Genomic DNA, 72089 nt, shown 5'->3' with positions numbered 1-72089 from the left:
ACAGTTGCCATCCTTGCAACTGGACTGAATGTTTCTCAAAAACAACATCTCTACTCACTGTAAACTTATGAGTAGAAGGGTTATAGCATCTATACTCTTTCTACTACAGAGAATAACCAATAAAGATGCACTTGTTAGCTTTTGGATCCAACTTGGATCTCAACTCATCTGGCACATGAACATAGGCAATGCAACCAGAAACTTTCAAATGAGAAATATCTAGTTTCCTACTAGTATACCTCTCCTCTGGCGTCATGCCATGTATTGCTCCAGTCACTGGGGAGTTCTGTTCATTATGTAGACTGCTGTAGCAAATTATTCAGCCCAATAACAATTTGGTAGGTCTTTTTTGTTGAGCATGGCATGACATACCTCTCCAATATGCCTGTTTTTCCTCTTTGTAAGTCCATTTTACTATGGGGTATGATTGCATGAATATTGTTGCTTTATGCCATGCTCCTATAGGAAACTTGCAAACTCAGTTGAGAGGTACTCTCCCCCTCCATCTGACCTTAGGCATTTTATTTGCATGCTTGTCTCTTTTTCAACCATAGCTTTAAAAGCTTTGAAATGCCCAAACAATGTTGTAGTCATCAATAAAAATGAAAAAATAATGACAGCCTCCAATAGATGTAGCTTTAGTAGTGTCCACATCAAAGTGGATTCATTCCAATGGCCTCTTACTCTCTTGAACATGTTTAGGAAATGGTTTCCTTGCCTGTTTTCCAAATTTACAGGCTTCACATACCTTATGCATTTCTACAACCTTGAACTTAGGCAATTCCGCAACAATATTTTGGGCCTGCATTAATTTAAGTCATTGTACATTAACATGACCAATGCGTTTATGCTAGCTATTAGTATCTGCAACTACACCGGTCCCATGTGCAAACATTGCTGCACTCAATTCAGGCATGTCCGCATCCAACGTAAACATCATGCCCTTCTTCTTCCCTTTTTTATCAAGCGACCTTTATTTTTCATATCCTCAACAAAGCATCCATGATGATTAAATCTGACCTGCAAGCCCTGCTTAACCATTTGACCAACAAAAACCAGGTTCTTGGTGATATTCGGGACATGAAATACATTAGATAGGTATTTCTTTTTTCCATCCTGCATAGACAAAGGAATTTTACCAATCTGCACAATAGGATGTGCAGTACCATCACCAGTCTCCACAAATCCTGGTCTTTCCATTTTCCTTGCATCCAGTCATGATCTCATTCTGCTTTTTATAGCAGTCTTTAACCATATGACCCATTTTACCATAGTAATAGCATTCAACATTGTTGTTTGCATTTTGGCCTCTCTGCCATCCACCACGACCTCTTTGTCTCCCCCTGCCTCTAAAGTTACCACGTCCTCCTCCATAGAACTAGTTTTCTTGAATTTGCTACAAATTCTGCTTTCTGCGATGGCCTACAAATCGGCTTGCTCTACCTTTGCCTCTACCTCTTCTAGCATTTGAGTAGAAGAGATCTTCCCATTTCTCTGCTCTTCAGAAATTAGAAGAGCAATCAACTCCTTAAAATCAGGAAAATTCTCATGGATGGCAATGGATGTCTGGAATTGCGCATAATCCTTTCCTAGACCATTCAAGGTCATAGAAACTAAATCATCATCTTCCACTGGTGACCCAATAGAAGCAAGTGCATTTGCAATCTTCTTCATCTTCATGTGGTTGTCATTGATGCTCATATTTTCTCTCTGCACATTATGCAACTCTTGCTTGAGCTGCATTTTCTTGGCTTGCGTATTTGTGCTATACATTTTTGTCAAAGTATCCCACGCCTCCTTCGGCATGTTTGCATCCTGAACATGCACAATCATAGAATCTGAAATAGTGATAGACAGCCAGTACATAACTTTTTTGGCTCTCTCATGCCAGCCTTTAAATGCCTGCAACTCATGTTGATTGGGAATATTAGGAATAACTGGTTCTTGTTAAGCTCCAGTAAGAAACTCCCAATAGCCTTTTTCCTTAAGGAAATCCGTCATTCTAAACTTCCATGCTTGGAAGTTGTTCTTGTCAAGCTTTTAAGTGACAATCTGTGAAAGAGCATCAGACGCCATTACAGAACACTGCAAAAAACACAACTTCTGCCTCACAAGGGCAAATATACAAAACTGACGAGAGTGGTATTTGACCACACAGTCACTTCCTAGTGATGATTATGCATCAACAGGCAATAAGAATGACTCTGTCACTCCCAATATCTCTACGCATAGACATGCAATGTAATTTGTGCAATAACTTTTCACTGACGTATAGAACAGTGGTCGCACAGCAAAAACAAGGCACTTTTCTGAGTGCCTGTGAAAAACTTCTGCCACCAAAACGGGCCCCAAAATGGCCGCGAAGGGCGTCCCAATTTGAGACAGTGCACTCGCACTTTCTGGCTATGCTACCTATAGAGATTTGCTCCCAAACTCAAAAAAAAAGGAAAGCAACACTAATCCTCTTACTAGGACACCGTGAACTTCGTTTGCTTTCTTGAGCTCCTTACCACGAACTGAGCTTGATACCATGTGAAGAGAGTGGGAGAGAAGGAAGGAGTCTCACTTGCAGCTTTCTCACATACAAAATGGGGGAATATACACAAAGGTGGAGGCTGAAAATAGTTTTCCTCTTCTTAGTTGTGAAAGCCAAAAGAACTCTAAGTACAAAAGAATAGGTGAACCCTATATGTGGGTCTCAAACCAAACTCAGCTAACTAAGGTGGCATACTAACTGAGCCATTAACTAGAGTACATAAAGATAGCTATCATCCAACTATTATTCATGGGTAGTGTACCAACCGCATCTATAGCTAACAAGTCGGTGACATAAATGCACAACGGTCACCCTGGCATATCACGAGTGGAGCTCAATATCTCAACACTCCTTAACTTTTCTATAAAACAAAATGACGATATTACAAATTGCCACTCTAGAAATGGAGGTATGTAGTATCCTATCAATGAAGTAGTCAATTTCATTAAATACTATATTCAAACAATTTGGACTAAAAAAATCCCGAATACACTCCCAATGTAGTTTTTAAGGCATTTAAAAACCAAATTTTAATGAAAATGCCAACTTCTTGATGTGATTACCAAGTACTTGAAAAGTACTTGAACATTAATAGATTGACCAATTCTCTTGCAAAGGTGGTATACATATATACCATCTTGGTGTAGAAATTCTAATATGATATGGCATTGCTCAGCCCCACCAAGCTCGTTGTTGCAAAGAATACAAATTAAGATTATCAACTATACTAATACAGACCACATAGGCCGAGATCACAAAGCTTTAGATATAATGCCACACAAGCTGAGACCACATAGGTCGAGATATGCCACATATGTTAAGACCACAAAGGTCTCGGGGGATTCACTCTTCATGAAAGGGGGACATCACCTACGTGCATGAACTTCAAGAAAACCCCCTATTTAAGATCCATGTAGGATGATAAAACACCCCTATTTAAGCTTATAAGATACCACCAAAATTCTATTATGTCCCCCCTTTCCTTAAATCTATGTTCTTTCTCAAGCATTTAGATCACACAATAAGAAAATTTAGATTACTTTCCCTATGACTATTTAAAACCATACACAAAACCAAACTTGTTTGGACTAGTTACCTAAGGTAGCCTATACTATGTCCCCCCCTCTTAAATATGGCATGGCCCCCCTAACTTAAATTCAATATTGGGAAAAAATAAAAGGCCCCCCGCCCGTAATGTATAAGCTTATGCCTCATTTAAAAAAACCCCCCTATTGTACACTCACGTGATATCATAAGTTTCCTCTTGTGAATCCCCTGAGACAAAGGTCGATATATATTGCCACATAGGCCGAGACCACACAGGTCGAGATATGGTACCACACAGGCCGAAATCATACATGTCATGATGGACTACATAAAATAGTAGGCTCATCACATAGATGAGATATGAGTTTATAAGGCGAAGCTATGACAAATGTAGCTGATACAATAGCATGTCATGAGCCAATCAATATCTTAATAAGACTAGAAGATTTCATCATTAGTCTCTCTTATCTGCGCAGCAACCCACTCTTCCACTGATTCCACATCTATATCCTCAATATAATTACAATGAAGGAAGAAATTCAAGCACTTAGAGATTGTTTGTTGATAATTTCTTTGTCAGGACCTTATTATTTCTTCAGCATCTACATCAAATTGCCCATACCGAGTGTTGTGATAACGGAGGTTACTTAAGAAATCTACCAAATCTTTTCGTGCTTTTGTCATATTTTGTAAAAGTGTTTTGCTCTCTACTGTCTTCAAAGTATCACATAGATGAGCTATGAGTTTCTAAGAAGGAGCTATGAATAACACAGCTAATACAACAAGATCTATCAAGAGATGGCAATGCACACCTTCTATAAAGTAGCATGTCATGAGTCAGTCGATATCTTATGAAGACTAGAAGATTTCATCATTAGTCTCTCTTGTCTGCTCAGCAACCCACTCTTCCACTGACTCCATGTCTATATCCTCAATATAATGGACCTTATTGTTTCTTCATCGACTGCATCAAATCGCCCATACCAAGTGATGCGATAATGACGGTTACTTAAGAATTCTACCAAATCTTTTCGTGCTTTTGTCATATTCTGTAAAAGTGTTTCGCCCTATGCTATCTTCAAAGTTTCTACCCTCTCCATTTGATTCATCCCTCTCCATTTGAGTCAATGGAGAGCCTTCACAAATTCTAGCATCTCTCCTTATTACTGATTGATCAGCAATCCATTCTTTAATACTATTAATTCTTGACTCGACATCTCCTACGATATGGTATACATACATGGGTGGGGAGATGGAAGAAGAGAATGTTTGCAAAGGACTAGGATGGAGGAATACTTGACTAAAGGTTCACTACCTCAATGTGGAGCTAGTGCAGTGGAGAGAATAAAATAGAGAGAGGATGAGAGAATTGGTGAGCACACGAGTGTATTCAGACAAAGGAGGTAAGGATGAGTGAGTGTGAAAAGAAAGGTTCATAATAAAGTTAGTGGAGCATTGGGAATTGATACTTGGAAGTGAATGCTCTACTTTTAGTGAATGGAGAATTGAGAATGATGTACTTTCAGCTCTACACTTTCCACTTCTGTAGCCTTCCCTTTGCCTTCGACGTAGTGGACTACTTCTTGCCTCTAGCCCTCTCGTATGACAAGTGAAACCTCATTTTCTCTCTCTAATGCAAAATCACTCTTCCTCTTTGTGCATAGTTCAACCATGTGATCCCCACTAGATGAAGAGCTATGCACCTTGTCATTACTTGCACTAGTGTCATCAACCTCTGAGTCACCATCTTTATCTCCTCTCTCTTCTTCGAAACTTTCATCTTCAAAGACCGTAGTATAACTATAAAGTGCATCAAGATATTATATTTGATGGGGGATATTAATAGTATTTACATTAATATCTTGGCATGGCAATTTTTCAGTTACAAAACCCATTTGATAAAATGCTACCATCCATCCATCATTCAATATGTGGGATTCCATCTCATCTATCAATTCAAGGTGCATCTAGTTTAGGATTTTCTTCCTAGACTTTTTAATAAAGCTCCATAGGGTTTACAAGAAGTTGAATTAAAGGGTCTCCACTATTGAGATATCGAGATCCACTCATGATATGCCAGGGTGACCAATGTGCATTTATGTCACTGACTTGTTAGCTGCAGATATGGTTGGTACACTGCCCATGAATAATAGCTGGATGACAGCTATCTTTATGTACTCTAGTTAGTGGCTCAGTTAGTATGCCACCTAGGTTAGTTGAGTTTGGTTTGAGACCCACATATAGGGTTCATCTATTCTTTTTTGTATGAGAGAGTTTTTTGGCTTTCACAACTAAGAAGAGGAAAACTGTTTTTAGCCTCCAGCTTTGTGTGTATTCCCCCATTGTGTATGTGAGAAAGTTGCAAGTGAGACTCTTACTTCTCTCCCACTCTCTTCACATGGTATCAGAGCTCGGTTCATGGTAAGAAGCTCAAGGAAGCAAACCAAGTTCACAGTGTCTTGGTAAGAGGATCAGTGTTGCTTTCCTTTTCTGAGTTTGGGAGCAAATCTCTATAGGTAGCACAGCCGAAAAGTGCAAGAGTGCACTGTCTCAGATTGATACACCCTTCGTGGTGCGACGAGAGGGTAGTATATGCAGCAAGAGGCCCTTTTCTGATTTGAGGCTGTTTCGGGGCTTGTTTTGGTGGCAGAAGTTTTTCCGCATGCACTCAAAAAAGTGACCTGCTGTTTTAGCTTTGCGACCATTATTCTGCAGGTCCGTGAAAAGTTGCCATAGAAATTCCATCGTATGCCTATGCGCAGAGATGTTAGGAGTGACAGTATCATTCTTATTTCCTGTTGATGCAAAATCGTCACTAGGAAGTGACTGTGTGGTCAAATACCACTTTTGTCGGTTTTGCAAATTTGCCTTATGAGGCAGAAGTTGTGTTTTTTGCAGTGACAGAATATTTTGCAGTGTTTTGTAATGGCATTTGACTCTCTTTCACAGATTGTCACTGAAAGCTTGACAAGAACAACTTCCAAGCATGGAAGTTTAGAATGACAAATTTCCTTATGGGAAAAGGCTATTGGGAGTTCATTACAGGAAATGAAGAAGAACTAGTTCTTCCTAATGTTCCCAATCAATAGGAAATGCAGGCATTTAAAGCCTGGCATGAGAGAGCCAGAAAAGTTATGTACTGGCTGTCTATCAGTATTTCAGATTCTATGATTGTGCATATTCAAGATGCAAGCATGCCAAAGGAGGCATGGGATACTTTGGCAAAAATGTACAGCACAAATATGCAAGCCAGGAAAATGTAGCTCAAGCAGGAGTTGCACAATGTGCAGAGAGAAAATATGAGCATCAATGAGTATCACATGAAGGTGAAGAAAATTGCAGATGCACTTGCTTCCATTGGGTCGCCAGTGGAAGATGATGATTTAGTTTATGTGACCTTGAATGGTCTAGGAAAGGATTATGCATAGTTCCGGACATCCATTGCCGTCCGTGAAAAATTTCCTGATTTTGAGGATTTGATTGCTGTTCTAATTTCTGAAGAGCAGAGAAATGGTGGTGCATCTTCTTCAGGAGGAAGTTCAAAAGAAACTGTCTTCTACTCAAATGCTGGAAGAGGTAGAGGCAGAGGTAGAGTAGGCCGATCTAGAGGCCGTGGCAAAAATCAAGATATGCAGCAAATTTAAGAAAACCGGTCCTATGGAGGAGTACATAACCCTACGAGCCATAATTATCAAAGAAGGCATCATCATCTTTCTCTTCAATTTCCAACCTCTCTCTGAAGGGTCATGTAAGTCCATCTTTTCATCATCATCAACTGGGACATTATGATCTTCAAGGTCATCATCCATGTCATTAGTCTCCTTGTGCTCTACCTCTTTTTCATAGCCTGTGGTTAGATCTGCTTGAAGCTGAAAATAAGCCATGAAATGCTTGTTTTCAATAATATTTGTGGAGTTAAATTTTCTGAGGAGATCCTCAAATAAATATCCCATCCTGCACAAGGTGACCTCCCAACCTGCTGGTAGCAAATTCTCCATCATGGTAAGCAAGAGACTCCCACTTTTTGTAGGACTTCCATAGTTGTTTTTTTGATAATGTATGGACCTGGGAATATCTTGCTCTTCTAGCATCAATCTCAAATTATTTGAATTCCCTCTTATGTTCTTTTGTAAGGAGTGATCAGGGTTGGGACTCTGCATACACAAGAAGAATGATTCAAGAGATTGAATCGCTATGCCACATTCTCTCTTGCCTCTCTTTGCTGCATAAACACCATGATAGATCTTAAAATCTAATGAATATGCTCGCTCTAGAGTAACCTGCACGGCTTCTTTGTCTTTTTTATCAACAAAAATGACAATGTTGCAAATTGCCACTTTGCTAATGGTGGTATATACTATTCTATCAATGAAGTTATGGATATCATCGCTAGAAACTTCATTGATGAAGAATAGTTGTGGCTTGTCCCATGCTGACTCATTCTTGATGAAGTCATCTTCTGAAACTCCCCTGAAGTTCACAAGCTTTCCAAACTCTGCCGTAACCTCTACATTGAATTGAAAGCTTTGGTGCATATCTGTCGGCATCCTTATCTCACTAATTAATCTTTCCACATATGCAACCACCTATTGTGGGATTTCTTTTCTCATGTAAGAGGTTACTATTTCTTACCTATCTTCATCCTTTTTAATCCACCTGTTTGCCCATAGCTTTACCTTGGGTGTTGACAAAGAAGCTATATGCTTGACCACATTATAGTCAATGTTACAATGACTAAGTGGAATTTGTTTCTCTAACAGCAAATACTTAATGGCACTATGCACTGCATCACGTCTCACCTGTACATTGATGCATTCTTCCATGCAGTGGTCTTTGTCTTTCTTTCCAAAAAACCATTCTTTTTTTTTAAGTTTTTGTGTTGCCATGGATGCATACTTGTCAGGTAAGTACTTTATAGGCCTCCACATCCTTGCCATTAACTCCTTCTTATCCATTACCTTTGACTTTTCGGAGATAAACAAAGGAGCTTCATAGGTCAACTGTCCACGCTCACAAGCAATGCACGTTTCAAGCATCTCATTGAACACTTCAACAGGACGAAATATGATAGAAGTGTAGTCGGCATATCTGTCTCTCACCACCTTGAGGATTGTCATATTTTCTTTTCGCTCTTGAGTTTCCCTAGGCACAACTGCACTCAAAGAAGTATAGAAGTTTGTGAGTGTGTCGGCGTCTGCTTTTGTGACCTTTCGCTTCAAATCATGATTTGGAGAACCAAATTTTGTCCAGATAATCCTTGCCTTCTGTAAGACCTCTGATGTTGAGGATATCTTATGCTTTCCATCGACATAATGATTAAGTCTTTCAGACTCAATCAAATACTTGATCTCATGCTTGAATATACAGATTGTTGCAAGATAATAATGGAATGAACTTATCTTTGCAATTTGTTCTGAAGTGAGTCTTTTGACCTCCTTTGCTTCTTTTGCGATCTGATTACAAGCATAAGCCCAATGTTGACCATCAATGGGTTGGAATCTGCAATGAAGGAGGAACTCCCTCTTTGCTTCCTTTAGCATATTCTCACCTTGTGCCTCTTCGCCTTGTTCATGTGGAATATTTTTAAGAGTGTCTTTAAAGAATCGACTGAAGGTTTCCTCAAAATGTGTAGGCCCTGTAAATGTTATTTGATCCAGAAAGCTATTTTTAATTGGGCAAAATATTATTGGGTGCAGGACCACGTTGCTTGCCACATGTTTCTTTCCATCTCTCAAAGCCTCATATATTTGCAGTGCATAGGATATATCAAGGCTTCGACTATTAGTAAAGATAGCTACAGCTTCCACATCTTTGGCATTCACAAACCACATCATTTGACCCCAGATATATCCCACATCATCATCTGTTACTGCTTCATTAAGACGCAGATTAAGATTCTTGATTGATGTGAGTTTATCCTGATCATCTTCAGCCTCGGGTTCTGAGTCTTCTTCATCTTTCTCTTCTTTTAACCGTTTTTCATCCACATGATCTTTCTCTACAGTGGGACGATGCCTTTTTTTACTGCTTGGAACCGTGGCTCTTGCAGTACTAGCCTTTTGCATTTTGCATCGTGGTTTGCTAGCAAGAGCTTCTAGCATAATTGTAGTGGATCGACCTTGATCTTCTTCAATTTTTTTAAATTCCCGTGCACTCAAGGCTTGTGTTTTATCATCCTTAGTGACATCCACCACTTCTTGCTCTACAAGTTTGCGCTCATGTTCTACACGTTTTTTACAGTGTGCATGTTCTTCTTGCCCTTGCATCAAAGTCTGAGCTTGATCTCCTTCATGTGAAGATCCTTGAATATGAGGAGCATATTGTGCATCCTGAAAGTACTCAAACATTATCTTTGCATGCATCCTTTTTGCCATCACACTAGGAAATTGCTCCCAAGTATATGCAAGAGCCTCTAATGCACTTTGCAGCTCTGGAAAGTTTGATGGTTGAGGAGGAGGCATCACAGGTCTTTTAGTCTCTCCTTGACAAAACAAAATGAGGACCGCCAACTTCAAGATCTGAACTCTTTGTGAAAATATCCATAAAAGTCTCTTTTGGCTCTATCATTGTGCCTACTACAAGGCTTGAAGTCATATCTTTTTTGAAGAAAGTAGCATCCCATGGACCTTCAACATCATTGAACTCCCTTTTTGACATAAGTAGAAAGAGTCTCTTTTCCTTTTGATGAAGAAACCAAGCTCTTCTGCCCATGTGATATCGAGTCCACCTACCAAAGCCATTGGGGCTATATTCCTTTCCTTTCAAATTCAAGAAAAGATAATGAATAGCCCCCACATTAGTTGATTGCTCCATAATCCTACAAGAAAAGATAATGAAGAATTTAGATACATACAAGTAAAGTACAATATACAATGCTTGATATAATAAATGTGGGAAATAGCCCAAAAGGCTTTACAAGGCTTCATATGGCAATAAATGTGACCAATAGCGGAGAGGGATTTACAAAGTATTTTATAGCAATAAATGTGGGGAATAGCCTAGAAGGCTTTACAAGGCTTAAATATTTGTACAAATGTAAAAAAATTAGCCAATAAAGCTTTACAATGAAATAAAATGTCCTCTAGTCATAAAGCTTCAATCTTTGTGAAGACATGTAATCTGTCCATCCATTGATTTGCCCTCTAGTGATAAAGCTTCAATCTTCATGATGACATGTAATTTGTCCATCCATTGATATCTGTGCACTGATACGCAACTGATGCAATCTACCCATAAAAAACTATTCCACTGATATCCACTTATGCAGCCCACTGATACTCGTTAAATAGTGAATGGTCGGGATGGTCGGGTTTATTACAAGGTGCTTCATATGGCAATAAATGTAAAAAATAGCCTAGAAGGCTTTACAAGGTTTTTTATGACAATAAATGAGCTTAAATATTTATACAAATGCAATAAAAATAACCAATAATCATCAAGCTCCAATATGCCCCATGACATGTAATATGTCCACTGATATTTGCTATCTGCTCATGCAATCTGCCCACTGATAAACTTCTTGGTAAATGGTAAAAGGTCTTATTTAATAGCATGTTATGAGTGTTAAACTGCATGTGAGTGAAGAGACTGACAACAATTAGGAACTAGTTAGAAAAATTTGAGCATGGCTTCGATTGGCAACTTGGAGAATTGTCTCTCCTCTAAGGCAATCTAATATATGCTAAACTATGCTAAACCAACCGTCGAAGCGAAGAAAAGCAATAAATAATTTCTTTTTTTGTGTTCATTTTAATGTGCTGGGGTTTAAGAGGCTTAAATATGCAAAAGAAGGGGTTATGATGTAGAGGCTAAACCTGCATGTGAGAGAAATGAAGAACAAGTATCTAAAGAAAAGTTAACATTTTTTAATTTAAAAGATGAATATATAAAAATATTATCTCACCTTTAAATCAAACCATAAATTCACTCTTTTATAATTTTTTTAAAGTATAATATAAAACATGTAAATATATAAAACTCTCTCTTTCCTCTGAACTTTCTCTCTCTCTCTCTCTCTCTCTCTCTCTCTCTCTCTCTCTCTCCTCCTAATTCTCTCTGTAGCCATAGTAAAGACACCTCATTCTCTCTCTTAATCTCTCACTCTCTCTCTGACAACTCTTATGTGTTTCCCTCTCTATCCTCATCCCACTCATTCTCTCTCTTAGCTTATCTCAAGTCTCTCTTTCTCTCCCTCCCATGGTGGCTAAGATTTATCATCTCTCTCTCTCCCTAGGATTTGTAATTATTTCTCTCTCTCTCTCTCCACCTCTCTCCTCTCTCTCTAGAGATTTATTATTCTCTCTCTCTCTCTCTTCTCTCTCTCTCCCTCTCTCTCTCTCTCTCTCTCTCTCTCTCTCTTAGCCTATCTACCTCCCTACCTCTATCCTCTTGGCCGCTAGGATTTGTCATTCTTTCCCTCTCTATGTCTCTCTCTCTCTCTCTGAATTCTCTCTCTTAATCTCTCCCAGCCCTCCTCCCTCCCTCCCTCCCTCTCTCCCTTTCTCTCTCTCCTCTGTCCCTCTTCTCACTCTTAATCTCTCTTTCTCTCCCTCCTCTCTTCTCTCTCATTTCTCATTCTCTCTCTCTCTCTCTCTCCCTCGCTCCCTCCCTCCCTTGGTGACCACGGTCACGAGAAGTCTCATTCTCTCTCTCTCTCTACCACCCTCTCTTGGCGGCCATGGCCGCTAGAAGTTTCATTCTCTCTCCCTCTCTCTCTTTATCTCTCTCTCCCTCTCTCTCTCCCCCTAAGACTCCCTTCTCTCTTCTGTCTCATCTCTCTCTCTCTCTCTCTCTCTCTCTCTCTCTCTCTCTCTCCCTCCCTCCCTACTCTCTCCCTCCCTCTAGCGGCCACGGCTACCAGAAGTTTCATTCCCTCTCTCTCCCTCTCTCTCTTTCTCTCTCTCTCCCTCTCTCTCCCTCTCTCTTTTTCTCTCTCCCTAAGTCTCCCTCCTCTCTTCTCTCTCTCTCTCTCTCCCTCTCCCTCCCTCTAGTAGCCATGGCCGCCAGGAGACTCTCTTCTCTCTCTTAATCTCTCTCTCTGCTCTCTCTTTCTTTCCCTCCCTACTCCTCTCTCATTTAAGGAGCCTCTCTTCTCTCTCTGAATCTCTTGTCTCTCTCCCTCTCTCTCTTTCTCTCCCTCCCTACTCTTCTCTCTCATTTCTCATTCTCTCTCTCCCTTTGGCGGCCACGGCCGCGAAGAGCCCCTCTTCTCTCTCTTAATTTCTCTCTTTCCCTCTCTTCTCTTTGCCATGTTTCATTCTCTTAAACTTCTCTCTCTCTCCCTCTCTCTCCCTCTCTCTCTTTCTCTCTCTCCTCCTCTCTCTCCCTACTCTCTCCCTCCCTCTAGCAGCCACGGCCGCCAGGAGACCCTCTTCTCTCTCTTAATCTCTCTCTTCCTCTCTCCTCTCTCTCTTTCTTTCCCTTCCTACTCTTCTCTCTCATTTAAGGAGCCCCTCTTCTCTCTCTAAATCTCTCTCTCTCTCTCTCTCCCTCTCTCCTCTCTCTCTTTCTCTCCCTCCCTACTCCTCTCTCATTTCTCATTCTCTCTCTCATTTTTGATTCTCTCTCTCCCTTTGGCGGCCACGGCCGCCAAGAGCCCCTCTTCTCTCTCTTAATTTCTCTCTTTCCCTCTCTCCTCTCTCTTTCTCTCCCTCCCTATTCTCTCTCATTTCTCAAATTTACAAACTCAAATTTAAATAAGAAACTAATTGAAATAGAACTCAAAAACTCAAATAAGAAACTAATTTAAAAAGAATTGTAATGCCTACTAAAAAAACCCCCTCCTCTAGCTGCCACGGCCGGCAAGAGTTTTCATTCTCTCTCTCTCTCCCTCCGCCCCTCTTCTCTCTCTTAATCTCTCTCTCTCTTTCTCTCTTTCTCTCTCTCACTCTCTCTCTCTCTCTCTCTCTCTCTCTCTCTCTCTCTCTCTCTCTCTCTCTCACTCTCACTCTTTCTCTCTCTTGTTGGGATATCTCAAGGTGTATGTCTCAGGCACACCTTGGTTTCTATGTGTGAGTGCTAGAGGCATAGTCAGGTGCCCATAAGCACAGTTAGGTGGTGGAAAGCCACATAGGATGATTGAGAGAATCTAGGAGCAGATTGAGGAGATGATTGTGGAGCTCTGAAAACATAAGTGATGTCAGTGGGCATGTAAGAGGTGCCTACATAAGGACCTCACTCTTCTTCATTCCATAATGTAAGTATTCTGAATTTGTGTCCACTCTACTCTTTCCTTTCAGTTTACCAACATGGTATCAGAGCCCTTTGATCCCCCTTGAGCCCATTTTTGCCACATCATCATCTTCTTCTCCATCTTCTTCTTCACCATCTCTTCCTCTTCTTCCCAAAATTTGCTTAAGCCTATTCTCCTCCGGTTCTCTACCATTCTCCACACCCTTCTGGGGAAATTTGCATTGATGAGGGAAAACCTCTAGGGACTTGTCAAACCAACTTCAACCACTTCTTCTATAGCCTCCAATGCTGGAGAATCCTCAGCTCTGACACGCCCAGCAAGGGATCCCACTAGAGAGGAGAAAGCATATGGTATCATTGCTCTTGCTTTAGGAGATGATTATATTCATCACATCTCTGACTTAGAGTCTCCTTCAGAAGCTTGGCGGAAGCTTGACATGATTTTTGGTGCTAGCTCTCACATCTCTAAATTATCACTTAAAATCTCTTTCTTTGAATTAAATATGGTTAGTGGCACTGCTTTGGCAACCCATGTGAGTTACATGCAGAGTCTTATGACTCAACTTGCTTCTATCAACTCTCCTATCACTATAGATGATGCTATGGCAGTGTTACTTAAGAGTATGCCTAAAGATTATGATCATATTGTTACCACTTTGTAAAATCTTCCTAATCCTAATCTTGAAGGTATTATCTCTGCTCTCCAAGAAGAAGAAAGGCACATGGAGCTTAGGAAAGGCAGTGACACAGTTTATGCTGTAAAAATCCAGAAGGGCAAGTTTACACCTTGCAATCATTGTGGAAAGACAAATCACCTTTCAAAGGACTGCTTCAAAATCAATCCATGCAAACACTGTGGCAAAAACAACCATCATGAGAAGTTTTGCAGAGCCAAAGCAAAGACAGAAAATGCAAATCTACTTTCAGTTGATGTGCCTCCACAAGATGAGGCATCCTTTGAAGATTATGCATTTTAAATCATCTCTATGTATGCTCCAGATCTCTCTTTTTATGTTGAGTCAAGGTACTCAGCCTGGATAGTCCTCCAAAATGATGAAATAAAATATTGTGTTTTGTGTTTTTTGTAAACACCTCTGGTCACCTTATGATGTAGGCCATGTGTATGTGTTTTGCTCCATGGTACCTCCTACAGACATTGTGTGCATGTACATGCAGGGGAGATAACCATTGGTAATGCAAGTATTCTGAATTTGTGTCCACTCTACTCTTTCCTTTCAGTTTACCAACATCTCTCTCTCTCTCTCTCTCTCTCTCTCCTACTTTCTCTCCCTCCTTTCTTTTCTCTCTTAATCTCCTGCTATCTCTCTCACACTCTCTCTCTCTCCTCTCTCTCTCTAGCTCTCTCTTTCTCTCTATCTCTCTTTTCAAATTTAGAACACAAATTTCAATAAGAAATTAATTGAAATAGAACTCAAAAACTTTAACAAGAAACTAATTGAAAAAGAATTGTAAGTAAAGAAAAAGAATTACAAGAAGAATTTTAGAATTGCGAATAAAGAAAAAGAATCGCAAGTACTTGGAAAAAGTGAAAAAAGTAAGGCTCCGCTTATCCTTTCTCTTCCTCTCTTGGTTGCTTGGGGGGGTCACTCATCATATGTAATCCTATCACGTGAGTTCAACAGAAGGATATTTTTTATTTCGAAAATTTATAGAAATAAATATACATAAGGGATTTGGAAAAAATTTATAGATTTGTATAGAAAAGGGGTACATTTTATTACATGAAAAATTTACAGATAAGGGATTTTAGAAATAGGCCTTGAACGCACGTGATATAGAGAATTTATACATAGTGACCCCCCGAGCTTGGTTGCTTCAATGAAATGAGGAGAGAATGAGAATGAATAAATGGAAAGAAGAGTATATATAAGAAAAACTAGCCCACTCCTCCCACTCACGCATAAATTTGAATTTTTAAAAAAGAGAGGGAAATTTGAATTCATTCCTCTAGATAAATTTGAATTCAAATTTGTGTTCAACATTCTTCTTGATACTTTCTTCTCGTACGTTCCTTTTGAATTCAAATTTGTGTTCAACATTCTTCTTGATACTTTCTTCTCGTAAGTCCCTCTTCATTCTTCTCGTAAGTCAAATCTTATTTGTCGCTCTTGCTCATGATAGTTCTACTCTTAGTTGTAAGAATTCGACCTCTCTCTCTCTACTCCTCTCCTCTTCTCTATGTAGTGGGCTTTCTCTCTCTCTAATGGAGCTCCCTCTCTATGCGATGGAGCTCCCTCTCTAGTCGTATATCTCTCTCTCTAGTCGCATACCTTCCCAACCTTCCTCTAGTCGCGTACCTTCCTCTCTCCCTCAAGTCTTCTCATCTCTCCTCTCTCTCTAGTCGCTTACCTTCCCCTCTCCCTAAAGTCTTCTCATCTCTCTTCTCTCTCTACTAGTGTTTCCCTCTCCATCACGTCTTCTCACCCCTCTCCCTCCCTCACTCCTCTCCCTCCCTTACTCCTCTAACTCTCCTCCCCTCCCCCCCCTCTCTCTCTCTCCCTCCCCTCCCTCCCCTCATTCCTCTCTCTCTCTCCCCTCCCTTTTCCTCACTCCTCTCACCCTGGCGCTGCGGCCGCCAGGACCCCCCTCTCTCTCTCTCTCTCCCTCCCCTCCCTCTCACCCTGGCGGCCAGGACCCCACCCTCTCTCTCTCTCCCTCCCCTCCCTCTCACCTCCCCTCCCTCTCACCCGGGGGCCACGGACCCCCCCTCTCTCTCTCCCTCCCCTCCCTCTCACCTCCCCTCCCTCTCACCCGGTGGCCACGGCCGCCAGGACCCCCCCCTCTCTCTCTCTCTCCCTCCCTCCCCTCCCTCCTCTCCCCTCCCTCTCACCCTGGTGGTCGTAGCCGCCAGGACCCCCCCTCTCTCTCTCTCTCTCTTGCTCTCTCTCTCCCTCCCCTCCCTCCTCTCTCTCTCTCTCCTCTCTCTCACCTGGCAGCCATGGCCACGAGGACCCCCCTCTCTCTCTCTCTCCCTCCCTCCCCTCCCTCCTCTCTCTCTCACCCTGGTGGCCATGGCCACCAGAACCCCCCCCCCTCTCTCTCTCTCTCTCTCTCTCTCTCTCTCTCTCTCTCTCTCTCTCTCTCTCTCCCCTCCTTGGGGGTCATGGCCACCACGACCCCCTTGTTGAGATATCGAGCTCCACTCGCGATATGTCAGGGTGACTGTTGTGCATTTATGTCACCGACTTGTTAGCTAGAGATGCGGTTGGTACACCGCCCACGAATAATAGTTGGATGACAGCTATCCTTATCTACTCTAGTTTGTGGCTCAGTTAGTATGCCACCTTAGTTAGTTGAGTTTGGTTTGAGACCCACATATAGGGTTCTTCTATTTCTTTGTACTTGAGCTTTTTTGGCTTTCACAACTAAGAAGAGGAAAACTGTTTTCAGCCTCCACCTTTTGTGTGTATTCCCCCAATTGTTTATGTGAGAACGCTGTAAGTGAGACTCCTTCCCTCTCTCCCACTATTTTCACATGGTATCAGAGCCTTGTTCGTGGTAAGGAGCTCAAGAAAGCAAGCCAATTTCGTGGTGTCCTGGTAAGAGGACCAGTGTTGCTTTCCTATTTCGAGTTTGGGAGCAAATCTCTGCAGGTATCACAGCCAGAAGTGCAGGAGTGCACTGTTTCAGATTGAGACACCCTTCGCGGTGTGGCGAGAGCGCAGTATATGCTGCGGGGAAAGGGCGAAGCCCTCAGTGACTTTATTTTTCTGATTAGAGGCCGTTTCGGGGCCCGTTTTGAAGGTGGACGTTCTTCGCAGGCACTCAGAAAAAGGCCCTGTTTTTTGCTGTGCGACCACTGCGCGGCTCTTCGGTGGAAAGGTGCCGCAAAAATTGCATCGTATGCCTGTGTGCAGAGATATTGGGAGTTGCAGATTCATGCCTGTTGCCTGTTGATGCAAAATCGTCACTAGGAAGTGACTGTGTGGTGAAATACCACTTTCGTCAGTTTTGCAGATCTGCCCGTGTGAGGCAAAAGCTGTGTTTTTTGCAGTGACAGAATATTTTGCAGTGTTCTGTAATGGCATCTGATTCTCTTTCATAGATTGTCACTGAAAAGCTTGACAAAAATAACTTCCAGGCATGGAAGTTTAGAATGACGAATTTCTTGATGGGAAAAGGCTATTGGGAATTCATTATAGGAAATGAAGAAGAACGTGTTCTTCCTAATGTTCCCAGTCAACAGGAAATGCAGGCATTTAAAGGATGGCATGAGAGAGCCAGGAAAGTTATGTACTGGCTGTCTATCAGCATTTCGGACTCCATGATTGTGCATATTCAGGATGCAAATACGCCAAAGGAGGCATGGGATACTTTGGCAAAAATGTATAGCACAAATATGCAAGCGAGGAAAATGCAACTCAAACAGGAGTTGCACAATGTGCAGAGAGAAAATTTGAGCATAAATGACTACCACATGAAAGTGAAGAAAATTGTAGATGCACTTGCTTCCATTGGGTCGCCAGTAGATGATGATGATTTGGTTTCTGTGACCTTGAATGGTCTAGGAAAGGATTATTCACAGTTCCGGACATCCATTGTCGTCCGTGAAAAATTTCCTGATTATGAGGAGCTGATTGCTCTTCTAATTTCTGAAGAGCAGAGAAATGGGGGTGCATCTTCTTCAGCAGGAACTTCAAAAGAAACTGTCTTACTCAAATGCTGGCAGAGGTAGAGGCAGAGGTAGAGGAGGCCGATCTGCAGGCCATGATAGAAATCAGAATATGCAGCAAACGCAAGAAAACCAGTCCTATGCAGGAGGACGTGGTAACTCTAGAGGCAAGGGGAGCCAAAGAGGCCGTGGTGGATGGCAGAGAAGCCAAAATGCAAAGACCAATGTTGAATGCTACTATTGTGGCAAAATGGGTCATATGGCTAAGGACTGCTACAAAAAGCAGAATGACATTATGAATGGAAAATTGCAGCAAGGCAATTATGCATCTTCTAGCAGGCAGGGTGATGACAGAAATGAGCATCTATTTATGGTGCAGCATATGACCAATTCTGTGACAAGTGCAGAAGAACAAAATGATGTGTGGTATGTTGAACAGGTGATAGTGATGAAGATATCCTTCATGTGAAAATGCTATTGAGACAGAAGTTTGAGATGAAGGATTTGGGAGAGCTGCGTTATTTCTTGGGCATTGAGGTGATTAGATCACCAAGTGGGATACAGCTCTTGCAGAGGCAGTATGGATTGGACATGCTGTCCAAATATGGGATGAAAGGCTGTAGGCCTATTTCAGTTCCTTTGGAGCAGAATGTGAAGCTGAGCGCAGATGTAGGTGAGCTTCTGGAAGACCCTACTATGTACAGACGCATAGTAGGAAGTTTGATTTACATGACTATTACCAGGCCAGATTTGAGCTATGCTGTTGGGTTGGTAAGTCAGTTTATGCAGGCTCCAAGGAAACCGCATTTGGATGCGGCTAGATGCATACTCAGGTATGTGAAGTCCACATCGTAGTATGGACTATTTTATGAGGCTGGGGTTCAGATACAGTTGCATGGATACACTGATGCTGATTGGGCTGGTAGTATTTCTGATAGATGATCTACCAATGGGTATGTGTTCTCTTTTGGGAGTGCTGCAGTCACTTGGAGCAGCAAGAAACAGCCTACAATTGCCTTGTCGAGCATAGAGGCTGAGTACAGGGGTGCAACAATGGCTGCATGTGAGGTAGCTTGGTTGCATAAGCTACTCTATGATATGCATCAGTCTATAAATGGGCCGGTTGTCATTTATTGTGACAACATGAGCAGTATACACTTGGCAAAGAACCCAGTCTTTCATGCCAGAACAAAGCACATTGAGGTGCATTATCACTATGTGCAGGAGAAGGTTCTACTAGGTCTTATTGATCTAGTTTATGTCAGCACAGAGGATCAGGTAGCTGACATATTCACGAAAGCATTGGGCGCAGAGAAGCTGCGCAAGTTCAGAGACCTGCTTGGTGTGCAAGAATTGGGATTGAGCTCGAGGGGGAGTGTTGAGATATCGAGCTCCACTCGCGATATGCCAGGGTGACTGTTGTGCATTTATGTCACCGACTTGTTAGCTAGAGATGCGGTTGGTACACCGCCCACAAATAATAGCTAGATGACAGCTATCCTTATCTACTCTAGTTTGTTGCTCAGTTAGTATGCCACCTTAGTTAGTTGAGTTTGGTTTGAGACCCACATATAGGGTTCTTCTATTTCTTTGTACTTGAGCTTTTTTGGCTTTCACAACTAAGAAGAGGAAAACTGTTTTCAGCCTCCACCTTTTGTGTGTATTCCCCCAATTGTTTATGTGAGAACGCCGCAAGTGAGACTCCTTGCCTCTCTCCCACTATCTTCACACCCCTCTCTCCCCCTCCCGCTACCCCCTCACCCTCCTACTGCCCTCCCCCTCCCTACACCCCCTACCCCTGCCACCCCCCCTCTCGTCTCCCGCCGCCCCCTACCCACCTCGCCTCCCTCCTCTCTCTCACTCCCTCCCCTCCCTGCCCTTCCTCTCGCCTCCCCCTGGTGGCCTCGGGGGGGTCACTCGTATATGTGAGTTCAACAGAAGGATATTTTTTATTTCTAAAATTTATAGAAATAAATATACATAAGGGACTATTTAAAATAGTTTTGGGAAAAATTTACAGATTTGTATAGAAAAGGGGTACATTTTATTAACAAAATCTTTTACAGATAAGGGATTTGAAATATAGGCCTTGAATGCACATGATATAGAGGGTTTATACATAGTGACCCCCCTGAGCTGGTGGCCACGGCCGCCAGGACCCCCTACCCCTCGCCCCACCCTCTCGTCCCTCTCGCCTCCCCTCACCCTCCTGCTGCCCCCACTCCCCGCTCCCCCTTCCCCTGCCACACCCCCCCTCCCATCTCCCGCCACCCCCTACCCACCCCCCTCCTGTCTCTCGCCTCCCCCTGCGTGGTCGCCAGGACCCCCGCCCCACCCTCTCCTCCCTCTCACCTCCCCTTGGTAGCCGTGGCTACCAGGACCCCCTCTCGCCTCTCGCCTCTCCCCCGCTCCTGCCTCTCACCTCCCCCAACCCCGTCGCCCTCGCTCCCCCCTACCCCGCCACCCCCTACCCCCACTCCCTCCCCTCCCTCCTCTCTCTCCCCTGCCTCCCCTCCCCCTGGCAACCACAACTGCCAGTAACCCCTACCCCCCCTCCCCTCCCTCTCCTCCCTCTCGCCTCCCCCTGGTGGCCGCGGCTGCCAGGATCCCTTCCTCTTGGCGGTCATGGCCGCTAGTACCCCCTACCCCCCCTCTCCTCCCTCCCCTCCCTCTCGCCTCCCCTTGGTGGCCGCAGCTGCCAGGATCCCCCCCTCCCACCTCTTGCCTCCCCCCCTCCCGCTCACCTCCCCCTGGTGGCCGTGGCCACCAAGATCCCCCCCCTCCTGCCTCTTGCCTCCCCCTACCCCGTGCCCCCGCTCCCCCCTACCCTGTTGCCTCCTCTCGCCTCCCCTGGTGGCCGTGCCACGATCGCCAGGACCCCCCTCCTTGCATCTCTCGCCTCCCCCTATGCCCCTGCTCCCCCCTCCTACCTCCCCTTACCCTCGCTCCCTACCTCGCCTCCCTCTACCCCCGCTTCCTATGCTGCCCCTTACCTCGCTTCCCCCCCTCCCTACCCCCGGTCCTCCCTCTCCCCCCTACCCCGCTCCTCCCTTCACCCTCCCTCGCTCGCTGCCCCCCACCCGGCCTCTACCCCCTCCCTACCCCCGCTCCCTCCAGCCTCCCCCTACCCCTGCTCGCCGCCCCCTACCCCGCCTCCTCCCTCGCTACCTCTGCTCCTCCCTCTCTCTCCCTCCCTCCCTCCCTCCCTCTCTCCCTCCCTCCCTCCCCTCTTCCGTCGCTCCTCCCTCCCTCCTTGGCTCCTCCCTCCCTCCTTTCCTCCCTCTCATCCCCCTCCACTTCCCTCTTCCTCTTGGAGGCCGCGGCCTCCAAGGCTTCTCTTCTTCTCTCTAAACTTTCTCTCTCTCTCTAGTTCCTCTCTCTCTTTCTTTCTTTCTCTCTCTTCAAATTTAAAAAAAAAAAATCTAGATAAAGAATTAATCAAAAAAATTTACAAGTACCTGGAAAAAGTTTGAAAGTTTGCTCTTTCTTGCTTTCTTGCTCTTCCTTCCTTGCTTTGTTGCTCGTCCTTGCTTTCTTGCTTTCTTGCTTCAATGAATGAAATGAGGGGAGAATGAATGAAGAAGGAAGAGTATATATAAGAAAAATTAGGTTTTTCTCCTCCTCTCCTATTGGCTTTCTATTCCTCCCCTCTCTCCTATTGGCTTTTCATTCCTCCCCTCTCCCATTGGCTCCGGGCATTACTACTCCTCTCCCATTGGACCCCCATCCCTCATCCCAATCTTCCATTGTCCCTCCCCCCATCCATTTCTTCTGTTGAGATATCGAGCTCCACTCGTGATATGCCAGGGTGACCGTTGTGCATTTATGTCACCGACTTGTTATAGCTGCAAATGTGGTTGGTACACCGCCCATGAATAATAGCTGGATGACAGCTATCCTTATCTACTCTAGTTCATGGCTCAGTTAGTATGCCACCTTAGTTAGTTGAGTTTGGTTTGAGACCCACATATAGGGTTCTTCTATTTCTTTGTACTAGAGTTCTTTTGGCTTTCACAACTAAGAAGAGGAAAACTATTTTCAGCCTCCACCTTTGTGTGTATTTCCCCATTGTGTATGTGAGAAAGCCGCAAGTGAGACTCCTTCCCTCTCTCCCACTATCTTCACATGGTATCAGAGCCTGATTTGTGGTAAGGAGCTCAAGAAAGCAAACCAAGTTCGCGGTTTCATGGTAAGAGGACCAGTCTTGCTTTCCTTTTTTGAGTTTGGGAGCAAATCTCTGTAGGTAGCATAGCCGGAAGTGCAAGAGTGCACTGTCTCAGATTGAGACGCCCTTCACAGTGTGGCAAGAGGGAAGTATATGCTATGAGTAGGGGCAAAGCCCTCGGTGACTATTTTTTTGATTCGAGGCCATTTCGGGGCCTGTTTTGAAGGCGGAAGTTCTTCACAGGCACTCAAAAAAAGGCCCTGTTTTTTGCTGTGTGACCACTGCTCTGCAGGTCGGTGAAAAGTTGCCGGAGAAATTGCATCGTATGCCTGTGCGCAGAGATATTGGGAGTTGTAGAATCATCCTTGTTTCTTATTGATGCAAAATCATCACTAGGAAGTGACTGTGTGGTCAAATACCACTTTCGTCAGTTTTGCAGATCTGCCCGTGTGAGGCAAAAGCTGTGTCTTTTTGCAGTGACAAAATATTTTGCAGTGTTCTGTAATGGCGTCTAATTCTCTCTCATAGATTGTCACTGAAAAGCTTGACAAGAATAACTTCCCTTCATGGAAGTTTAGAATGACGAATTTCCTTATGGGAAAAGGCTATTGGGAGTTCATTACAGGAAATGAAGAAGAACCAGTTCTTCCTAATGTTCCAAATCAACAGGAAATGCAGGCATTTAAAGGATGGCATGAGAGAGCCAAAAAAGTTATGTACTGGCTTTTTATCAGTATTTCGAATTCTATGATTGTGCATATTCAAGATGCAAGCATGCCAAAGGAGGCATGGGATACTTTGGCAAAAATGTACCAGCACAAATACGCAAGCCAAGAAAATGCAGCTCAAGCAGGAGTTGCACAATGTGCAGAGAGAAAATATGAGCATCAATGACTACCACATGAAGGTGAAGAAAATTGCAGATGCACTTGCTTCCATTGGGTCACCAGTGGAAGATGATGATCTAGTTCCTGTGACCTTGAATGGTCTAGGAAAGGATTATGCATACTTCCGGACATCCATTGCCGTCCGTGAAAATTTCCTGATTTTGAGGAGTTGTTTGCTCTTCTAATTTCTGAAGAGCAGAGAAATAATGATGCATCTTCTTCAGGAGGGACTTCAAAAGAAACTATCTTCTACTCAACTGCTAGAAGAGGTAGAGGCAGAGGTAGAGGAGGCCGATCTGGAGGTCGTGGTAGAAATCAGAATATGCAGCAAACTCAAGAAAACCAGTCCTATGGAGGAGGACGTGGTAACTCTAGAGGCAGGGGGAGCCAAAGAGGCTGTGGTGGATGGCAGAGAGGTCAAAACGCAAACAACAATGTTGAATGCTACTACTGTGGTAAAATGGGTCATATGGCTAAAGATTGCTACAAAAAGCAGAATGACATTATGAATGGAAAATTGGAGCAAGGCAATTATGCATCTTCTAGTAGACAGGGTGATGACAGAAATGAGCATCTATTTATGGTGCAACACATGACCAATTCTGTGACAAGTGCAGAAGAAAGAAATGATGTGTGGTATGTTGACTTAGGTGCATCAAACCACATGACAGGTCATGCAGAATGGATGCAGGATGCAAGGAAAATGGAAAGACCAGGATTTGTGGAGACTGGTGAAGATACTGCACATCCTATTGTGCAGATTGGTAAAATTCCTTTGTCTATGCAGGATGGGAAAAAGAAAAACCTGTCTGATGTATTTCATGTCCCGAACATCACTAAGAACCTGGTTTCTGTTGGTCAAATGGTTGAGCAGGGCTTACAAGTCAGATTTAATCCTCATGGATGCTTTGTTGAGGATATAAAAAATAACGGTCGCTTGATAGCAAAAGGAAAGAAGAAGGGCAAGATGTTTACATTGGATGCAGACATGCCTGAATTGAGTGCAGTAATGTTTGCACATGGGACCAGTGTAGTTGCAGATATTGATATCTGGCATAAACGCATTGGTCATGTTAATATATAGCGACTTAAATCAATGCAAGCCCAAAATATTGTTGGAGGATTGCCTAAATTCAAGGTTGTAGAAATGCATGAGGTTTGTAAAGCCTGTCAATTTGGAAAACAGGCAAGGAAACCATTTCCTAGGCATGTTCAAGAGAGTAAGAAGCCATTGGAAATAATCCAGTCTGATGTGTGGACTACTAAAACTGCATCTATTGGAGGCTATCATTATTTTGTCACTTTTATTGATGACTACAGCAGAAAAGTTTGGGTGTATTTTATGAAAAAGAAAAGTAAAGTTTTTGGGCACTTCAAAGCTTTTAAAGCTATGGTTGAAAAAGAAACAAGCCTACAAATAAAATGCCTAAGGTCAGATGGAGGGGAAGAGTACCTCTCAAATGAGTTTGCAAGGTTCCTGCAGGAGCATCAGGAGCATGGCATAAAGCAGCAATATTCATGCAGTCATACCCCACAGCAAAATGGACTTGCAGAAAGGAAAAATAGGCATATTAGAGAGGTATCTCGGGCCATGCTAAATGAAAAAGACATTCCAGATTATTATTGGGCTGAAGCAGTTGCTACAGCAGTTTACATAATGAACAGGACTCCCACTGCAGCAATACATGGCATGACACCAGAGGAGATGTATACTGGTAGGAAACCAGATATTTCTCATTTGAAAATTTTTGGTTGTATTGCCTATATTCATGTGCCAGATGAGTTGAGGTCCAAGTTGGATCCAAAAGCTGAGAAGTGCATCTTTATTGGTTATTCTCTACAGCGAAAAGGATATAGATGCTATAACCCTTCTACTCGTAAGTTTACAGTGAGCAGAGATGTTGTTTTGGATGAGATTGATGATGTAGATGCACAAAATGGTAATGCTGCACAAAATTCACAGCAGAAATCACAAAATAATAGTGGACCTGTAGTGTCCTCTAGCAGTGGTTCACATATTTCGCCATGGACAAGCAGATTGAGATCAGGAGAATCTCCTCAAAGCAATGCAGATAGTGGTACGTAGGTATCACGAAAAGGAAAAGAGAAAGTAGATCAGCCCATGATTGATGTAAATGCAGGTCACTCTTATGTGGATGGTGAATCCAGTGGTTCTGAACTGAGCATTGATGATGAGTTGGGTATTCCTTCTGTTGTTACACCTGGAGTAAGGAAGACCAAGGATGTTTTGAGAGCACTTGGAAGTGAGCCTATTTTGCATAGGTCTACCAGAGCTAGATATCCTGCTGAAATATGATGGATTTATAGCCATTCGCTATGCCTATATGGTCAAAGTGATACAGGAACAGGAACCCACTTCTTTTGAGCAAGCCATGGGAAAAGAAAAATGGGAGAAAGCCATGGATGAAGAAATGGATGCCTTGGAAGCAAATGCTACATGGGAATTGGTGCCTTTGCCTAAAGATAAGAATGCAATTGGCTGTAAATGGGTTTATAAGGTCAAGCACAATGCAGATGGTTCTGTGAACAGATACAAGGCAAGATTAGTTGTCAAGGGCTATGCACAAACATATGGTATTGATTATGAAGAAACATTTAGTCCGGTTGCAAGGATGGCAACCATAAGAGTAGTCATTGCTATGGCTGCATGAAAGGGATGGTCTTTACATCAGATGGATGTAAAGAATGCCTTCTTGCATGGTGATTTGCAAGAAGAGGTCTTTATGGAGCAGCCGCCAGGTTATGTTCATGCTGTTCATCCTGAGTTTGTTTGCAGGTTGAAGAAAGCCTTATATGGCTTGAAGCAAGCACCTAGAGCATGGTCTGACAAGATAGGACAGTATCTTGTCACTATTGGCTTTCATATTTCCAAGGCGAATTTCTCACTTTATGTGAGAAAAACAGAGAAAGGTATTACGCTGCTTGTCATTTATGTTGATGATTTGATCATCACAGGTGATAGTGATGAAGATATCCTTCATGTGAAAATGCTATTGAAGCAAAAGTTTGAGATGAAGGATTTGGGAGAGTTGCGTTATTTCTTGGGCATTGAGGTGATGAGATTGCCAAGTGGGATATAGCTCTTGCAGAGGCAGTATGGATTGGACATGTTGTCCAAATATGGGAGGACAAGCTGTAAGCCTATTTTAGTTCCTTTGGAGCAGAATGTGAAGCTGAGCACAGATGCAGGTGACAGATGCATAGTAGGAAGTTTGATTTATATGACTATTACCATGCCAGATTTGAGCCATGCTATTGGATTGGTAAGTTAGTTTATGCAAGCTCCAAGGAAACCGCATTTGGATGCGGCTAGACGCATACTCAGGTATGTGAAGTCCACATTATAGTATGGACTATTTTATGAGGCTGGGATTCAGATACAGTTGCATGGATACACTGATGCTGATTGGGCTGGTAGTATTTCTGATAGACGATCTACCAGTGGGTATATGTTCTCTTTTGTGAGTGCTACAGTCACTTGGAGCAGCAAGAAACAGCCTACAGTTGCCTTGTCGAGCACAGAGGCTGAGTACAGGGGTGCAACAATGGCTGCATGTGAGGTAGCTTGGTTGCATAAGCTACTCTATGATATGCATCAGTCTATAGATGGGCCAGTTGTCATTTATTGTGACAACATGAGCAGTATACACTTGGCAAATAACCCAGTCTATCATGCTAGAACAAAGCACATTGAGGTGCATTATCACTATGTGTGGGAGAAGGTTTAACTAGGTCTTATTGATCTAGTTTATGTCAGCACAAAGGATCAGGTAGCTGACATATTCATGAAGGCATCGGGTGCAGAGAAGCTGTGCAAGTTCAGAGACTTGCTTGGTGTGCAGGAATTGGGATTGAGCTCGAGGGGGAGTGTTGAGATATCGAGCTCCACTCGTGATATGCCAGGGTGACCACTGTGCATTTATGTCATTGACTTGTTAGCTGCAGATGCAGTTGGTACATTACCCATGAATAATAGCTGGATGACAGCTATCCTTATCTACTCTAGTTCGTGGCTCAGTTAGTATGCCACCTTAGCTAGTTGAGTTTGGTTTGAGACCCACATATAGGGTTCTTCTATTTCTTTGTACTAGAGTTCTTTTGGCTTTCACAACTAAGAAGAGGAAAATTGTTTTCAGCCTCCACCTTTGTGTGTATTCCCCCATTGTGTATGTGAGAAAGCCGCAAGTGAGACTCCTTCCCTCTCTCCCACTATCTTCACATATTCTTCCTCCCCCATTGCCACCACTCCCATCCCACATTTCCACCACATCCCATACTCCTCCCATTTCCCAAAATCCCATATTTCCCCATCTCACCCTCCTCTTTTTCATCCCCTATTAACTCCCCTCACTCATTTCACTCCCTTATTATCCTACTCCCCTATTACCTCCCCCTCTCCCATTCCATTCTTCTCTCCGCACTCTCACTTCCACTTCCCATTACTCACTTGCCATTTGAAAACTATTAATATATTATTATACTTATTATCATACACCCCTATTACTTCCCCTCTCCCATTCCACTCCTCCCTCCTCACTCCCACTTCCACTTCCCATTACTCACTTTCTATACACATTAGCAAACTATTAATATATTATTATATGATTTTTTATACTATTTGCAAACTTACATGTGGGCAAAATCATAGGTGTCAAAGCGATCCTATTGTGGTCATACAAGAACTGTGCTTTTATTCAAGGGCGTATTTATCCTCATCAACAAGCTTATTTCAGCTTTTATTTTGACACAATACTCAAGGTATGAAGTGCATAATTTGTGCACTAGGTGTTTACTTTGTTGTATCAAAATTGTTTGCCACACACACACACACATATACACATACCGAGAATTTTCTAATATTATCGCATCTACATTTCTCCAATGGGCATAAAACTTTGTACACACCTCATCCTAGGTTGTATTGACTTGCATACAAAGTGGTGCACCCATCCCATAAGTACTTGTTCGGATAACACACCTGCAAACGTAGTTTATGACGATTGTGCATAATACTAGGAACAAAACTCGAACAAAATGGTGTATAATGTGCAATCGACTATGCAAAGCATATCCAATGGACACAAGACTTTGCACATTCCTCAACCTAGGCAGTATTGACTTGTGTGCAAAGTGGCATTCGCATTCGATAAGTACTTGTTTGAAAAATACACCTAGGATCATGTTTTTTGACGATTCTACATGACACCAAGGCAAAAACGGTATTTGATACTCAATCTACCATGTAAAGCATATCCGATGGGCACAATACTTTGCACGTGCCTCAAAAGTGGTGGTATGGTATTCCATGCAGAGTGGAACACCCATTCAATAAGTACTTGGTATGATAATACACCTAAGAGTGTGTTCTTTGATGGATGTGCATAACACTAGGGAGAAAACGGTGTATAATGTGTGATCCCCCATGCAAAGCATAACCGATAAACACAATATTGCGCATGCACATCAACCTAGTTGAAATTGACTTTCTTGCAAAGTGGCTCCCCCATCTGACAAGTACTTTTTAGAATATCACACCTAGGACCATGTTTTTTATTGGTTGTTGTCCATGACACTAAGGCAAAAACGTTGTTTTATGCTTAATCGACAATGCAACGCATATCCGATCGTCACAATACTTTGCACACATCTCAACCTAGGTATTATTGACTTACATGTAAAGTGGTATGCCCATCCCATAAGTACTTAGTCGAATAACACATCTAGGACCGCATTTTTTGACGGTTGTGTTTGACACTAAGGCCGAAACAGTGTTTAATGCTTGTTCGACAATGCAAAGCATATCCGATCGGCACAATACTTTGCATGAGTCTCAAAAATTGTGGTATTGCATTTCATGCAAAGTGGTACACCCATCTGATAAGCAGTTGGTCGGATAACATACCTAAAAACATGTTTTTTTATGGTTGTGCATGACATTGAGGCACAAACGGAGTTTAATACGTGATATACCATGCAAAGTACATCCGATGGGCACAAAACATTGCACCCACCTCAACCTAGGTGTTATTTAGTTGCATGAAAAGTGGCGTGTTGGTTAGATAAGTACTTGATCCGATAACACACCTAGGACCGTGTTTTTTTATGGTTGTGCATTACACTAAGGCAAAAACGGTCTTTTATACTTGATCCACAATGCAAAGCATATCCGATGGGCACAATACTTTTCACACACCTTCAACTAGGTGAAATTGAATTACATGCAAAGTGGCATTCCCGTCGCAGAAGTACTTGATCGAATAACACACCTAGCAGCGTGTTTTTTTACGGATGTGCATGACACTAATACAAAAATGGTATTTAATGCTCGATCGACCATGAAAAGCATATCCGATGGGCACAATACTTTTCCTACACCTTAAACTAGGTGGTATTGAAATGTTCTCAAAGAGGCACACCCATCTGATAAGTACTTGCTCAGATAACATACCTAAGGGCATGTTTTTTTGCGGATGTGCATATCACTACGGGAAAAACATTGTATAATGCATGATCGACCATGTAAAGCATATGCGATGGTGACAATACTTTGCACGCACCTCAACCTAGTTGAAATGGACTTGCATGCAAAGTGGAGCCCCATCCGATAACTACTTGTTTGAATAACACACCTAGGACCGTGTTTTTTTAAGATTGTGCATGACACTAAGGCAAAAACAGTGTTTTATGCTTGATCGACAATGCAAAGCATACCCGATGGGCACAATACTTTGCACACCTTCAACTAGGTGGAATTGACTTACATGCAAAGTGGCATTCCCATCGCATAAGTACTTGATCGAATAACACACCTAGCAGCGTGTTTTTTTACGGATGTGCATGACACTAAGGCAAAAATGGTATTTAATGCTCGATCAACCATGCAAAGCATATCTGATGGGCACAATACTTTTTCTACACCTTAACCTACGTGGTATTAAAATGTTCTCAAAGAGGCACACCCATCCGATAAGTACTTGGTCAGATAACATACCTAAGGGCATGTTTTTTTGCAGATGTGCATATCACTACGGGAAAAACATTGTATAATGCATGATCGACCATGCAAAGCATATCCGATGGTGACAATACTTTGCACGCACCTCAACCTAGTTGAAACAGACTTGCATGCAAAGTGGAGCCCCATCCGATAAGTACTTGTTTGAATAACACACCTAGGAGCGTGTTTTTTTATGATTGTGCATGACACTAAGGCAAAAATGGTGTTTTATGCTTGATCAACAATGCAAAGCATATCTGATGGGCACAATACTTTTCACACACCTTCAATTAGGTGGAATTGACTTACATGCAAAGTGGAATTCTCATCGCATAAGTACTTGACCGGATAACACAACTAGCAGCGTGTTTTTTTACGGATGTGCATGACCCTAAGGCAAAAATGGTATTTAATGCTCGATCGACCATGCAAAGCATATCCGATGGGCACAATACTTTTCCTATGCCTTAACCTAGGTGGTATTGAAATGTTCTCAAGAGGCATACCCATCTGATAAGTACTTGGTCAGGTAACATATCTAAGGGCGTGTTTTTTTCAGATGTGCATATCACTACCAGAAAAACGTTGTATAATGCATAATCGACCATGCAGAGCATATCTAATGGTGACAATACATTGCATGAATCTCAACCTAGTTGAAACAGAATTGCATGCAAAGTGGAGCCCCTATCCGATAAGTACTTGTTTGATTAACACACCTAGGACCATGTTTTTTTATGGTTGTGCATGACACTCAGGCAAAAACGGTGTTTTATGCTTGATCGACAATGCAAAGCATATCTGATGGGAACAATACTTTTCACACACCATCAACTAGGTGGAATTGACTTACATGCAAAGTGGCATTCCCATCGCATAAGTACTTGATCGGATAACACACCTAGTAGCGTGTTTTTTCATGGATGTGCATGACACTAAGGCAAAAATGGTATTTAATGCTCGAATGACCATGCAAAGGATATCCGATGGGCACAACACTTTTCCTACACCTTAACCTAGGTGGTATTGAAATTTTCTCAAAGGGGCACACCCATCTGATAAGTACTTGGTCAGACAACATACCTAAGGGCGTGTTTTTTTGCGGATGTGCATATCACTATAGGAAAAACGTTGTATAATGCATGATTGACCATGCAAAGCATATCTGATGGTGACAATACTTTGAACACACCTCAAACTTGTTAAAAAGGACTTGTATACAAAGTGGAGCCCCCATTCGATAAGTACTTGTTTGAATAACACACCTAGGACCGTGTTTTTTTATGGTTGTGCATGACACTAAGGCAAAAATGGTGTTTTATGCTTGAACGACAATGCAAGCATATCGGATGGGCACAATACTTTGCACACACCTTCAAATAGGTGGAATTGATTTACATGAAAAGTGGCATTCCCATTGCATAAGTACTTGATCGGATAACACACCTAGCAGTGTGTTTTTTTACGGATGTGCATGACACTAAGGCAAAAATGGTATTTAATGCTCAATCGACCATGCAAAGCATATCCGATGGGCACAATACTTTTCCTACGCCTTAACCTAGGTGGTATTGAAATGTTCTCAAAGAGGCACACCCATCCGATAAGTACTTGGTCAGATAACATACCTAAGGGCGTGTTTTTTTGCGGATGTGCATATCACTACCAGAAAAACGTTGTATAATGCATGATCGACCATGCAAAGCATATCCGATGGTGACAATACTTTGCACGCACCTCAAACTAGTTGAAACGAACTTGGGTGCAAAGTGGATTCCCCATCCAATAAGTGCGTATTTGAATAACACACCTAGGACCGTGTTTTTTTATGGTTGTGCATGACACTAAGGCAAAAACGGTGTTTTATGCTTGATCGACAATGCAAAGCATATCTGATGGGCACAATACTTTGCACACACCTTCAAATAGGTGGAATTGACTTACATGCAAAGTGGCACACCCATCCCATAAGTGCTTGATCGGACAACATACCTAGCAGCATGTTTTTTTACGGATGTGCATGACACTAAGGCAAAAATGGTATTTAATGCTTGATCGACCATGCAAAGGATATCCAATGGGCACAACACTTTTCCTACACCTCAACCTAGGTGGTATTGAAATGTTCTCAAAGAGGCACGCCCATCCGATAAGTACTTGGTCAGATAACACACCTAAGGATGTGTTTTTTTGCGGATGTGCATATCACTAGGGGAAAAATGGTGTATAATGCATGATCGGCCATGCAAAGCATATGCGATGGTAACAATATTTTGCACGCACCTCAACCTAGTTGAAAGATACTTATGTGCAAAGTGGAGCCCCCATCTAATAAGTACTTGTTTGATTAACACACCTAGGACCGTGCTTTTTTATGGTTGTGCATTACATTAAGGCAAAAACAATGTTTTATGCTTGATCCACAATGCAAAGCATATTCGATGGGCACAATACTTTGCACACACCTTCAACTAGGTGGAATTGAATTACATGCAAAGTGGCATTTGCATCGCATAAGTACTTGATGGGATAACACACCTAGTAGTGTGTTTTTTTACGGATGTGCATGACACTAAGGCAAAAATGGTATTTAATGCTCGTTGTGACCTTCACCTTCTTCGCTAGATCCCATCTAGATCAATTGGATCTGGCATTGGTAGTGGCATCTCCATATCCACATATCTATCTTCAAAAATTTGCTTACTTCATGGTGCAACTTGGATCATGTACCACCATCTTGGATCAGAATGATCTGGATAAAAAACCACCTATATTGAAGATGGGTGCCGAATTCCATCAATTATATATATGAAATTATTCTTAAGTACATGTACCAATTGATCTTTAAAAATGATAGCTTTGATTAATTAAATCATTAGTATGCACCTGCTCACAATGCTCGAGAAAAACAAAGGTATCACTTTCATCGGTCCAAAGTTTAGTGGAGTCTATTGCAAAGAAACCACTACTGTCTTTCCTCGCTCTCACATGGGGACCATTGTAAATAGTTCGAAACCACTCTACATCAAGAATGAAAATACTAAATCGTCTGAAATCAATTTCATAGATTTCATGTATGGTCCCACAATAATCCAACTGCGAGGAGAGAAGATTGGTATCCAAAGCACTTGCTCGGCTATCTTGTGTGAAGTTAGCCATGACTCCACAATCATACGTGACTCTCTTTGAATCAATGCGTTCCACATGAAAATGGCGTCCATATGACCATAATGCACTGTAATTTTTGTACTATAAAAGAGCATCATTAAAACAATGAGGATGCATCTATTTTATAGTGTATATTGCCACAAATAATTACTTAGTTACGTTAAGAGGTAAGAAACTTACATGCATTATACATCCGGATGATAACTGTCACTCGCGCTTGTTTATTGTCCCTCTATCACATTTGGCTTTACATAGAGCCAGATGTAGCCAATCAAGTGACATGTGAGTGGGGAGAAAGTCGAGATCTCGTGGATATGGTTGCAATCACTTGTACATTACTCGGAATCTCTTCCTTGCAACTATTCTTTATGCTTTGGCTGCTTCATATCTCTCAATCCACTTCTTCATCTCCTTGCTATTGAGGATACAAAACTTATTGAATTTCTCCATTTGCTCTTCACTCATCAAGTTCATCAGGGTGTTTTTGGATGATTTTTGCATTTATTCTCGGTGCATAGATCACATGGAGAAGTTAAAGATGGCCTTAGCTGCAAAATGGTTGCCACTGAAAATACAACTATGGTAGATTTGCTCACAGAACGGCAAGATCTAAGAGAAGAAAAGAAATATAAGGAGGACATTAATGATGAAAGGGAGACACCACCAGCAACTTTTGTCTTGTATTTTGATGGGGCTTTTAGTCCTTCATGCCAACAAGGAGCTGGGGGGATAGTCTTGATGAATTCTGAAGGTCAAGAGGTGTGGGCAAGAGGACAAGAGCTGCCAGGTATCACAACTAACAACGCAGCTGAGTATAATGCTTTGATTCTTGGTTTGGAGGGTTGTCTTCAAAGTCAAGCTAAAGAATTGGAAGTAAGAAGAGATTCTCAGCTTATTATAAAGCAAATGCAAGGGCATTATAAGACAAGAAGTCCTCATTTGAAGGAGCTTAATCAAAAGGCTATGACACTATGTAGTCAGTTTGATTTTTGCAAATTTGTTCATATAAATAGAAAAGAAAATCAAAGGGTAGATAAGTTAGCTACTCAAGCCATTGTAGTACAAGATCACAGGTGGTTTCTTTGGTAGACACTAGATCACCAAAACTGCAAGATGTTCAACAATATGTGAAAAGAAGGCATGTTTTCTCGAGGGTTAACTCCACAACAGAAGTAGAGATTGGTAAGGAAGGCTTGTCCCTATACTATTATTGATGACATTCTTTATAAATTAGGAAAAGATAAGGTGCTCTGTCGGGTGGTCCATCCCATGGAGACTAGGAGAATCCTAGAAATGTGTCATGAATGCTCCGATCATTTCGCTTCAGTGAGCACAACTAGGAGAATTCTTAATGCAGGTTACTTTTGGCCACGCCTCCATAAGGATGTATATGAATGGTGTCAAAGTTGTAAAGTATGCCAAAAGTTTGGAAGGCGACAGTTGATTCGTGGACCCTTGAAGCCTATTCCAGCATATGGACCATTTGAGAGGTGGGGGTTGGACTTTATGGGACCACTCCCTCGTGCTCATCTCAGGGCAATATTTATTGGTGGCCACAGGTTATGTAACTCGATGGGCAGAGGCCAAGGCCACAGTCAATAGCAAGGCAAGCACAGTTGCAAAAATTCTGTTTGATCAAATTTGTTCACGCTTTGGTTGTCCTTTGGAAATTCTCACTGATGGAGGAACCTCTTTTAAAAATGAACTAATTGAAGATGTGGTGCATAAGCTAAAGATAAATCATAGCATGTCCATGCCATAATATCCCCAATGTAATGGCTGGGCTGAGAAAACAAATGGATTGTTATGCAATTCAATGGAAGAGCTTGTAGACACCAAGAAAAGGCATTGGGATAGGCACTTGGCAGAAGTTTTATGGGCTTACAGAACCACACACAAGCTAGCTATGGGGTTTACACCATTCCAACTAGTGTATGGAATAGAAGCCATTTTGCCTATTGAATTGGAGATACATAGTCTTTGCATTGCTGTTGCAAGAAAAGAAGGATAGGAGGATGCCTATTCTCAATGCTTGGTACAGCTAGAAGCCTTGGATGAATGCAGATTACAGGCCTTACAAAACTTGGACGCTTCTCAAAAAAGGTGCAAGGCCCGTTTTGACACCAAATTACACAAGAAGAAAGATATTATAGAAGGAGATTTGGTAATGAGATTTGATAGCTGTCTAGACAAGTGGCTAGACAAAAATTTTATCGGCCGGTGGGAGGGACCATACTGAGACAAAAAGAAGTTCATGAACCGAACTTATCACCTTGAGGATGTTGATGGCATGGTGATACACGGTCGCCTTAAATTCTTCCACGCTGACCACCTTGAGGGCCAACAGACCCTCTTTGTCACTAGAGAGGATCTGCTGGGTAGGAAAAGATGTGACGCCAACAATTGATATTTTTTATTTGGCATTGATATTGTTTTCTTCTATGTTTGATAAGAGTTTGAGTATCAAGTGATAGCCTAGCGGCTCTCACTTATTTCTATTTTCTAAGATATTGTATGGGATTGAGAGAATGAGTGGAATGGATCATTGTAAATACCATAGGTATGAATTATAAATACCTTGGTATGGGATGAGAGTTATTTGCGTATGGGATATTATGGGGTTTTTAAAAAATAGGAAGAGTGAGTCATATAAAGAGGTGAGCTCATGTTCATGTGTTCCAATAATATAAGAGAGGCCACATGCCAAGCGTGTGGAAGGCATGAGGAGGAGTGTGGAGTCAAGAGGAATCCTTCTAGAATTCCCATGTGGAATAAGGAAGATGTAGACATATGGAAAAGAGAGGGTCCCTATGGGCTGAATGTGGGAAGACTCTTGACTACCGGCTTATGTGATTGATGGGGAAAGGAATCTATAGGCAACAATTGTAAATGGGCAAAGGAGGGTGACAAAATCTCTATAAAAGGAGCCCTCCTCTCCCTTGTTCATCATCTCTCGACCATTAGGTCTCATGTTGCTGTAGCTCTAGTCTCCTCAAGCCTTTTCCATGAGCCTTCTCTCCCTCTTGTAGATATTCTCTTATGTAGAATCTTGAGTCCATCTCTCTCTAGCTCATTCTCTCTCTATGAGTAGTCTTGGAGCTTCCGCTCCCTCTTGTATGTATGAAACCTCTTTGTCTCCCTTGTGTTTGTAGTATTTTGAGTTGCATTGGAGTGGAGTCTCACTCTATTAATAATGAAGATCACTTTGTATTCCCTCTCTTGAGTCTCTCTTCCCTTTTCTTTCTTTCAAAGCCTTAAAAGTTCTTTCTATTCGGCCGCTCCGATTACACACACATGGTCCATCCATTTCCCGAGCCATTAAGGAAGCTACTTACCCTATTTTAGGCAAACTCTATGAGTGGTGGATCATTGATGAAGGTGGAGTCTTGAGGGAGCATCCTGCTCAGGCGAAATTAGCATGGGTGGAGGGTAGTTTTCATGATAGTTTGACCCCCTATTAGAGTTTTGCTCATAACTTTCTGCTCCTTAGTCCGATTGTGATGAAACTTATATCAATGCGAAGCTCTCTCTAATATGCATGTCTTTGTATATTAGATGTTAAATCAGATACTACAGCAAAAAGTTAGGAGTCACTGTGTTTGATAGTCTGTTTTCAGAACAGTTTTTACCCCCGTCTAGTAAACCATCCATAACTTTCTGGCCGCTTCTTTGTTTCTTACAAAACTTATATCAGTGCGAAGCCCATCTCAAGCTGCATCTTTATATGTCTTTGAATCTTTGGTATCATGTCTCTACTAGAAGTTATGGTTCTCTGTTGTCTAATGATAGTTTGCAGAGTGTTTTGAGGTAAGTGTAAAGGTATCTATGAAGGAGGTGCAATGTTCCCTCGAAACCTACCCATCCGACCCAATTAGCCCCTTCAAGATCCTTGATATGTATCAGTTCATGTCATGTTGAGCTACAAGATCTTCTTTTACCAACGTATCACTCTTCTCTTTGGCGTAGACCGGCTTGCTGAGATTATGGCCTCTGCTGATCCTTTCCTTCTCCCTATGCTTAAGTACAACATTACTTAGGATGTTACCATCTTCATTCTCATCTAAGGGAGGAAATTATGGTGTGGTATCTAGGCATAAAAGCTTCTTTTTAATGTCCCTTTCTCAATGATAAATATCTTTGTCACTCAGTTCAAAAGCATCAACAACGATTGCTTCGATGCCTCCAACCTTCATCAACCTCCTGAAAGATTAGGCAAGGTACGCACGCTCTCGTCCAGTTGTGTAAATGAACTCCAAGCCTCACAGGCCGGCCGCTCCTACAATGACTACGTAGCTCCAAAGCCCAGCGTCTTCAACGGCTGCTCCGCACAACAACGGGTTCATCGCGGGCTCACGAGCCACCTCCATCGCCATCTATGCTCCAAGAGCTCATGATCGGCCGAATGCGCGATCTCCAAGGCTCTCATAGCCATCATAGCCACCGACGGCTCCTTTCTGCGGGCTCCCTAGCGGACAGCGCCATCTCCGACGACCAACTGCACGCAAGCCTCTCCAACAGAGCCTCTACATCGGCCCTCCAAGCAACGAATCAACGGAGAAGATGACAGAATCTCCAAGATTTCGTCAGAATCTTGGATAGATTCCGGTGCACCATTGGTCGACATGTGGCAGATAGGATAGAACCACGGTCCGGTGAAGATCACCTTCGGTTAGCTGGTTGACCCACAGTTGGACATGTGGCACCTCATCTCCAAGTGCCACGTAATCTTATCTGACACGTGGCAACCGACTGCCACATCAGTAGCCCACGTCAACATTGCCACGTAAACAGACATGTCCCCATTGCCACATCATCAGCCTATCCACACTGCCACATCAGCATTGACACGTCAGCAATCCATGTCATCAGGCCACATCATCACCAACTACCACATCATCACCGACTACCACATCATCACCGACTACCACATCATCACCGATTGCCACATCACTTGACACATCATTAGTGACACATCATCAGCCACATCAACTGCCATGTCACCTGACACATCATCAATGACATGTCATCAACCACATCACCTGCCATGTCATCAGTGACACATCATCAGCCACGTCACTTGTGCCATGTCACCTTACTGACATCATTTGTGCCACCTCAGCACTGCCACCTCAGCAGGTCCAGTCAGCACTGACCCTCTGCAGGCATAGTCCCTTGCCAGGCACACTGTGCACACACTGCATGTGCACACTCTTGCCACCTCAGCACAGAGCTTCACTGGCACACCTCTTGCTAAGCACAGTGCCACATCATCATTGCATGTGACTCACAGTGACACATCATCATTGAGCACCATTTGCACTCCTTTTGCCCCTCCACCTAGATCAAGTCATATCTCTTGATCCAGGAAGAATTTGAGGGTGCTCCAAAAAGGAAAGTCGCTCAGTTTTTTGTGCTCTACGTGCTCATCACATCATGCACACATTTCGGCGCAAGTTACACTCACATTTGAGCCTGGCCGACAAAACCACTTCCTTCATGCACATTTGCCTCTACATCGACGCATCTGACCCAGCACTTAAAAAGAACAAAAGAAAAGGAATTATTTGCTGCTCTTTCATCGATCGACAGTTGGTTTAGATATAGATCAGAATAGACTAGATCGCCATAGAGGGGACGCTTTGAATTCCCCAAGTTGCCACTCTAAGCCATGCCCGAAATTTCCGACTAGTACCTACTCGGAGTCAGTCCATACGCTCACATCCGATTTCACATCATTACATTACCTGAAACCTTACGTTCATCAGTTTAGTGAGCAGACTTCAGAGTACAGAGGCATTGCAGATTGATTCAGTGGGCAGATAGCACTTGATTTCACACACACTGCCACCATTGTAAAGCCTATTTGGCTATCTCACGGCATCGTGCACATCATTTTTCAGCCTTGTAAAGCCTCTTGGCTATTCCCGACATCATTGCCACAAGCCTTGTAACACAGATCAGATCTTATATACTGCAGTTCTATCTTCACCGACGGTACAGAGATTTCACTTGGCATCTTCAGTGTATTTGTAGTTGATTCATACAAAGTTCTCCAGGACACTTTTTGAGTACATTGTTTGCACCATGTCGACTAGCAACCTCAATCTGGAGGCATCTACTAAGTTAGACAACTCCAATTATGGTACATGGAAATACCGAATGGAGACCATTCTTGTGCTTCAGGACAAATGGGAGTATGTCGATGGATCTATACCTAGACCATTGGCCGATCCAGCCACTAGTAGCTCTACTCCATCTGTTGTCACAGCACCAGCAACAGAATCTACAACGGGATCTACATCTACACAAACAGTTTCCGCACCAGTAGCAAATCCTGCCATTGCCCAAGCTCAAGCAGAATGGGATAAGAAAGACAAGTATGCCTATCACATGATCAAGCAGAATGTGCAAGATGTCATGCTAGGACAGCTCAACACAGTCAAGACATCAAAAGAAGCATGGGATATGTTCGCAGCTCTCTACACGTCCAAGAACACATCCAGGATTCTCACCCTGAGAAACCAGATCAACCAGAGTTTCTGCAATAGCAGTGAAACCGGTCATGCTTATGTAGTCCGCATCAAAGACTACAACAATCAACTTGCAGCAGCAGGAGAGACTATGAATCCCGCAGAAATGGTTCAAGTAATCCTGAATGGACTAGGAGAAGGATATGAGAATCTAGTTCAGAGTATTGCCATCCAACGACAAATTCCAACACTGGAAGAACTTCAGTCAGTTCTACTTGGTGAAGAACTCAGGACTTAGGCCATTTAAGCACGTAAAGGTCATTCTAATGATCAGGCATTCACAGCTTCAGATAGAAGCAGAGGCAAAGGCAAAAATAGAGGTAGATCATACCAGAAAAGTGGTTAGCATCAACAAAATCAAAGTCAGAATCAGCATCAGCATCAGCATCATCCTCAGCAACATTAGAATCAGCAAAGAGGAAATCATTCCAACTGAGGAAGATTCCAAGGACGAGGGAATGCATCCCCCAATGTGTTAAACATCCAGTGCAACTACTGTCACAAGTTTGGACACTATGAAAGAGTGTGCCACAAGAAGCAGTACGACCAAGGCGGTCAATCTAGCAGTAATCGAGGGAATTCCCGAGGAAGAGGAAATCATCGTGGTGGACATTCTAGTCACAGTCATTTTGCAAATGAACATGGCAATATGTTTCTTGCAAGTGAGGAATTGCATCAGACTGATACAAAATGCACCTAGACAATGCACCTAGACACTGATTTCAATCCCAAAGAGGATTTCAGCTATCAAGTCGACCAAGTGGAACAGGATCCTTGGTACATCGACAGCGGTGCATCATCTCATATGACAAATCATCAGAAATGGTTCATAGAAATGAAGCCATTAGAAGGTCAAAAGAATGTCATCTACACAGCAGACAATACACCGAATCTGGTTCAAGGGACAGGTGTTATCCCTATGAACAATTTCACTAGTACAAAAGGATTAGTCAAAGATGTGCTCTATGTTCCGAAGCTCAGCAAGAACCTTTTGTCAGTAGGTCAAATGACAGAACACAACTACAAAGTCATCTTCGACAGTGATGAATGCACTATCAGAGACAAATCCAAAAGAGGTCAGCTAGTAGCAAAAGGTGTCAAGGAAGGACGCTTATACAGGATGCTAGCTATAGTACTAGATAAGCATGCCATGTCAGCTGAAATGCAATAGATGCCACTATCTGCAAAATGGCACAAGAGATATGGTCATGTCAACTTCAAGTACTTGTTAGATCTAAGAAATCAAAATATGGCAATTGGAATTCCGAAGCTACAGTTTCTTGGAAAAGTGTGTGAAGCATGCTGCTGCGACAAACAAAAGCGAACCAACTTTGTCAGAAGTACCTCTCGTGCACGAGGTATTCTTGATTTGATTCATACAGATGTATGGGGTTATGCCCAGACCCGCAGCATCAATGGTTCACTTTATTACTTGACCTTCATCGACGACTACAGCAGATATTGTTGGGTCTACTTTCTGAAAGAGAAATTTGAAGTGTTTTCCAGATTTCAAGAATTCAAAGCCATGGTAGGAAACCAAACAGGTAGAAAGATCAAGGTCATGAGATCAGACAGAGGAGGTGAATACATGTCTTCAGCATTCATGAACTTTTGCAAAAATCATGGCATTCGAAGACAATTCACATGCGCAGATACTCCTCAGCAGAATGCAAGAGCTGAAAGGAAGAATGTGACTTTAGCAGACAGTGCTAGAGCAATGCTTAGTGAAAAGCATCTTCCAAATCAGTATTGGACAGAAGCAATAGCTACAGCTAACTATTTTCTTAATCGGCTTCCTACCGAACCGATACAAGGTATGACTCCTTATGAAGCATTCACTGGACACAAGCCACGCATTGGGCATCTCCGCATATTTGGTTGCATAGCATATGCCCACATACATGATGATCATCGCAGGAAATTGGATGTGAAGTCACGCAAATGCATCATGGTTGGCTACAGTGAAGAAAGCAAAGCATACAAATTGTATGATCCCATCAACCGCAAAGTCATTATCTCCAGAGATGTAAACTTTGATGAGGAATCAGAATGGAAAACCTCACCTACACAGGAGATAGAAGCATCAACTTCACAGTCATCTACAGAACAGGTTGATGAAGAAGAGCAAGAATTGCCAGCAACACCCCAAGCAGTGCCACAGCAGCTCAGACGGTCTACTAGGGAAAGCAGACCACCATCCAGATTGACATATGCTCAGAAAGGCAAAGCAATTCAGGTGGAAACCACCAACTATGCTCTTATGACTACCATCATGGCTACAAAAGAGCCAGTGTACTTCGAAGACATAGTAGACAAGCCAGAATGGCAAACTGCTATGAATGAAGAAATGGATGCTTTGTATAAAAATAACACTTGGGAGTTATGCGACCTTCCACCAGGAAAGAAGGCCATAGCCAACAAATGGGTATACAAAGTGAAGTACAATCCAGATGGCAGTATTCAGCGATACAAAGCCAGATTAGTTACAAAAGGATTTGCACAACAATATGGTCAAGATTATGATGAGACTTATGCTCCAGTAGCAAAGATGGATTCCATACGGTTCTTGATATCACTAGCGACACTCAGTAAATGGAATGTGTATCAGCTTGATGTCAAGAATGCATTTCTCAATGGTTATCTAGACAAGGAAGTCTACATGCAACAACCAGCCGGTTATGTTGAACCAGAAAGGAGAACAAGGTTTGCCATCTCAAGAAAAGTCTCTATGGCTTAAAGCAAGCCCCCAGAAGTTGGTACAGTAGAATGGACAAGTATTTTGCTGATCTCGGATACATGAAGTCCAATGCAAATCATACTCTCTACTACAAAGTTCAAGGGGATGACATTACTATTGCACTTTTGTACGTAGATGATCTGATTGTGACAGGAAGCAAGGATAGCTTCATCAGCAAACTAAAACAAGACTTATTTGTAGAGTTCGACATGAAAGATCTTGGAATTATGCACTATTGTCTTGGCATGGAGTTTTGGAGAGATTCAGATAGCACATTCATGAGTCAACTCAAGTATGTTGACAGTCTCCTGAAGAAGTTTCATATGGCAGATTGCAAGATTGCAGCCACTCCCATGGAACAGAGTTTGAAACTTACTAAAGATTCAGAAAAGACTACAATCAATGACAGATACTATAGGCAACTCATTGGATCTCTTATATATCTAACAATCACACGGCCAGATATTTGTTATGCAGTAAGCTCACTAGCACAGTTCATGGCAAATCCAAAATAGTCTCACTAGAATGCAGCCAAAAGAGTCTTGAGATATGTCAGAGGTACAAGACAGTTTGGGATTGAATACAGAGGAAGTCATCCACGGTTGCATGGATACTGTGATAGTGACTATGCTGGAGATCATGAGACTAGGAGATCGACACAAGGATATGCATTTTTCCTTGGTCAAGGTGCTATATCATGGTTGTCAAACAAACAGCCAACTGTTTCTTTGTCTTCGACTGAAGCAGAATATAGAGCACTCACTACAGGTGCATGTGAGGCTATATGGCTCAGAACACTATTGTCAGAAACAGATTACTTTGATGAGTCAAAGCCAACAACAATATACTGTGATAATCAATCGGCTCAAGCATTGGCCAAAAATCTAGTATATCACTCTAGGACAAAGCACATTGATGTCAGAGAGCACTTCATCACAGAAAGAGTGTTACTTGGTGACATCACACTGTAGCATTGTGATAGCAAAGAAAATGTTGCAGACATCTTTACCAAACCACTCGATAAAGAGCTATTCGAGAAACACCGACTAGCTCTTGGTTTGATGCAGAGGAAGGACATTCCCATTAAAGGGGTGTGATGGAATGTAATGCTCAGTCCTTCTTCGATTCCCCAGAATCATCATCTTGAGGGAATGCCTACTTCATGATGTTGATCTTGAGGGAAGGTGTTGAGAGTTCACGCTCAACATCATGTGATCATGTGTGCATAGCACCATCACGTGATCATATGTGCATAGCACTAACCTTATAGAGTGCTATAAAGGAAAGGGTTAGATCCCCTAACCCTAACCCTAAAAGGGTTTGTATATATTCTATTTTTTCAACTAATTCTAGTGTACAGTTAGTCATTTGTGGTGTGCTCTCTAGCTGTGCCCTCTCTCCTCATCTCCACTCTTCTCCTCTCCCCTCTTCATATTTTGTCATAGGCCACCGACCACACGATAGAACCGTTCGGCCCATAGCCATCCAGGATCATCTGGGGCTCCAAATGGGCCCCGTAACTCGAGAGTGGCTGCCTTGAGAAATGCTCCATCTACCCTCAATGCGGTCAGTCATGGGATGCCTTCCCGCACTTGCATGTAGCCTAGTTGGCAGTGTGCCAACTTTATCTGAAGCCGTTCAGCCATCAGGCCACACATGGCCCCCATCTAGTGTCCAAACCAGGACCTACCAGATAGCCGAGCTACTCAAATGCCTTCTCCTCATATGGAGGGCTTACAAGTAGAGTTAGCTGGTTCTCGTGTAGTTACACAAGAGTGGAGCATTGAAATCTAACACCCCCCTTAATGTCCACCCGCAAGTGAACTTACTTTTTCGGCCTCTCTAGCAAGTCTCTTCCAAGAGCCTTCGTGAAGTATGTCCGCAGCATTCTCTATAGTTGGACAGTACACCAAGTCAACCTCTCCATCCATGATGAGCTCGTGTACAAAGTGATATTGAATCTCAATGTGTTTTGTGCGAGCGTAGAACACAAGGTTCTTTGCAATCACCATGCAACTCTGATTGTCACATGATAATTGCGTTGGCTTGTTCTGCACTGCACCCATGTTCCCTAAAATACTCCTCAACCATACTGCCTCGCAAGAAGCAAAGCATGCTGATTTGTAATCAGCCTCGGTAGACGAAAGAGCAACTGTGGGTTGCTTCTTGCTGACCCATGACACAGCTCCAGATCCAAGTGAGAAACAGTAACCTATCACTGATCTCCTTCTGTCCACATCTCCTCCCCAATCTGAGTCACAAAATTCGGTCAAGATGTTGCCCTTGGTATAAGTGATGCCATAATCAAGTGTGCTTTTGATGTATTTCAACACCCACATCCCTCCCCTCCAATGGTTCTCCCGGGGCTTATTGGAAAACCTGCTTAGTACACCAGTCGCAAAGCTGATGTTCGGTTGCGTGTTGCACAAGTAAATCAAGCTGCCCACAAGCCTTTTGTACTTCCCTTCATCCACCAGTGGTGATGAATCCTCGTTTGAGAGCTTCACGTCAACCTCCATAGGGGTGGCAACTATATTACACTCAGCCATGCCAAATGCCTTCAGTATCTCTGCAGCATACTTCAACTGTGAAATGAAGATATGTTTTGGCTCTTGCCAAACTTCAATCCCCAAACAAAAATGCATCAGTCCGAGGTTTGTCATTTCAAACTATCTTCCTAGCAACTTCTTTGTCTGTGAGATCTTCTCTTCATGGTTCCCTGTTATGACAAGATCGTCCACATAAAGGACCATGATCATACACCTGCCTCCTTCTCTATAGATATACAAATTTTCATCAGATGGGATCCTCTTGAACCCGTTTTGCAGAAAGTAGGCATCAATCCACTGGTACCATACTCGTGGGGCCTGTTTCATCCCGTAAAGTGCCTTCTTCAGTTTATAGACTTTACCTTCTGAACCGGGTATCTCAAAACCTAGTGGTTGTTCCACGTATACCTCCTCCTTGAGATCTCCATTCAGAAAGGTGGATTTTACATCCATCTGAAAAATGGGCCAACTTCCCTGGGCAGCTAAAGAAAAAACACTACGAATTGTGGTTAGTAGAGCTGTGGGAGCAAAGGTATCCTAATAATCAAAACCATGTACCTGTGTGAATCCTTTTGCCATAAGCCAAGCCTTGTACTTATCCAACGTGTTGTCGGACTTGTACTTGGTCTTGTGTACCCACTTGGTACCGATTACCTTGCGTTTTGGTGGTCGATCCATAAGGTCCCAAGTGTTGTTCTTCATTATGGAGCAATACTCCGACTACATAGCCTCCATCCACCTATCATCACCATGTGCCTCTTCAAGACACTTGGGTTCATCAGCACGGATCACCTCTGTCATCAAAGCATAGTTGACCAAGTGTTCCTGCACCCTTCTTTGCTCCTCTAATCTCTTGGACCGGTGGTGTTCGGATGGTTCCTCCTCAATGGCTGGATGTTCATTGCCATCCAAAAGCTAATTTACCCACTTCAGGAATGGTCGTTGCCATTGTGGTTCTGTAGGCTCTTCTTTCTCTTCTTTATCTTGAATCCTCCCAAGCACCGTTGGGGGAGTTCAGTCTGCTATTGATGGTTGTACTGGATGGATATCCTAGTCCTAGTTTTCTGGGAAGGTAGCATCCTCCTCCAATTGATGCGGTTGTTTTGAGAAGACCACATTGTGACTTACTATTGCCTTCTTGGTAACAGGGTTATAGAGACAGTAACCCTTCGCCTCTTCACTGTAGCCCAAGAAAATACACTTCCGGCTCTGTGGTTCCCATTTGGTCCTGTTAGCATCAGGGACATGCATAAAATAGTCACATCCAAAAACTCTGAAATGTATAGCTAAAGGTTTCTTACTAGAAAAGGCCTGCAGTGGAGTCATCCCGTTCACAGCATTCGTGTAGCTACTATTCAAAATGTAAACTGCCGTGTTACATGCTTCAGCCCAAAAAGTCTTTGGCAAATCTTTCCCTTTCATCATACTCCTACCCATTTTGCAGATGACGCGCATCTTGCATTCTGCTACTCCATTTTGCTATGATGTATGTGGTGGGGGTTTCTGCCTCTTAATCCTGTGACTTTTATAGTAACTTTCGAATTCACTTGATGTGAACTCTCCATCTCTGTTTGATCTCAACTTCTTCATCTTCCTCCCTGATTCTTTCTCGACCATTACATGCCATTCTTTGAACTTACTAAAAGCCTCATCTTTAGTCTTCAGGAAGTATATCCATATTCTTCTACTGTAGTCATCGATCAGTGTCTTGAAGTAGTAGGAACCACCCAAAGCTTCCATCTCCATCTTTCCGTAGAGGTCCATGTGAATGAGCTCTAGAGAAGCCTTTGCCCTACTGGCCTCTTTAGGAAAGGGTTGCCGATGCTGCTTGCCCATCATGCAAGCTTCACATACATTGGGAAGATCTATAATTTCTAGTAGGTCTACAATCATTCGACTTTTATGCATCTTCTTTACAGAACTAAGGTTAAGATGACCAAACCTCTCATGCCATAGCTTAGTGTTCTTCACATCGGCTCGAGCACTGAAAGTTGAGAGTTCATAGATGTTGTGCCGTGTACATTTACCAACAACCTTCCCTTGAAGATCCAAAATCTGTGCACCATTCTTATCGAATTGAACTTTGAGGTCCCGATCCGTGATCGCAGAAATGGACAACAAGTTCCTCTTGATATTTGGCACATAAAGAACATCGGACAACTGTTTTACAACTTCATCTGACTTGAGAGCAATTGTACCTTTTCCTTTTGCTGGACATTTTGCATCATTGCCGACTACTACCAGGACGTCATTCCCTACCGGCTGTAGAGAGGTATACCAATCCTTCCGACTAGTCATGTGGCATGATGCACCACTGTCAATAATCCAAGGTGGTTCATCCACAGGTACATGAATTGCCTCCATGCAAATCTCCTCAATTGCTATGAACAGCTCTACTGGTACTGCCTGTGCACTATTGCTGGACTCTTTCTTTACTCCGTTCTTCTCATCTGCAATCTTATTTTGGCACTCATTCTGCTTGTGCCCTGCCTTATCGCAATAGAAGCACTTGATCTTCTTGTTTCTCTTTTTATCATAAGAAGAAGATGGGTTACCAGAGTCCTTACCCTTACCTTTTTTTGATCTAGTATAGAAAGCCGAATCTTCTCCAGTCCTCATCTTTTGACGCATCTCCTGATCCAGAAGCATTGCACTAAAATTCTCAAAGTTGAGGGGCGAATTTCTATTTTGCATATTCAGCGCTGTAATAAGACCGTTGTACTTTGGTGGGAGAATCCGTATGCACCTTCATGCTAGATTCTTGCTGGTGATGGTGATGCCAATCGTAGTCATGTGATCGCATGAATTCCTCATCCTCGTGATGAACTTCTCTGCCGCTTCAGACTCAGATAGTTTCTCATTCACGAATTGAGTCTCCAGATTATGAATCCGCATCTGATTCGTGGTCTTGTACTTATTTTTCAAGACCATCCATGCTTCCTCCGCTGTGGTAACATGTTGAATTAGCACCATGACAGAATCACTTACACTGCAAACAATAGAACACAGCACATCTGCATTTCTTCTTGTCCATGTGAGAATCTCATCTGCAGTTTGTACTATCTATTGTGTTGCATTGGTCGGATTCGGTCTCAGAACTGGCTTCATGTCCACCCTAGTAGCAATATCCCAAAGCTTGTATGCGCTTAGGATGGTCTTCATCTTGAACTTCCAAAGTGGATAGTTAGAGCCGTCCAACTTTCCGCTTTTGCCGAACGGTGGAATTCGCAATCTTGCGGGCTGGGCCATCTCTCACAATCTGCTCCAAACAGAAACACCCTACCAAATCTTCTTTCTAGAGCCCAAGCTCTGATACCATGTAAGAAAACAATACAATGTCTCTGGTCAACAGATAACAGGATCTCGTATGCAAGAGAGAAAAGCAGATAGTATGGAGAATCAAAAATTTGATTACTGTAAAACTGATACAATAGATGGCACTGCCTCCCAGCCATGCACTCCTATGTGAGGAGCTTCGATGGCATGCTGGAAACAATAGAGGACGGAGGTTGGATGTTAAGGAATCAGGGTTGCTGTAGCCAGTGATGAAATGGGCTTCATGGGCTTGCTCTTATATAGCCACCAGTTGTAGTCGGTTAGACCCAATTGGGTGACTGACCTAGTCCGCCCAAAATGGCCGACTGGGGGTCGGTCCTAAAATAGGCCATCAGCCACAAGATAGAATTGTGGCACAAAATAGACCATTAACCTACGGTATCCGTTCGGCCCATAGCCATCTGGGTTCATCTAGGGCTCCAAACGGGCCCCGCAACTTGAGAGTGGGCTGCCCCGAGAAATGCTCCGTCTACCCTTAGTGCGGTCAGTCATGGGATGCCTTCCTGCACTTGCATGTAGCCTAGTTGGCAGTGTGCCAACTCTATCTAAAGCCGTCCAGCCATCAGGCCACACATGGCCCCCATCTGGTGTCCAAACCAGGACCTACCAGATAACCGAGCTACTCAAATGCCTTCTCCTCATATGGGGGGCTTACAAGTAGAGTTAGCTAGTTCCCGCATAGTTACACGAGAGTGGAGCATTGATATCAAACACAAACAACCGAGGGGTTTAGGACAATCACATTTAGTACAAGCCTAGTTTAAGAAATGAAACAAGTAAATTATCCCAAAGCTCAATCATAAACAACCACCGGGATGGTTTAGGTACACTAACCTGCATTGTATCAAGCATGTGTATGATGTGCTCTTCAAATACTTTGCATCCCATTCGCTTTTTACAAATGTTCTTTCTATTTGGAGAAACTCCCGTATTTTCATGCCAAAATGTCGTCACTCCAGCAATGAATTCCGTAGTTAGGCCATCTCTCCTTTTCTCGTGTTTTGTTAAAGCCCATACACTTCTCTTGGATCGGGATAATTGTGCATTGCTTCTACTCTATGTTCAACCACGGGAGCCACATTGGTCCTTCTCATTAATAACATCTTCGACATTATGCACCCAAGCTGTTTCTCCTTTCTTTCAGGGGATACCAACATAGCAAATATTTCTCACTTTGCAGCTAATTGATCTAAGTTGTGCACCCCTTTCACTTTCTATATGTCATTTCTCAAGTTAGAGAGCATTGCCTCTTGGGCATGTATCTCCCAAGGTACTTTAGGGGTGTATGCTAAAGATTGTGAAGATTCGAGACTCATATTCACCCTCTGGGGGTTTACCTAAAAGTATGGAAGTATACAAAGTGGGTTCAAATGGCCTGGTTTTTTAATTCAATAAATTTAGTTCAATTCATAGAAATGCATTTACATATGGGGTTTTTGGAATTGAAATTTGGAAAAAATCCACAAGATTGTATAGAAAAAGGGGTATTTTTATCTAGGAAAAATTAACAAACAAGGGGTTTTTTTAACACCCCTTGAATGCACGTCGTATCTGGGGTTACTTAATAGTGTACCCCCGAGTATTCACCTAAATTGCATGATGTTGTTGCCTCGAATTCTTCCACCAATTGTGACACCATAGCTCGTGTTCTTTGCTCTAATGGAAATGATCGAATGGTGTGCATTTGCAACTACTTCATGTTGCTGCTTTGCAAGGATTCTTCTTTATTCTCATTGTTTCTTCCTTCGCAAATGCTACAAAAGTGTCTTCCATTGTTGTTTTGATACCATGCCATTGCTTTCCTCAACTCACAATCTATTCCTTGTGCCTTGTTCAAGATTTTCAGCTTTCCTATCTCGCAACCTTTGTCCACTTCTCTTGCAAGCCATGGCGAGCTGCATGTTGCTATTGATGGCATGGCCACAATCAGTCTAGAATAGACCTAGAAGAGCTAGCTTGTGAGGTGATCAAAGAATAGAAAAGTTACCCCCGAAAGAAGACAAGTCACGTCGAGGTGCATGCAGGTTGCAGGGCATTTGCAGGGTGGGGGAAAGTTGCAAGTACTTCATATTCCAAGATTCGATGGGTGGGACGTGTGAAAATGTGAAATTCGTGGGAGTAGCAAAATTTTCAGTGGTAGGATTTTCTCCCTCCGATGATACACATCAACATAATTGGATATCCCAAGAAATTATTGCGGCAATGTGGCCTAAAATGCTTCAATACACAAATAGGACAAAGGGCACACTATCAAGTTTGATGCCATATATTATGAAATGCAATGAACTTTAGCATGCTTATGAGCCATATAGTAAGAAAGTGCATGGAAAAAGAAACAATTCAAATTTGTAAATAGTGTTGGATCTATTAAAAGATTTTTACACGTGCAAAAATTGCACATTTTCAACTTCTTCCATTTTAGGATTAATCTAGATACCAATATCAACAACTATTAATGTTTTAAGACCACCATGCACTAGTTCCACTAGTTTGGATTTCAAATCTCCTATCTATTTTGGTTTTCAAGAAATTAAAAAAGTGTTATGGAGTGTGCCCTCAAAGGGTTTGCATCACTTTAGCACAACATTGGAGGCCCATTAACCCATGCCTTATGTTCCCATTTAGGTGTTTCCTTGGGTTGAGGAGAATCTCAAGAAGTGTACTTTTGAATGATTACTTGGGTGCATGTATCTACATAACATAAATTTGATGCTTTTGAATAAATTGCTATATCCTACAGTCTTTAGGATGCATGCTTCACATGCAACATAGCACTTGTAATGCTTTAACGGTCTCATTCCAAATCCTTAGTCCATAATGTTTTGGTCTCATGTTCAATTTTGAATGTATACTACAACTTGAAGACAAAGTTTGCCGAATTCCATTGAGCAATGCATAATTTATGGGTCATGGAAGATACCTATATACAGAAAAATCCCTAAACCTCACCAAAAATTGCTACACCTAAACAAACAATGACCCTGGAACTTCTATCCCCTCTCATAATGGATCCCCCTGGACACACCAAGCTCAAAACTGTGTCTACACAGTTATAAAGATTCTCATATAATCTTTTCTCCCCCTGTACATAGTCCAAGTGCTCCCCCTCTATAGTACAATGTAAGAGACTCTCCTCCCCTGATCTTGAAATTGCAATGTATGGGAGCTTCTCACTCACTCTTTAAAAGCCCAATTTGGATGCTCTCACCAACTTTACCAAGTTGGTATCGGAGGTGAACATGAAGGAGGTACAAATAGTCTATCAAGCTCAGAAGATTACCTTCACTTAAAGCATGATTGAAAATGTGTCAGGCATTCCTATAGGTAGTTTACAAGCACACTCCTTTGAGAAATAGTTGAAGAGATAGGATATAATTCTAGATGTATACCCCAATGCTCATATTAGTAAAGATAGTGGAGTTAAGATTTCTAGCTTGCCAACATACCTCAAGGATGTGCTGAAGAAGACAATGCACTTCTTTCCTAATACCAGAGGAACCGTGAAGTTCAGACAGGTTCAAACAATAGTAGAGCAACTAAAAGGATGTGATGTCTCTTTCTAAAGGACGATATCCAAGAGCATGAGAACCAACTTGACAAATCTCATGGATGGCAAATCCAATTTGTGAGCTCAATCTATTGGAGTTGCAATGCACCTGATGTCATCCACCCTCAAAGAGATTTTTGAGCAATATGATAAGAAGATGTCTCAGAAGGTGACTTTTCTACAAGAGAAAGCCATCTATGCAGCAAAGGCAGTGCTACATGATAAAATTATCAGGAAGAGTGCAGTAGCAAAGATAGAGGAGGCAGAAGCAAGGGCCTTGTAGGCACGAGAGAAACCTGAAGTAGAGAAGTGCATCAAGGAGCTCTGGGATAGGCTTGAAGACATGAGAATGGGTGGGAACATCATGGAGAAGGAGCTAGCACTGATGCAAAAGCATCTTGAAGGTCACAAAGCAAAAAAGGAGGCTCTTTATAAAAGTCTCTGCAACATTGATAACACATTGGTCATTGAAAAAGACCAAATGATGAAGGAATTGAAAAGGTAGTATGCAGAAACTAGAGTGGTGATGTAGGAGCTGCGAGAGAGCTTCAAGGCCACAAGGGATGGGGCAAAGAGCAACCACGGTGGAGTCTAAGATAGTGAGATAGATCTCAGGGCTAGAAAGGATGTAGAGAGCAACCACAGTGGAGCAAGTTGCATCAGTCATAGTGGGGGTTGTTATCTAGAACCACTTTTGCAATTTTGGGAAGTTAAGCACAAGACCCTGCAGTAAGACTATGATAAGGTTATGCAAGAGCTTGTAGTGGCTTTCAAAAGTTTTGAAAAGAATTATGTCATCGTGAGAGATTTACAAACTAGAGTGGAAGTTTTAGAAAAGGCCCATCTTGACGGTATTGATCAATTTAAGTAGCTTTAAGAGATGATGAGGGAATCAGATGAAGTTGTTGCATATAGTGAGCAAAGAGTGGAGAAGTTGAAGGAGAACATTCGTAGCATTTGATGAGGGAGTAGTCTGTATGTAATCTATTGAATTATTAATGTTCTCCAAAGTTTACTTGGGCAATGTATCTAATCTAGGATAGCACTTTATAGTATGCCATTTGTTTCAGCAAAGCATTGGTTGGTTGCAGCTCTTGGTTGTAGCTTAGAGGTTTGTTGTACACGAGGATATTAACTACTACCAGCGCGATGGTTTTCTTCTATTATTACAAGATGAATGACATGCAATTCATTTGTTCAGGATTTGTGGTCACCAGCCTGTGGTCACCAGCTCGGTGGCTAAAATATGACAATAGATAAAGAGAACCGGCCTAAAGCGGACTATTTTATGTATAGCTCTTTGCAACAATTTTAAGATAGCACGGTGGTGGTGCAAGATAAGTGGTCGCCATTGTGGTGGTTTTTTGCACACTAGGATGTTAACTGCCACAAGAGTGGTGGTTTGCTTCTATTATTATTATTACAAGATGAATGGCATATAATTCGTTCGTTTAGGATTTGTGAATTAAGTATAGTTTTTCTTATTTCTCAATGTAAGTGTAGTGGTTAAGATATACACATATACATATACTTATATATGTATATGTATATATATATACATAGACATATACACATAGGTATATGTATACAAATATATATGTATATACACTAATACATATACATATATGTATATGTATATGTATATATTCAATATTGACATATTTCCGAAGTGATTGAAGTGATGTTTTCTCAGCTATGTGACTACATAGTGTCATTTGACAAGCCAAGGACCATAATGCGAGACAAAAGATTAAATGGAGTTGAAGATTTGAAATAAAGTGGTTGGATAATACTAATGAGAAAGGAAGAGATGTTGTTATGATGACAGTAGCACTTAGTACAATAGGAGAACGTTCTGATTCTGGATAGTGTGAAGACATACCAAGGATTGTAATTTGAGACAAAAGATTCTGAATATCTACATATATTTATATGTTTGTATACATCCAATATTATAGATGAACTGATCGAATTGATCTTGTAGAAATATCGTTGAAAGCTGCATGCTCTTCTGAATTACAAACCAATGAAGGAACAACGAAGGAACAGACATGGAAAGGCACGGTAGCAATGACAACTTTTTAGCCTATTGTACTATGAAAGATGAAGCCATTTTACAATGGATCCCTTGGCAACCTGTGATTGTTGTACAATGAGATTGATCGATTGGAGGAGGAACTTAGTGTTCCACAATATTGACCCGAGATTATCATTCGGAAGATGGATCAATTACAAGAGGAACTCTAGGAAGGCCTTCAATATTATAAGGACCCATAGTTTACAAAGTATGTTGCTGAAGGCTCCCATTGTTCTCTATGTCATCCCACTATCCTGAATGCCTTGTGTGAACATTAAGTTCTTCAGAGATGGCACACGTCATCTATTGGAGCAAAATTACTAGTTTCTTGTTATACTGCCATGGCCCATGAGTTGATCATGCCCATGATAGGAGAAATAACTAGTTTCCTATCATACTATCATGAGCCCTTAGAAAATACTACTACCCCATCAAACATCATGGAGTATGTGTCACTCTATTTGACCTAAGATCATATAGTTGATATTTCATAGGGTTGTCTTTTCCTGCGTATTTATACTCTTTCAAGTGCACTTTAATCATTAGTGCTATGTTGATCATGGCTTTCTCAAAGATAAGGATTGGTGAAGATGCACGTTTATGGTCATATTATGCTATGAAGCATATCTAGGTTTGCATAAGCATTTGTGTTGATCTATATATTTTCTCATGTGAATCATAATAGTATGTAGCTTGCATAGGACTTGTGTGAAATACATTATAGTTTAGAGTACATGCAAGTTTGAATAGCGCCGCTCAATAACAATGCGAGTATGAATCACATTATCCTATGGAGCATATGCAAGTTTGCATAGGTTGTGAAATGAATTATCTTAAGTTAACTTATCAAATTTGTATAAATGCTCAATAATGTTTAATGATGGCTATGTATGGTTCTTCATATCTATGGAACCCTTGAGAAGATCTACATTGTTTAGCCATGCTGATCGCAAAGATATGCTCTGTCTTACTCATTGATCGTAAAGATATGCTCTATAATCAATGAGGAAGATAATCACAAGTCACCATTGATCTTGGAAGATCAACAAAATGTTGAGCTGCCCAATAATTAGAGGTTGAAAAGAAAGCTCTTGAGGCTTATGACGCAAAGGAAATTGCCCATGGTCAGAAATTCCTCAAAACAAAATGGCATGCCACTATAGTGTAGCCGTGAGCCTGCTCATTTTGTTTTTCAGAATTTGCATTTCGCTAATGCATTAACCGTGTGGAGCTCAAATTAGACTCCAAAATTTCCCAAAATTGGAAGGATAGGCTTGGTTTCTATCTCCCCACGTCGCTAGCTCATGTATTTAAAATACTATAATTTTAAATTCTCATTATGATGCATACAAAGCTGCAACCATTCAATCGAATCATGATGATGGATGAATGAGCACATTCCGTAGTGAAAGTGAAAGTAGAAGCAAAATAGTCACATCATTTGTGTAGCCACGAGTAAGCACGTAGTAAGCGAGGTGACAGTAGACGGGATCTCAGGGGGTGCTAAGAAACCCTATGTATCACATGCATTCAAAGGGTATTAAAACAAACCCTCACTTCCACAATAAAAACATTGCTCTTTACTTATGAAATAAGTGATTTTTTTTCAAAACTTCAATTAAAAAACCTCTCTTTGTTATTGTAATTTTGTCAAAAATTTTCAAAAAGTTGGATTAAAATACCCCTCCTTTTGAATGCACATGGTATACTAAAATTTTTTTAGTTGAACCCCCGAGCAAGAGCTTTAAATATTCAATGTAAAAGAAATTTTGGAAAAAAATAACATATTTTGTATTCTAGTCCTTTTGATCGATGATGTGATTATTAGGAAATATCAAGTGTGTGATGAGCAAAATATATTTGTAACCTTTCACTTCCAAGTATTGATTCCCAATGCTCCACTCACTAAAAGTAAAGCATTCACTTTCAAGTATTGATTCCCAATGCTTTACTCACTGAAAGTAGATCATTCTCAATTCTCCATTCACTAAAAGTAGAGCATTCACTTCCAAGTATCAATTCCCAATGCTCCACTAACTTTATTATGAACCTTTCTTTTCACACTCACTCATCCTTACCTCCTTTGTCTGAATACACGTGTGCACACCAATTCTCTCATCCTCTCTCTATTTATTCTCTCCACTTCACTACCTCCACATTGAGGTAGTGAACCTCTAGTCAAGTATTTCTCCATCCTAGTCCTTTGCAAACATTTTCTTCTTCCATCTCCCTACCCATGTATGTATACCATATCGTAGCATATGTCGAGTCAGGAATTAATAGTCTTAAGGAATGGATTGCTGATCAATCAGTAATAAGGAGAGATGCTAGAATTTGTGAAGGTTGTCCATTGACTCAAATGGAGAGGGATGAATTTAATTTGTAGAGTCAAGCAGAGACGGTGGAAACTTTGAAGATAGCATAAGGCAAAACACTTTTACAGAATATGACAAAAGCACAAAAAGATTTGGTAGAATTCTTAAGTAACCTTCATTATCGCATCACTTGGTATGGGCAATTCGATGCAGACACTAAAGAAACAATAAGGTCCTGACAAAGAAATTATCAACAAACAATCTCTAAGTGCTTGAATTTCTTCCTTCATTGTAATTATATTGATGATATAGACATGGAGTCAGTGGAAGATGGGTTGCTGAGCAGATAAGAGAGACTAATGATGAAATCTTCTAGTCTTCATAAGATATCGACTGACTCATGACATGCTACTTTATAGAAGGTGTGCGTTGCCATTTTTTGATAGATCTTGTTGTATCAGCTGTGTTATTCATAGCTCCTCCTTAGAAACTCATAGCTCATCTATGTGATACTTTGAAGATAGTAGAGAGCAAAACACTTTTACAGAATATGACAAAAGCATGAAAAGATTTGGTAGATTTCTTAAGTAACCTCCGTTATCACAACACTCGGTATGGGCAATTTGATGTAGATGCTAAAGAAACAATAAGGTCCTAACAAAGAAATTATCAACAAACAATCTCTAAGTGCTTGAATTTCTTCCTTCATTGTAATTATATTGAGGATACAGACGTGGAGTCAGTGGAAGAGTGGGTTGCTGCACAGATAAGAGAGACTAATGATGAAATCTTCTAGTCTTATTAAGATATTGACTGGCTCATGACATGATATTGTATTAGCTGCGTTTGTCATAGTTTCACCTTATAAACTCATATCTCATCTATGTGATGAGCCTATTATTTTATGTAGTCCATCATGACATGTGTGGTTTCCACCTGTGTGGTACCGTATCTTGACCTATGTGGCAATATATATCGACCTTTGTGGTCTTAACCTATATGGCATATCTCGACCTATGTGGTCTCCACTTGTGTGGCATTATATCTCAAGCTTTGTGATCTCAGCCTGTGTTGTCTGTATTAGTATAGTTGATAATCTTAATTTGTATTCTTTGCAACAACAAGCTTGGTGGTGGGGCTTAGCAATGCCATATCATATTAGAATTTCTAAACCAAGATGGTATATATGTATACCACCTTTGCAAGAGAATTGGTCAATCTATTAATGTTCAAGTACTTCATAATCTCATCAAGAAGTTGGCATTTTCATTAAAATTTGGTCTTTAAATGCCTTAAAAATTACATTGGGAGTGTATTCGGGATTTTTGGACTTTTCTTTAGTCTAAATTGTTTGAATACAGTGTTTAATGAAATTGACTACTTCATTGATAGGATACTACATACCTCCATTTCTAGAGTTGCAATTTGTAATATCATCATTTTGTCTTATAGAAAAGAAAAGGAGTGTTGAGATATTGAGCTCCACTCGTGATATGCCAGGGTGACCATTGTGCATTTATGTCACCGACTTGTTAGCTGCAGATGCGGTTGGTACACCACCCATGAATAATAGCTGGATGACAGCTATCTTTATGTACTCTAGTTAGTGGCTCAGTTAGTATGCCACCTTAGTTAGCTGAGTTTGGTTTGAGACCCACATATAGGGTTCACCTATTCTTTTATACTTAGAGTCCTTTTGGCTTTCACAACTAAGAAGAGGAAAACTATTTTCAACCTCCACCTTTGTGTATATTCCCCCATTGTGTATGTGAGAAAGCTGCAAGTGAGACTCCTTCCTTCTCTCCCACTCTCTTCACATGGTATCAGAGCTCGGTTTGTGGTAAGGAGCTCAAGAAAGCAAGCCAAGTTTGTGGTGTCCTAGTAAGAGTATCAGTGTTGCTTTTCATTTTTTTCGAGTTTGGGAGCAAATCTCTGTAGGTAGCATAGCCAAAAAGTGCAAGAGGGCACTGTCTCAAATTGGGACGCCCTTTGCGGCCATTTCGGGGCCCGTTTTAGTGGCGGAAGTTTTCCGCAGGCACTCAGGAAAGTGCCCTATTTTTGTTGTGCGACCACTGTTCTGCAGGTCAGTGAAAATTTATTGGGAAAATTACATCGTATGCTTGTTCGTAGAGATATTGGGAGTGATACAATCATTGTTATTGCCTATTGATGCATAATCGTCACTAGGAAGTGACTGTGTGGTCAAATACCACTCTCATCAGTTTTGCAGATTTGCCCTTGTGAGGTAGAAGTTGTGTTTTTTGCAGTGAAATATTTTGCAATGTTTTGTAATGGCGTCTGATGCTATTTCACAGATTGTCATTGAAAATCTTGACAAGAACAACTTCCAAGCATGGAAGTTTAGAATGACAAATTACCTTACGGGAAAAGGCTATTGGGAGTTCCTTACTCCAGCTGAACAAGAACTAGTTATTCCTAATGTTCACAATCAACAAGAGTTGAAGGCATTTAAAGGCTAGCATGAGAGAGGCAGAAAAGTTATGTACTGGTTGTCTATCAGTATTTCAGATTCTATGATTGTGCATATTTAGGATGCAAGCACACCAAAGGAGGCATGGGATACTTTGACAAAAATGTATAGCACAAATACACAAGCCAGGAAAATGCAGCTCAAGCAGGAGTTGCATAATGTGCAGAGAGAAAATATGAGCATCAATGACTACCACATGAAGGTGAAGAAGATTGCACATGCACTTGCTTCTATTGGGTCGCTAGTGGAAGATGATGATTTAGTTTCTATGACCTTGAATGGTCTAGGAAAGGATTATGTGCAATTCTGAACATCCATTGCTGTCCGTGAGAATTTTCCTGATTTTGAGGAGTTCACTGCTCTTCTAATTTCTAAAGAGCAGAGAAATGGTGGTGCATCTTCTTTAGGAGGAACTTCAAAAGAAGCTCTCTTCTACTCAAATGCTAGAAGAGGTAGAGACAGAGGTACAGCAGGCTCATTTGGAGGCCATGGCAGAGATCAAAATATGCAGCAAATTCAAGAAAACTAGTCCTATGGAGGAGGACGTGATAACTTTAGAGGTAGGGGGAGCCAAGGAGGTCATGGTGGATGGCAAAGAGGTCGAAATGGAAACAACAATGTTGAATGCTAGTACTATGGTAAAATTGACCATATGGTTAAAGACTACTATAAAAAGTAGAATGACATCATGACTAGAAAATTGCAGTAAGGCAATTATGCATCCTCTAGTAGATAGGGTGATGATAGAAATGAGCATCTGTTTATGGTGCAGCACATGACCAATTCTATGACAAGTGCAGAAGAAAGCAATGATGTGTGGTATGTTGACTCAGGTGCATCAAACCATATGACAGGTCATGTAGAATGGATGTAGGATGCAATTGGAAAATGGAAAGACGAGGATTTGTGAAGACTGGTGATGATACTACACATCCTATTGTGGAGATTGGTAAAATTCCTTTGTCTATACAAGATGGAAAAAAGAAATACTTGTCTAATGTATTTCATGTCCCGAATGTCACCAAGAACCTGGTTCTTGTTGGTCAAATGGTTGAGCAGGGCTTGCAGGTCAGATTTAATCCTCATGGATGCTTTGTTAGGATATGAAAAATAAAGGTTACTTGAAAGCAAAAGGAAAGAAGAAGGACAAGATGTTTACGTTGGATGCAAACATGACTGAATTGAGTGCAGCAATGTTTGCACATGGGACCGGTGTAGTTGCAGATATTGATATCTGGCATAAACGCATTAGTCATGTTAATGTACAGTGACTTAAATTAATGCAAGCCCAAAATATTATTGCAGAATTGACTAAGTTCAAGGTTGCAAAAATGCATAAGGTATGTGAAGCCTATCAATTTGGAAAATAGGCAAGGAAACCATTTCCTATACATGTTTAAGAGGGTAAGAGGCCATTGGAATTAATCCACTCTGATGTATGGACTACTAAAGTTACATCTATTGGAGGATGTCATTATTTTGTTACTTTTATTTATGACTATAGCAAAAAATTTTGGGTGTATTTTATGAAAAAGAAAAGTGAAGCGTTTGGGCATTTCAAAGCTTTTAAAGCTATGGTTGAAAAAGAAATAAGCCTGTAAATAAAATGCCTAAGGTCAGCTGGAGGGGGAGAGTACCTCTCAAATGAGTTTGCAAGTTTCCTATTGGAGCATGGCATAAAGTAGCAATATTCATGCAGTCATACCCCATAGCAAAATAGACTTGCCAAAAGGAAAAACAGGCATATTAGAGAGGTATCTCATGCCATGCTCAACAAAAGACCTGCCAGATTATTATTAGGCTGAAGCAGTTGCTACAGCAGTCTACATAATGAACAAGACTCCCACTGGAGCAATACATGGCATGACGCGAGAGGAGAGGTATACTGGTAGGGAACCACATATTTCTCATTTGAAAGTTCCTGTGTCCCATAACTGAGCATGGTAGTTCTCTGAGACCACTTAATGTACTCCTTGGAAGTTTCCCCTTCCCATTGCCTATGTTTATGTGCCAGATGAGTTAAGACCTAAGTTAGATCCAAGTTGGATCCAAAAGCTAAGAAGTGCATCTTTATTGGTTATTCTCTGCAGCAGAAAGGGTATAGATGCTATAACCCTTCTGAGATGTTGTTTTTGATGAGATGAGCAGTTGATATAAACCAGTAAATGTGATTGATGATGTAGACGCACAAAATGGTAATGCTGCACAGAATTCATAGCAGTAATCACAAAATGTTAGTGGACCTGTAGTATCCTCTAGCAGTGGTTCACATACTTCACCATGGATAGGCAGATTGAGATTAAGAGGATTTTCTCAAAGCAATGCAGATAGTGGTATGCAAGTATCATGAAAAGGAAAAGAGAAAGTAGATCAGGCCATGGTTGACGCTATATGGGAATTGGTGCCTTTGCCTAAAGACAAGAATGCAATTGGCTGCAAGTGGGATTATAAGGTGAAGCACAATGCAGATGGTTTAGTGAATAGGTACAAGGAAAGATTAGTTGTCAAGGGGTATGCATAGACATATGGCATTGATTATGAAGAAACATTCAATCCGGTTGCAAGGATGGCAACCGTAAGAGCAGTCATTGCTATGGTTGCATCAAAGGGATGGTCTTTACATTAGATGGATGTAAAGAATGCCTTCTTGCATGGTGATTTGCAAGAAGAGGTCTATATGGAGCAGCCACCAGGTTATGTTCATGCCATTCATCCTGAGTTTGTTTGTATGTTTAAGAAAGCCTTGTATGATTTGAGGTAGGCACCCAGAGCATGGTCTGACAAGATAGGACAGTATCTTGTCACTATTGGGTTTCAGATTTCCAAGGAAAATTTATCACTTTATGTGAGAAAAACAGAGAAAGGTATCATGCTGCTTGTCATTTATGTTGATGATTTGATCATCACAGGTGATAGTGATGAAGATATCCTTCATGTGAAAATGCTATTGAAGTAGAAGTTTGAGATGAAGGTTTTGGGAGCGCTGCATTACTCCTCGAGCATTGAAGTGATTAGATCCACAAGTGGGATATGGCTTTTGCAGAGGCAGTATGGATTGGACATGCTATCCAAATATGGGATGACAAGCTATAGGCCTATTTCAATTCCTTTGGAGCAAAATGTGAAGCTGATCACAGATGCAGGTGAGCTTCTCGAAGACCCTACTATGTACAGACGCATAGTAGGAAGTTTGATTTATATGACTATTAGCAGGCCAGATTTGAGCTATGCTGTTGGTTTGGTAAGTCAGTTTATGCAGGCTCCAAGGAAACCACATTTGGATGCGGCTAGATGCATACTGAGGTATGTGAAGTCCACACTGCAGTATGGACTATTTTATGAGACTGGGGTTCAGATACAATTGCATGGATACACTGATGCTGATTGGGCTAGTAGTATTTCTGACAGACAATCTACAAGTGGATATATGTTCTCATTTGGGAGTGTTGCAGTCACTTGAAGCAGCAAGAAATAGCTTACAGTTGCCTTGTCAAGCACAGAGGCTGAGTACAAGGGTGCAGCAATGGCTGCATGTGAGGCAGCTTGGTTGCATAAGTTACTTTATGATATGCATCAATCTATAGATGGGCCAATTGTCATTTATTGTGACAACATGAGCAGTATACACTTGGCAAATAACCTAGTCTATCATGCTAGAACAAAGCACATTGAGGTGCATTATCACTATGTGTGGGAGAAGGTTCTAATAGGTTTTATTGATTTAGTTTATGTCAGCACAGAGGATCAAGTAGCTGACATATTCACGAAGGCATTAGGCACAGAGAAATTGCGCAAGTTCAGAGACCTACTTGGTGTGTAGGAATTGGGATTGAGCTCGAGGGGGAGTGTTGAGATATTGAGCTCCACTCGTGATATGCCAGGGTGGCTGTTGTGCATTTATGTCACCACATTGTTACTTGCAGATGCAGTTGGTATACTGCCCATGAATAATAGCTGGATGATAGCTATCTTTATGTACTCTAGTTAGTGGCTCAGTTAGTATGCCACCTTAGTTATCTGAGTGTCGTTTGAGACCCACATATAGGGTTCACCTTTCTTTTGTACTTAGAGTTCTTTTGGCTTTCACAACTAAGAAGTGGAAAATTGTTTTCAGCCTCCACCTTTGTGTATATTCCCCCATTTTGTATGTGAGAAAGCTGCAAGTGAGACTCCTTCCTTCTTTCCCACTCTCTTCACACGGAGGGCATGCTTGATGCTTTACAAAACATATATGAGAAATATTTCAAGATCTTGAATGGGGTCTAAGAAACAAAAAGAAGTAAGAGAAAATGTGGATTGAAGATCCAAACCCTTAAGTCCTTCATCTTTTGTATGCATAGTCCACATCTTGATCACCGCCGCTGCCTTCCAAATAACATAGAGGTAATTCTAAGATGCCGCTCGTGAATTGACAACTAACACCACGTGAAGAAGATAAAAATGGGAAGGTGACGAACAACAGAGCATGTGCACTTGATTGATTTTACAAGAGCAAGAAGATCCTAGATCCAAACATGATCTAAAATAATACTACAACCATCCAACAAAAAGTGCAATATTTTGATTACCATAATGGAATATTTGCAGCTATGTGGTTGGGAGGTGACCTTGTGCAAGATGAGGTATCTATATGAATATATTCTCAAAAAATATTATCTGATAAATCTTATTATGAGGGAAAATTTCATAAGACACTTTATATTTCTCACTCAGCTAACCACAAAATACCATAAAGAGGGAGAATGTAAAGACGTCATAGATGATGAGGTTAAAGGTAAAGAGGTTGCAAATGATGATGTAGATGATCATGAATAGATGGTTGCTCATGAGGCAATGGATGATGTAGAGGAAACTAATGGCAATGAGGGATGATGTGATAACATTAAAAAACCATGACAATATGTACCGTTATGAAATTAGTCTCTTAAAATTTACTATTTCTTTATTATGCATTTTATGTAAATGTATTAATATACATTTATAAATTGCATGAGCTTTCATATTTGTTTGGAGGCAGCAAAGGAGTCAAATACTAACAATTGAGCAATCTCTCGTTACATGAACAAAGATATTAGCCACATCACTCTAATCATGTCTACAAACATGGCTGCATTGGAGAAATTGGGAAGCTCATTTGATGTTGAAGTTGTCATTTGACAACACCATTAGTATTTTGCATTTGGAAAAGAGAAGATTTCAATTCTCTCCAACTTTAAGAAGAGGTTAATGACAACATAATGATGGCCATCTACAAAATTTTTGTTGGATTCAATTTTTAGAATTTTGATTAGGTATACTGAGCTAATGTTCTTTTATGTTTCGTCCAATTTGGTTATACCACAATTTTCAAGAGCAAAACAAAGGCAAGTGTACATGCTTGATTCTCTCCTTTCTACTATACTTAGCAGAAAGGAAAAGTCCATAATGGATGTTTTCACCTGGTTGCAAACTTTGGATGATGTGCAAGTTATTTTTATGGCATAATACCAGGTGTAAGTAGCATTGCAACCTTATTTCTATTTTTGCATTGCCAAGATTGTGTCAAATAATAATTATTATTAACTGGTCATGTAGCTCACATTGGAGTTTGATCATTTTGCATCTTCAAGTAAACCAATGTTATTTTACCAATTCAATGCCAAGGCTATCATGGCATAGTGTTAGAGTAAGCATACTCTGTATGTTATTGTTACTTCCATGTTATGTATCTTATGCAATGCACACATTCATTTCTCTTATATGTTATGATGGGAAGGTCGACATCAAAATTGATATCTACTATCGAGCAAGTCACATAGCTTACAAAGAAAAATAGAGTTCAAGGAATGTAAAGTAGTAGAGAGAAAGGATGGGCACAGATGTGGCTAGAGAGTGTGTGACAATTTCATGTTGCATCCCATGTCCAATGACCAAGGGAAGAATCAAAGAAGAAATATAAATGCAAGTACCTCCCCTAGTGCCCAAGAATGTAGTTGGCACTGGTGTGTGGAGGATCCCTACGCACGATGGAGTAGAAGCTATAATACCCTTGCCTTTGTCAAGAGGTAAAAAAGGGCTTTGACCAAATAAATGTCACTAGAATGAATTATGGCAGCATTGAGTTTCTCCAAGGATGGACAGTCGAGGTGGTGCTATGAGGTGCTACACCCGTGGACCTTTTAGTCCTTTTCTTTTTTCTCTTTCTTGGGCAATCTCTTGCAAGATACCCAGAGGTCTTGGAGATTCTAAATTGATCCTATCTCCTAGTGATCTCAAGTCATGAGCTATCTAGATGCTGGAGAAAGATGTGGTGATTCGTAATGTTAGGGTCAAAGACAATGACCCTAACACATGGTACCCCATCTATCCTGACTATCTCTACTCTACTGAAGAAGGCATCCCAGGAAGGGGGGGATCTCAGTGACCATCCCAAAAGTGCCTCTAATGGAAGATAAGACTCCATGTTACACTTGAGGGAGGCCGGGGAATCTGAGGAAGAGAGAAAAAATTCGAGCATCCTCCTCCACCGCATCAAATCCCAATGAGAAAGGTGTCAAGACGATCCTCTTGGAGCTTGGTGCCAAAGGACTGGCCTGAAGCACAATACGTGTTGCATCCAGGGAATTAAAAAAAAACTAGAAAGAAACCTCAACCAAGAAGATGAACATCTGTGAGGTTCCTTGTGAGGTCTCCAGGTAAAGCAGTAAGCATTTGGTCCTTGGCCTGTAACCTAGAAGGGTGGGACTCTTGAATGCGAGCAAAGAGTGCAAAATGGCTGGTCACTACAGTTGGCATTTTGGACTCATTTTGGATTGCATCTAGATCCATTGAGATGTCTAGTTCATTAGAGAATGCCCTCTTCAACATAGAGAAATTGGATGGCACCAATTTCTCGTATTGGAAAGAACAAATTTATAATGTGCTTGTACAAAAAAAGTAGATCAAGTCCATTAGATGCAAGGGCATAAAGCCAGAGCTCCTAGATAATGATGAATGGTTAGAGAGATACATGAGCTTGCACGATCCACAATTTGTGTATTTGAATCTGAAGGACACGAAAGGTGGTGCATTTGGAGTATGGGATAAGTTGCATGATCTCAATGAGGAGCAAAGTGCCACTTCTCAAGTCTATTGGCTGAAAAAACTTATTGACTTACACATGGATGAGGGCATTGCAATGTCCAATCATCTAAATGAGCTCAATACTATTTTTCAGTCTACTTCAGTCTACTCTCAGCTCATAAAATTGCCTTTGAGGACTCAGTCAAGGCAATGTTTCTTCTTGTCATTTTGCCTAAGAGTTGGGATACATTCAAGACATCCACTAGTAACTCCGCACCCACAGGTGAGCTTACATGTGCAAATGTGGAGAGGCTGTCTCACAGAGGAGGTTAAAAGAAATAATAATGCAAGAAACAAAAGTACAAGTGCCCTCACCATGATCAGGGGGAGATATAATGCAAGAGGGCAGTCCAAAGGCAAATCTAGAAGCCAATCTAGAGGTAGCAGGACAAATGCAAATAAAAGAGACATTGAATGCTTCTATTGTGGCAAAAAAGGTCACATGAAGAAAGATTGTTTCAAATGGCAGGACAAAGGACAAGGCAAAGAACACAAAGAGGATAGCAAAAAGAAAGTGAAATCCAATGTCAAGATAGAGGAACTGAATGCTTTGAGAAGCACTCATGATGAGGGTGATATTCTTTATACCTCTATGTTTGACCATGCTTTTTTGGTTACTGGTGACCATGCCTTGTCATAGCATTGGATACTAGACTCATGAGCATCTTTCCATGTCACACCTCATAGGGAGTGGTTTACCACTTATGATGCAAGAAGGATAGGATACATAAATCTTGGAAATGATCATGCATGTAATATTGTTGGAGTGGGAGATGTCCACTTCGCACTTCCCAATGGTTCTACATTTGTGCTTAACAATGTTAAGCATATTCCTATGCTAAAAAAGAGTCTCATAAGAGTAGGATAGCTTGATGATGATGGCTATCATGCGTTTTTTGGTGATAACACATGGAAAATTAGAAAAGGTTCACTTGCAGTTGCAAAGGGTTTGAAGCATGGTACGCTTTACTCTATGCATGTGTCAAGCATGAAAGATCATGTAATTTATGTGACAGGACATCCATCAATGTATTTTGTGGCATCTAAGGATTGGTCACATGAGCCTCATGGAAATCAAATTATTGTCTCATTTGCAGTACATTAATCCAGTGTCAAAATTTTCATATTTCACTTTATGTGAGCATTGCTTGTATGGACAACAAACTAGGTCTTCACATAAAAGGACGAGTGGTGGTAGAAAGCTTGAGCGATTGGATTTAGTGCATAGTGACGTATGTGGTCCTATACCTATAGTGTCTTCAAGAGGAGCACTATACTATGTTATATTCATTGATGATGCTACGTGAAAAATATGATTAAGAAAAAGAGTGATGTGTTTGACACTTTTAAAAAGTTTCTAGCACTTGATGAAAATCAATTTGGTAGGAAGCTCAAATATTTACACACAGATAATGGTGGAGAGTACACCTCTCATGCTTTTGAGAGCTTCTATGATATGCATGGAATCAAGAGGGATTTGACATCTCCCCAAAATCCAAAGCAGAATGGTATGGCAGAAAAGGTGAATAGAACTAGTATGCTTTCTAGTGCAAGTCTTACACCTAAATTTTGGGCTAAAGCAGTGAAGACTATAGTTCATTTGATCAATAGATCATCGCATAAGTCTTTGAATGGCAAAGTTCCCACTGTCCTATAAACACTTGCATGTGTTTGGATGCGAGGCTTATGTACACATACCAAAGGACAAGAGGAAAAATCTTGATCCAAAGTCACATAAATGCATCTTCCTTGGATATGGTGATTCAAGTGAAATGGGATACCGTCTCTAGGATCCAGTAGCCAGAAAGATTGTGTGCAGCAATGATGTCATTTTTAATGAGGAAGCAATGCATAAGCTACCCATAAAGACAGTGGAAGTCAAGAGAGTGGTGTTCTAGGAGGATGGATAGCCACAAAATGTTGAGCGAGCAGGTCCACAGGAAGTGGGAGAACCTCAATCTGTGCAGGACAATCAGTTGGGACAGCAAGTTGCTCAAGGATAGTAAGTGGTGAGCTTTGAGGATGTCGTGTCTAGGGATGACAAGCTTAAGTGGGAGAAGGCTATGCAACCCGAGATGGATTATCTAAAGAAAAATACAACTTAGGATTTGGTTCAATTGCCCAAATCAAGCATGCTTTGCCATGCAAATGGGTGTACAAGTTGAAGATTCATTGCCTAAGTACAAGGCAAGATTGGTAGCCAAGATCCTCAAGCAGGAGAAGAGCATTGATTTTGATGAGATCTTTTCCCCAATGGTGAAAAACATTACTCTTTGTACAGTACTTGCATTGGTTGCTAGGCAGGACATGGAATTTTTCAAGATGGATGTCAAGACAGCTTTCTTGCATGGAGACCTTCATGAAGACATCTATATGCAATAGCCAGAAGGGTTTGTTGTGCAAGGCAAAGAACGGATGGTATGTAAGCTTCAAAAGAGCCTTTATGGGCTAAAGCAGGCTCCAAGGGAGTGGTTCCATAATTTTGATGCATGTGTAAGCCATATTGCTTCCTTGCAAGCCTCGGAGGCTGCAATATACTTTGCCTCAGTAGTAGACAAGTCCGTACATGCCTGCAAATGAGAGACCGATGACACTGCACCATTTGTGAATGTTGAAAATGTATCCTATAGTAGACCACCGGTTGTCTACATTCCCTACAAAATCAGCATCTGCATAACCGAGGATTGATGTATCCTTCCTCCCAAAACAAATGCATAAAGCTATTGTACCATTCAAGTATCTCAAGATACTCTTCACTGCCTCCCAGTGCTTCTTTCGAGGATTAGTCATATACTTGCTAACAACTGCCATGGCACAAGTAATATTTGGATGTGTAGCAACCATGGCCTACATCAAACTTCCAACTACAGATGCATAAGAGATCTTTGCCATTTCAGCTTGTGGCTTATCAGTCTTAAGGCTGTCCTCTTGGCTGAGTTTCACATATGAGCATCACCATGCCTGCCTCGTACATCCAATGGACAAGATCAATAGCTCATCTCGAAGATCGGACCCTCTTCTTTCCCTTTGCCTTTCATGGCTAATTCTTCCATCTCGACCTCCGTCTAATGCCTGCAACTCTTGACATGGAAATCTAGATGCACTTTTAGCTCAAAACCACTTTGTTAGCAACTTCTGACCTCCATACAAGCATGCAAATGAGTGAACCACAAATTTTTCACTGGACAAAGTTTTTCTACTCAACAAGATCTAAAACTTTCTCATACAAAGTTTCTTCAAATTATTTCTCTGACCAACTCAAAATCAAGCCGCAAAATCTAGCCGACACCATAATGAACAAAAACCAAAATTTTTCGATCAACACCAAACTTTCCCAAAACCTTCAAAACATCAAAACCATCCTTTTTGAACACTATCTGTGATATATATTCCAAAATATTTCATATACAAAATTGGAGCATCACATCTTGTTTCCTTGCAATGAGACTACATTTTCTTACTACTATCTTAGTCATCCTCGTCCACCACTCCAAGACGCCCTAAGATGTGCTCATGTGTGTCTAAATCGAGTTTTAAGACACTCGTCCCCTTTTTTCGTTGTGGCATAGGTTGCATGTAGAACTTAATAGCTCTTTAGTAGATGAGAGTACACAAATGTCTATGGACTCTTATGTAGCAGTTGATAATTATGGCCTCTCTTGGATGCTTTTTTGTACCAAAAAGCTCTGACTACTACATCCCACTTCTCATAGGTTGTTCCCAAATTATCCTTAAATTATTCCTCAACCTTGCGCTTAGGTTTTATGCACTACAATAGAAAGGATGGGTCATCTTCCTTATTCTCCCGAGAGGCAGCAACAATTGCAAAGTTATCTCCCTCTTCCAAACAGTCAGTGAGGTCATCGAAACTCTTCCCAAACTGTGGCGAGTCAATGTTTATCTCTCCCTTGTTTGTCACTCTAGTTGAACGTAGAGGAAAAACTTGAACTTGCTCCCATGTCTTCACAGTTGCAATGTTCTCACAATTGGCATGATCCCTTATAATGCACACACTGTAAAAACAAGAAAGTTTTCTTGATTTAATCAGTTGGTTTTTTGAAAAGCCCCATATGCTGTATAGACCACAAAATTTTTTAAATTTTCTTGGAATCATTGAGGCTTCTCCTTTGTACTTCATCCACTTTTACCTCATGGAACATTGTGTTTACTACACTATTCTTAATGCTTTGTTTACTCTATGTTGAATGCACACTTGTGGAGAGGTTGGTTGTAAGCTATGATGCAGCATCATGGGTGTCATTGAGCTTTTTTTATGGGCATGTTAATTAGTGTTTAAACAAATATTGCGTAATAATAGAACCACATCCATCATGTTCACCCTTGCCATGGCTAGACCAAAAGAAGCTCCACATCAGGTCTAGACTGGTCAGGAATGTGAACCTTGAGACAAAGTAGAATCCATGTGTTGATTTAAATTGAGAGACATCACCATATGACCACACCCAATGTTGTTTGCATTGGGATTTTCCTTTTTGAGGCATTCCCAATGCAATAGCATGCTACACAATTCAAGTGTCATATTCCCTATCACTTGAAATGTAGAAATGGTATGTGCATTGCACTGACTTGGACTCTTGTGAGTCAGCAAGTAAATTGGCATCAATCGTTGTAGAAGAATCAAGAAAATGATTTTACACGATATGCACAAGAATTGTTATTTGCTTGTTGTACCAGTGAGCACTTCTCATCATGTTCTTGAAATGAATAATTTTCAGCAAAATCTATGATAGACACAAAAATGTCATGGGGAAAATTGGCAAGGCACATCCTGAATTGCTTATCCTACGAGTTGGACGTGAAATTGTGAAGGACATATTTTGGGATGGATTGAGCCACATGTTCTATAAGCTCCCTCGGTTGAGTGCTCTTATACAATAGTAGCCATCTTTTTATCGGATCCTTCAACATTGACATTTTCAAATGTCCTCCATTTTAGAGCAACATGGTTGTCTTCCATCATTCCATTTGGATATACATGAAATTTCTTCTTCTTCAGCTTCAGGCTGCAATGCTTGCATGGGCCACCAATGCATTCAATGCGGTGCCAGTCATGGTCTTGCTTTGGACAAACCATTGGCTCCCACAGAGGCCTTACTAGGCTACGAAACTTGTTCTCCCTTGAAACACATGATGAGGATCCAGGTGGCCTATAGACCCCTTGGAGCAATGCTCCAACATGACCAAATCTCAAGTCATTCATGGCTTGCTAGGCCAAGTCAAAGTTATGTGTGTTTTGCAACAACAAACATTCCTATCTTTGAGTTTCATGATGTACCAAGGATTACAATGCTCAAAGCTCCTCTACTCAATTGAAATGTCAGGATTCTAATTTATAAACTTGAGATACAACTTCGTCTATTGACCCAACATGTGGGAAAGACAAAAAAATCACTACTACACACATGCCCTATTTCGACGCTTAAGCAATGACAAATTTTCAGCCTATTGTCCTGTGAAAAATGAAGCCATTTTGCAATGGATCCCTTGGCAACCTGTGATTGTTGTACAATGAGATTGATCGATTGGAGAAGGAACTTAGTGTTCCAAAATATTGACCCGAGATTATCATTCGGAATATGGATCGATTACAAGAGGAACTTTGGGAAGGCCTTCAATATTATAAGGACCCATAGTTTGCAAAGTATGTTGCTGAAGGCTCCCATTGTTCTCTATGTCGTCCCACTATCCTGAATGCCTTGTGTGAATATTAAGTTCTTCAGAGATGGCACACGTGATCTAT

Source organism: Dipteris shenzhenensis, chromosome 23, assembly GCF_047967505.1.
Source record: "Dipteris shenzhenensis isolate YYH24624 ecotype China chromosome 23, Dip_SZ_1.0, whole genome shotgun sequence".
In the NCBI taxonomy this organism is placed as follows: Eukaryota; Viridiplantae; Streptophyta; class Polypodiopsida; order Gleicheniales; family Dipteridaceae; genus Dipteris; species Dipteris shenzhenensis.
This window is presented reverse-complemented; position numbering follows the sequence as displayed.